Genomic DNA, 65,222 nt, shown 5'->3' on the forward strand with positions numbered 1-65,222 from the left:
GTCAGCGGAGGGGTCGCGGAGCTATAGTCTTTGACTCTCGCGCTTTCCAATCTTTCTTTTGTATTCCTAGGGGCTACATTTGTAGACGTTTAGCCCTCGTTCGGAATTATAGTTTCGTGTTACGTTTTTCTTCTTCTGGTGCAATAGGAGCGTACCTCGTTTGGCGTCGTCTGCCTTTGCAACCAGGGCGTGGTAGTGGCGTTACTATTGAGCCAGGCTCGTTCCGAGCAGCGGATATCTTTCTGTGGAAAGTTTTCCACTGATCTGCTGGTCTCTGGAGTATCACCTCATAGATGGACAGGTACTGTGTCTCCATCTGTTCCTATTACTGCGGGCAAGGCATCGTATAGCGGTACAACGGCCAGGCTCGTTGACGGCGGCACGGCTCTCCCACAGGTAATAGGATGGATGTTTACAATAAGTATCCTTTTCCCTTTCTTTTTTTTTATAGATGGTTACACTTCGGAAGTACCTCTTGTTGTTTCACGATATCTTTCGGGCGTCACGTCCCTAGTCTCTCCATGAACCTGCGCGAGAAAGGAGAGTGCGCACTCTCCACACCATCAAGCTTTGGTATCATGAATTTTCGGCTACGCTGCCTTTGGACGCGCTTACTTCGAGAGGTGGCTCCCTTTGTGCTTCCAAATTGTCTTCATCTGTATTTATTCTTTCCCTTTCTTTAGTAATTTATTCGTTCATTAGACTTCCTGTACTTTAAATTTATTCGAGTTTACTTTATTAATTGCTCCTACCCCATACATTAAATAGCTACTAATTTTATATAAAATCTTCCCATTGTACTTATGGTACTTACTATCACATTTAATATTTTACCCTAATACCCATAATTATTTTGCAACATTGTATTGACTGTATAAATCACATTGGTATTAAAAATTGAAATATTCCACCCTCTCATTATATTAATTTCTGAATCAGTACACTTAAAACTGTGTAATTAACTTTATTTTTAGTGAAACCCGTTTTATTTAAAAAAAAAAAAATGTTGTTTCGTTTTACGCGCCCGATATCCTATTCCAAAGGCGCGCCGCGCCGATTTCCGGTGCCTCTTACGTTTTATTATTATTATTTTTTTTTTCATTATTGAAACCCCGTTGAGAAATTTACGGCTTATTGACTCATTTTTTTTTTATCACAAGCATACAATCTCTACTTTCATCCTCTTATACCTAATTTTAACTTATTATTAAAATTTAACATAACAACTAACACTTTGTCGAGTGACGCCTTATTATTCCCGTTCCGTTTTCGCTGTGTTAAATTTACGATTGGTAATTTGTAAAGAAATAATAGTGACGGTCGTATACTATTTTCTTCGTTTCTCTTTGGATTCAAATTATTAACACGGCGTAACTTTGAAACAGGTTTCGCGCTACTGTAGAATATCGTCTTTCCCGTTTATAAAATTGTTTGCGATTTTCAATGTTAATGTTTTCGAATTCATTCATATTTACTTTATTTGAACGGAAAGAATTGGCGTCACTTTGCGGAGCGTTATTTTTAAAACTAGAATGTACATTTTTCTTACTAACGAACTTAAGATTATAAGGCTCAGAAAGTGGGTCCTTAATTAACTTTTTATCCGTAATTAGAAGAATTTCCGGATATTTACGATTATTATCTTCACTTTTAACTACACTGTTTACACTGAAACTTCCAACAGCAACTCGGCGTTCACCCTTGACTAGAGGGTTGGCGACTGGTCCTGCTTCATCTCCTCGTGGTCGAGCCTGCGCCCGTACAGCTTCTTCGATTCATCTCAGCTTGCGCGCCTTCTCAGCCCTCTTGTGAGGCTCCCTAGCCTCGCGTTTCCTTTTTCTCTCCTCACCGAACATCCCGTGGTCGACTAGGGTACACGACATGTTAGTGATACCCTAGGAAAATCGGCATTTTGCTCGCCGTTTTTCGTCGTGAGTGGGCCGTGGCCTCTACGAGCCCTCCTCGCTGGATACCGTCGATGATGTGTCTGGTCTCCATAGGTGGGATGTGTGCAGCCATTCGTCGTACTGGAGACGCGCTGGTGCTACGGTCTCCAGCACGACGCTAGGCGCGGTCAGCTCCGTATGTGGACTGTCTTCGAACACCAGAGGGCCCTCCCGGTTTGATGTTGGAGACAGCACTTCTTCTTCGATAAGGGTTACGTCGGAGTCCGCTTCTTAGTTAACCATTTCTTGGTTGTTCCGGCTCCTGGATCATAAACTTTTATTTAGCGTTCGCGGGCGTAAATTTTATTTCGCGGGTTCGGAAGAATTAATGCGATTCTTCACGCCCCATGTTGCCAGGCGCCATTGAGATCCCCGGGGTTCCAGCGGCTAGCTCAGGAGTCCATCGAACCCCGGATTCACAAAAAAAGAAATTCAAACGGTTGGAGTGTAAATAAAACACAGTCCTTCGTGCTCATAACGTGATATTGTTTATATTTTACATTTTTAGTTTTACAAATTATATTTGGGATTTTTACAGTTGTAGTCGTCAGGTCCGCACCTATCGGAAAAGGGACGCTTACTAACCTCTTTTTTCTTTCTTTTTAAATTCCTCGTACCGACGCCATCCAGCAAAAAAAGGACTCTCGTGATTGGCCAAATTTTATCGCGTGATCTTTGATTCGGCGAATCACGAGCCTGACCCTGGCGCCGGCGCGCGAGGATTTCACGCACAATGCGCGGCAAAATTTATTATATTTAAATCCCTATATTTAGTCTTAAAATTATCTCTTTCATCCATCATCATTTTTACTTTTTAAATTAAAAAGAAATACTTACGTGGTTGAGCAAGGAATCAGATTAGATGTTTTATGAAGCCGTTTCTAGAGGTCAGGGTTACGTTTCGACTTAAGCTACTAAATGATTATTTTACACCGGGAGAAGCCCGCCTGTAACAGGGGTGTATCATTCGCCCCATCTGGATTAAAGTCGAAAGGTACGCCCTGATCTCATCGGCCACCCATCCAATTCCTTGTTCATCCGTTAAGTACATGGCATGATAAACAGTTTATAAAAGAATTCAACTACAATCTAACTATTCTAACATAAAACTCTATACTTTAGCTCTATTTTTATTATTTTCTATATTTATTTTGGATTATTATTTTCAGCTCAAAGCAATGCTTTCGCGATACTTTTGAATAGGTCAGAGTTTGATTTAATTTCAGTGTAGTACATTTATTTTGTGTTACTTTGTTTTAATTAGGTTTTCTTGTTATTTTATTCGTTTTTATTAGTCAGCGGAGGGGTCGCGGAGCTATAGTCTTTGACTCTCGCGCTTTCCAATCTTTCTTTTGTATTCCTAGGGGCTACATTTGTAGACGTTTAGCCCTCGTTCGGAATTATAGTTTCGTGTTACGTTTTTCTTCTTCTGGTGCAATAGGAGCGTACCTCGTTTGGCGTCGTCTGCCTTTGCAACCAGGGCGTGGTAGTGGCGTTACTATTGAGCCAGGCTCGTTCCGAGCAGCGGATATCTTTCTGTGGAAAGTTTTCCACTGATCTGCTGGTCTCTGGAGTATCACCTCATAGATGGACAGGTACTGTGTCTCCATCTGTTCCTATTACTGCGGGCAAGGCATCGTATAGCGGTACAACGGCCAGGCTCGTTGACGGCGGCACGGCTCTCCCACAGGTAATAGGATGGATGTTTACAATAAGTATCCTTTTCCCTTTCTTTTTTTTTATAGATGGTTACACTTCGGAAGTACCTCTTGTTGTTTCACGATATCTTTCGGGCGTCACGTCCCTAGTCTCTCCATGAACCTGCGCGAGAAAGGAGAGTGCGCACTCTCCACACCATCAAGCTTTGGTATCATGAATTTTCGGCTACGCTGCCTTTGGACGCGCTTACTTCGAGAGGTGGCTCCCTTTGTGCTTCCAAATTGTCTTCATCTGTATTTATTCTTTCCCTTTCTTTAGTAATTTATTCGTTCATTAGACTTCCTGTACTTTAAATTTATTCGAGTTTACTTTATTAATTGCTCCTACCCCATACATTAAATAGCTACTAATTTTATATAAAATCTTCCCATTGTACTTATGGTACTTACTATCACATTTAATATTTTACCCTAATACCCATAATTATTTTGCAACATTGTATTGACTGTATAAATCACATTGGTATTAAAAATTGAAATATTCCACCCTCTCATTATATTTATTTCTGAATCAGTACACTTAAAACTGTGTAATTAACTTTATTTTTAGTGAAACCCGTTTTATTTAAAAAAAAAAAAATGTTGTTTCGTTTTACGCGCCCGATATCCTATTCCAAAGGCGCGCCGCGCCGATTTCCGGTGCCTCTTACGTTTTATTATTATTATTTTTTTTTTCATTATTGAAACCCCGTTGAGAAATTTACGGCTTATTGACTCATTTTTTTTTTATCACAAGCATACAATCTCTACTTTCATCCTCTTATACCTAATTTTAACTTATTATTAAAATTTAACATAACAACTAACACTTTGTCGAGTGACGCCTTATTATTCCCGTTCCGTTTTCGCTGTGTTAAATTTACGATTGGTAATTTGTAAAGAAATAATAGTGACGGTCGTATACTATTTTCTTCGTTTCTCTTTGGATTCAAATTATTAACACGGCGTAACTTTGAAACAGGTTTCGCGCTACTGTAGAATATCGTCTTTCCCGTTTATAAAATTGTTTGCGATTTTCAATGTTAATGTTTTCGAATTCATTCATATTTACTTTATTTGAACGGAAAGAATTGGCGTCACTTTGCGGAGCGTTATTTTTAAAACTAGAATGTACATTTTTCTTACTAACGAACTTAAGATTATAAGGCTCAGAAAGTGGGTCCTTAATTAACTTTTTATCCGTAATTAGAAGAATTTCCGGATATTTACGATTATTATCTTCACTTTTAACTACACTGTTTACACTGAAACTTCCAACAGCAACTCGGCGTTCACCCTTGACTAGAGGGTTGGCGACTGGTCCTGCTTCATCTCCTCGTGGTCGAGCCTGCGCCCGTACAGCTTCTTCGATTCATCTCAGCTTGCGCGCCTTCTCAGCCCTCTTGTGAGGCTCCCTAGCCTCGCGTTTCCTTTTTCTCTCCTCACCGAACATCCCGTGGTCGACTAGGGTACACGACATGTTAGTGATACCCTAGGAAAATCGGCATTTTGCTCGCCGTTTTTCGTCGTGAGTGGGCCGTGGCCTCTACGAGCCCTCCTCGCTGGATACCGTCGATGATGTGTCTGGTCTCCATAGGTGGGATTTGTGCAGCCATTCGTCGTACTGGAGACGCGCTGGTGCTACGGTCTCCAGCACGACGCTAGGCGCGGTCAGCTCCGTATGTGGACTGTCTTCGAACACCAGAGGGCCCTCCCGGTTTGATGTTGGAGACAGCACTTCTTCTTCGATAAGGGTTACGTCGGAGTCCGCTTCTTAGTTAACCATTTCTTGGTTGTTCCGGCTCCTGGATCATAAACTTTTATTTAGCGTTCGCGGGCGTAAATTTTATTTCGCGGGTTCGGAAGAATTAATGCGATTCTTCACGCCCCATGTTGCCAGGCGCCATTGAGATCCCCGGGGTTCCAGCGGCTAGCTCAGGAGTCCATCGAACCCCGGATTCACAAAAAAAGAAATTCAAACGGTTGGAGTGTAAATAAAACACAGTCCTTCGTGCTCATAACGTGATATTGTTTATATTTTACATTTTTAGTTTTACAAATTATATTTGGGATTTTTACAGTTGTAGTCGTCAGGTCCGCACCTATCGGAAAAGGGACGCTTACTAACCTCTTTTTTCTTTCTTTTTAAATTCCTCGTACCGACGCCATCCAGCAAAAAAAGGACTCTCGTGATTGGCCAAATTTTATCGCGTGATCTTTGATTCGGCGAATCACGAGCCTGACCCTGGCGCCGGCGCGCGAGGATTTCACGCACAATGCGCGGCAAAATTTATTATATTTAAATCCTTATATTTAGTCTTAAAATTATCTCTTTCATCCATCATCATTTTTACTTTTTAAATTAAAAAGAAATACTTACGTGGTTGAGCAAGGAATCAGATTAGATGTTTTATGAAGCCGTTTCTAGAGGTCAGGGTTACGTTTCGACTTAAGCTACTAAATGATTATTTTACACCGGGAGAAGCCCGCCTGTAACAGGGGTGTATCATTCGCCCCATCTGGATTAAAGTCGAAAGGTACGCCCTGATCTCATCGGCCACCCATCCAATTCCTTGTTCATCCGTTAAGTACATGGCATGATAAACAGTTTATAAAAGAATTCAACTACAATCTAACTATTCTAACATAAAACTCTATACTTTAGCTCTATTTTTATTATTTTCTATATTTATTTTGGATTATTATTTTCAGCTCAAAGCAATGCTTTCGCGATACTTTTGAATAGGTCAGAGTTTGATTTAATTTCAGTGTAGTACATTTATTTTGTGTTACTTTGTTTTAATTAGGTTTTCTTGTTATTTTATTCGTTTTTATTAGTCAGCGGAGGGGTCGCGGAGCTATAGTCTTTGACTCTCGCGCTTTCCAATCTTTCTTTTGTATTCCTAGGGGCTACATTTGTAGACGTTTAGCCCTCGTTCGGAATTATAGTTTCGTGTTACGTTTTTCTTCTTCTGGTGCAATAGGAGCGTACCTCGTTTGGCGTCGTCTGCCTTTGCAACCAGGGCGTGGTAGTGGCGTTACTATTGAGCCAGGCTCGTTCCGAGCAGCGGATATCTTTCTGTGGAAAGTTTTCCACTGATCTGCTGGTCTCTGGAGTATCACCTCATAGATGGACAGGTACTGTGTCTCCATCTGTTCCTATTACTGCGGGCAAGGCATCGTATAGCGGTACAACGGCCAGGCTCGTTGACGGCGGCACGGCTCTCCCACAGGTAATAGGATGGATGTTTACAATAAGTATCCTTTTCCCTTTCTTTTTTTTTATAGATGGTTACACTTCGGAAGTACCTCTTGTTGTTTCACGATATCTTTCGGGCGTCACGTCCCTAGTCTCTCCATGAACCTGCGCGAGAAAGGAGAGTGCGCACTCTCCACACCATCAAGCTTTGGTATCATGAATTTTCGGCTACGCTGCCTTTGGACGCGCTTACTTCGAGAGGTGGCTCCCTTTGTGCTTCCAAATTGTCTTCATCTGTATTTATTCTTTCCCTTTCTTTAGTAATTTATTCGTTCATTAGACTTCCTGTACTTTAAATTTATTCGAGTTTACTTTATTAATTGCTCCTACCCCATACATTAAATAGCTACTAATTTTATATAAAATCTTCCCATTGTACTTATGGTACTTACTATCACATTTAATATTTTACCCTAATACCCATAATTATTTTGCAACATTGTATTGACTGTATAAATCACATTGGTATTAAAAATTGAAATATTCCACCCTCTCATTATATTTATTTCTGAATCAGTACACTTAAAACTGTGTAATTAACTTTATTTTTAGTGAAACCCGTTTTATTTAAAAAAAAAAAATGTTGTTTCGTTTTACGCGCCCGATATCCTATTCCAAAGGCGCGCCGCGCCGATTTCCGGTGCCTCTTACGTTTTATTATTATTATTTTTTTTTTCATTATTGAAACCCCGTTGAGAAATTTACGGCTTATTGACTCATTTTTTTTTTATCACAAGCATACAATCTCTACTTTCATCCTCTTATACCTAATTTTAACTTATTATTAAAATTTAACATAACAACTAACACTTTGTCGAGTGACGCCTTATTATTCCCGTTCCGTTTTCGCTGTGTTAAATTTACGATTGGTAATTTGTAAAGAAATAATAGTGACGGTCGTATACTATTTTCTTCGTTTCTCTTTGGATTCAAATTATTAACACGGCGTAACTTTGAAACAGGTTTCGCGCTACTGTAGAATATCGTCTTTCCCGTTTATAAAATTGTTTGCGATTTTCAATGTTAATGTTTTCGAATTCATTCATATTTACTTTATTTGAACGGAAAGAATTGGCGTCACTTTGCGGAGCGTTATTTTTAAAACTAGAATGTACATTTTTCTTACTAACGAACTTAAGATTATAAGGCTCAGAAAGTGGGTCCTTAATTAACTTTTTATCCGTAATTAGAAGAATTTCCGGATATTTACGATTATTATCTTCACTTTTAACTACACTGTTTACACTGAAACTTCCAACAGCAACTCGGCGTTCACCCTTGACTAGAGGGTTGGCGACTGGTCCTGCTTCATCTCCTCGTGGTCGAGCCTGCGCCCGTACAGCTTCTTCGATTCATCTCAGCTTGCGCGCCTTCTCAGCCCTCTTGTGAGGCTCCCTAGCCTCGCGTTTCCTTTTTCTCTCCTCACCGAACATCCCGTGGTCGACTAGGGTACACGACATGTTAGTGATACCCTAGGAAAATCGGCATTTTGCTCGCCGTTTTTCGTCGTGAGTGGGCCGTGGCCTCTACGAGCCCTCCTCGCTGGATACCGTCGATGATGTGTCTGGTCTCCATAGGTGGGATTTGTGCAGCCATTCGTCGTACTGGAGACGCGCTGGTGCTACGGTCTCCAGCACGACGCTAGGCGCGGTCAGCTCCGTATGTGGACTGTCTTCGAACACCAGAGGGCCCTCCCGGTTTGATGTTGGAGACAGCACTTCTTCTTCGATAAGGGTTACGTCGGAGTCCGCTTCTTAGTTAACCATTTCTTGGTTGTTCCGGCTCCTGGATCATAAACTTTTATTTAGCGTTCGCGGGCGTAAATTTTATTTCGCGGGTTCGGAAGAATTAATGCGATTCTTCACGCCCCATGTTGCCAGGCGCCATTGAGATCCCCGGGGTTCCAGCGGCTAGCTCAGGAGTCCATCGAACCCCGGATTCACAAAAAAAGAAATTCAAACGGTTGGAGTGTAAATAAAACACAGTCCTTCGTGCTCATAACGTGATATTGTTTATATTTTACATTTTTAGTTTTACAAATTATATTTGGGATTTTTACAGTTGTAGTCGTCAGGTCCGCACCTATCGGAAAAGGGACGCTTACTAACCTCTTTTTTCTTTCTTTTTAAATTCCTCGTACCGACGCCATCTAGCAAAAAAAGGACTCTCGTGATTGGCCAAATTTTATCGCGTGATCTTTGATTCGGCGAATCACGAGCCTGACCCTGGCGCCGGCGCGCGAGGATTTCACGCACAATGCGCGGCAAAATTTATTATATTTAAATCCTTATATTTAGTCTTAAAATTATCTCTTTCATCCATCATCATTTTTACTTTTTAAATTAAAAAGAAATACTTACGTGGTTGAGCAAGGAATCAGATTAGATGTTTTATGAAGCCGTTTCTAGAGGTCAGGGTTACGTTTCGACTTAAGCTACTAAATGATTATTTTACACCGGGAGAAGCCCGCCTGTAACAGGGGTGTATCATTACCTACTCAATAAGGATTTAACGGGAATATTATTTTGTGTCGGTAAAAATATTTTTTAATATCAGACTTCAAGAAAGGGCAGGCTTCTCCAAAATCATTGGGTGCATTAACTGCACCCATGTGCGAATATACCCATCATACTTGGAGACTTTCAAAAATGAGCGCAGAAATTTTCTGTAAATGTGAAATTGGTAATAAAATCTATGTTGTTTCTGATACATTCATATTCATTACGTATAATATCTTAACATGACATTTATTTTTATGCAGGTATCTGACGTGAACATTCTGGCCAAATTTCCTTTAAGTGTTCATGACTAATTCATATTTAATGGATCGTTGGTAAAAACTGAAATGAAACGTCTACAGAACGACAAGAATTGGGAATTTTGTTCTATTAGGGAAGTATGTTAAACCTTATTTTACTATGGCAGTACCAGTAACAAATATTTTTGTTTAGTTTATATTCATCTGGATTTTGTATACTTCAAAGGAATCAAAATTTTGCATAGGTATGAATATGATATTTAATGAAACAATTTTTTAATAATTTAAATCCTGATTTGTAATATTTTTACAACTTTCAGTCGAAAACATATTCAAATTAACAGACTGTGTACATTGAAATCATTCTACAGTGCCACCATAGGCCAACCAGACTCACCGAAGGCTCGCTACACGGCTGCCCACTGTTTGACCAGGGATGTGATTGAGTGTTTTTGGATAATGGACCACACCAGATCGCATAGCTACAGCAACAAGTGCACTACCAACCGTGGCTATACATGCAGTATACATGTATATATTAAATATAATTTATGTATATTTATTTATGGCTTATACACATACACAAAAAAAAAATATGTCACTTAACTGTACTTAAATATTTTTGCAGGATCATTCAATAAAAAATACTTGGTTTAGGTTAAGAAAGTTTTAATAATCATTTTTGCACAGAATACAAGAAAAATATTTATATAATTATTAGAATTACAATGAGCTTTAAAAGTAACACGATATTGTAATAAAATGGACAAATTTGAAAAAAAAATAACAATAAATTGTATATAGATAGGTAGAAAGGGGTCAGATGATTCTGGCAGAGCAGGTGACTCATTTAGGTGTCAGTATTGTTACTTTCAAATGACAATAACACCGTGATTGAACATGTGATTCGGTCGTGCCAGAAGAATCTGTCCTTCCTCTATTTAAACTTTAAATGAAAATTAAGTATATACCTAGATAGTATATTTTTTCTTGTATAATATTATTTAATTAGGTGACTATTTCTTTATTACTTGAAATGGTGTTTACATAGTACCTAGATGGATTATAATGGTTTTGAAACATAGTTATTTTTGTTAATTCTACTTTAACTGAGTCATTTACATTCTAATGGATTGAAGCTCTGTACTATTCCATTTAAGTCGTTTTTTGTGACCCGGGTTTCACCTTTCGGCATCTTCAGGCGTCGTGTACACTCACCAAAGGCAAACACACACTCAAGAGGTGTAAATCGTATTTTTATTGTTATAAAGAATTTTGACCTATTATTAGGTTTGACGATTTAATAATATGCTGTCCAGTGTATTGTTATTAATAAGATAGGGTTTTTACTAATTAGGTTTTTTACTGACACTTCAGCTATTCATAATTTGTTTATTGTATTTTTTGTTGTAACCTCTGACTAAATAGGTAGGTAATGGAGTTTTTACCTACTTTATTGTATTGATTTACTATATAAGTTAGAGTTAAGGGTGTTCGTTGTCAGTGTGTTTGCCTTTGGTGAGTGTACACGACGCCTGAAGATGCCGAAAGGCGAAACCCGGGTCGCAAAAAACGACTTAAATGGAATAGTACAGAGCTTGAATCCATTAGAATTTAAATTCAAATTCCATCAAGTACCTTTGGTCGAAAGTATTAATATGAGTCATTTACCTTGACAGCTGTTTCGGCACATAAACTCATTTTCGGAACATTCAACAATAATTTGTGATTATAAAAGAGCTACAGGTCATGTAGAAAATTAAGTACGCCTAGTTAAATAATAAATACGTACCTAATATTTTACAAAATATCTACACCACATACATCAATCGAATATGGTATATAAAATACAGATTCAAGTATCAAATAATTCTTGGATAAATAGATGTTGATGTATATTTTTTTTACATACTTACATGATACTGTGTTGTATAACATTTACATTTATATTTTTGGCTCCATAATATACGTTATATTTCAATATTTTTGAAATATGTAAATAGATATTTTGTTTTTTTTTACCTACCTATCTGTATGCTATCTATATTATCTATATCTATCTATATTTATGCCCATATGTCTTATGGGGGAAAACAATTATTTATTCTGAAATAAAGCAATAACGGTAGTATTTTCTTTCAGTTAATTAGATGCCCCGTTTCAATAATATTTAAACGGTACACCATATGTACTAGAATTACAGTTATAAAAATTAAAAACAAAATAATGAATTCATTAATGTACACTATTTGAAAATACCTCAGTAATATACCGAGCTACTAGAAAATACCTTGGAAAAAATGTTACACCGGGCAGGACTTGAACCGTTCACGCCAAAGGCTAATGTGATGTACTGACATCTGATAAGAAAGGTTTGGTGCTGTAATCTGTATGGGCAATGTTGAAATATGGTGGCTAAAAGCATAAAAACTACTGTTGCCTGATTGTTTGTTTTTTCAAGATTTTTTCTATCATACTTAAATTCTCAATTCATGTGAATTATTCGTTGAGTAAAAAAAATAGTTGACAAAATAATGAATTGGACAAACATGAAAACATGGTATACATTAAACAAAACTTCACTAATTATCCAATGTACAATACACAATTATTACTTATATGAAAAAGATTATTTTGTGGGTACCTAACATTTTATACCTATATGATTGGTTTTGTTGTGTTTTTGCTACTGCACTTTAAAATGAATAGGTTGATTTATTAACCCTTAACCAGGTAATGGTAATATGCTTCCCACATACAATTTGGCTGTGTTTTATCGGGCAATGGTTTTATTTTACCCACTATCAGTCAAAATTCAACAACGAATATATTGCCTATGACTCAAACATAATGAAGTGTGAATCGGAATCAGTGTTGCCAAACGTACTATAATTATAGTATTTGTACTATAATTTTGGTCCGCGTACTATGTACGATATAAAATAGGTATAGTACGCACAAAATACTATAATTTTGAATTTCGGAAAAAATATGTAAAAAGTACTATAATTTCGCAATTGCCATGTCTACTGATATTTTTTGATAATTTTGGCAATATACTGAATCTACTGATATTTTCTGGAATCTACTGATATTTCTTCATTCTACAAAATTCCGTAAAACTTAATTCTCTAAAAAGGAGCCGTCTTTGAAAATTTGGGAATCTGAAATTTTTTCTCCTAAAAAAACGAGCCGACAATGAAAAATTGGGAACATGCGGCCCGCGCGGTAAAATATTTCTTCTAAAAAAAACGAGCCGACTATGAAAAATGGGAACCTGCGGCCCGCGGCGCTACACATTCTACTAAATTGTCCGTTATTTTGTTTCTGAGAAACAAAAAAACCTATACATTTTCAACAGATGACAACGCGTACTATATTTTATCCCCAAATACTATAATTTTTGAGGCTTTGTACTATAATTCCACTTTCAAAATATGGCAACACTGATCGGAATGCGTCTGCGAGTTTGACGGTTAGTTGTTCTACATGTCTCGACTTGTACGTGCGTTTTTAGAGCAAAGCAGTTAAATAATATCATAATGTCGAAAAAACACAATATCAGTCGCAATATTTTTTTATATTTGGTAGATTATGAGTTATTCTCCTATATTTGTATTACAATTATGTAAAATAATTTATATTTTGTGAAATATAATACATGGACTTATGTGGGGATTATACCACATTTGCCAGTTGTCGGTTAAAATTTTATATTACCATGAAACTAAAAAATCCCTATATAAGCCAAATGGAAATTGAAAACATTATATAAGCAAGGAAGATAACCTAACCTAACCTAAAGCAAAAGAAGGAACGTTCAGACGATACAGGTTTTGTAGTACAAGACAGGTCCAAATATCAATGCAAAATCTGCAAAGTGCCCTTTTGTGTAATTCCGTTCATGGAAGATTTCCATACAGACAATAATTATTAATAATAATTAATATTTTTTCCATTTTCTCGGTTTTGATTGATTGTAATAAATGTACAAAAAAAATTGCTTGTTTTATTTTGAAAAATGTCAGGCTGTGGTAATATACATCCCACAATCTACTTGTTAAATCTTTCTCTTACCAGGCAATGGGAAAATCGTTCCCACCTAGTTTTTTAGTAGTTTTCTTAGACCTACTGAAATTTTCATAAGTACATATAATTCACAAATAAATAAAGGTTATATTACATAGGAATTATAATTATTGCTCTTGTAAGTTCCTGGGGCCTGGTTAAGGGTTAAATTCCATACTTAAATGTACCTACATAAATTTGTAATGTACAGTAGGTACTTAATTACATTTTTACCATTATTCGATTCTATCCACCCTCCATGTCTATAATCACCCCAACGCTGGATAGAAAGAGACATCACACAAAATTGGCTGTTTGATAATAAATGGTAGTTGAAAAATATTTTAGAGTATGATTATGTCCATAGAAACAGGTTTTAACTCATTCATGTTTGTCCGAATAATGTGTAGCAGAAAAATAGAAATTTGAAAAACGGTCTATTCAGTATTCACCCCATTCTACGGCAAACATTTTTCTTAATAAAAATAGGTACATCAATAGAGGAATCATAAAATTGACCTTTGCCCTCGCCCACGTCTTATTCATCCTTGTATATTATATTATCACACTTAATGTTTTGGAAAATTCACTAACATTGTGCACAAATGCCATTTTTGTTGATTGACACTTCACTTAGTTGATCTCTTTGTTCACGTGAAGTACAATAAAAGTATGTAGCAGCGAAGAACTAGAGACCGAAAATAGTGGAAGGAGCTAGAAGAGGCTTTCATCTAGCAGTGGAATGACCCCGACTGATGTTGATGATGAAATATTATTTTAATCCTGGTAATGCCGGGGGTTTCATTTTTAATTTCTTCTGGTGCTTTGTACGTTGAAAGGTTGAAGATCTTTGCTAAAATTAAATTCATCACAAAGCATTAGTATATCTCCAACATTATTCAGGTAGGCATCCATGATGGTAATATAATATTATGTACAGGCGGACCTCGACTTACGAACGTTCGACTTTCGCACAATTCGCTATTTCGCACATTTCAAAAAAAAACGTTTTTTAAAACGTCGCGCTGGCCGTGGGATTAAGATATCCCCTTCTCGCTCGCTCACAAGCAAGTGCATTTCTTGCGTCACTTGCATCCTGCTCGCACCCGTCACTTTGCTTGTGAGCTAGCTAGGATAGCTGATATAGTCTTGCGCAGGAGCGCGTGCGGGCGTGTCATGCTGTGCGTTTTGCTAATTTTCTTCATTTGAAATATTTCACCCAAAAAATTTATAAACATGAGTGAGAAACGGAAAAACTTCAGTGTTGATACGAACAAAAAGAAATCAAGGACTTATAAACTTCACATGACGTTCTAATTGCGGTGAATCTTTTGCTTCAATCGGACGTTCGTATGATACAAACAGGTCTGCTACGATATGTTCAATTTTGAAAAATAAAATTAAGGAATACGTTCAAAATTGTGGAAATATAATTATTATCTTTAAAGGTTGTTTCCAAAAGACACTGCATAGTTATGGATGAAATGGAAAAATATTTTGTCATCATGGATCGACGACCAACATCAAAAAGATGTCCCTCTGAATATTTCAATTATTCAAGCGAAGGCTCTTAGTTTGTACAAAGATTGGAAGGCTAGAAAAAGAAGATTCTAACACGATTTTTCAAGCAAGTAACGGTTGGTTTATATTAAATTCACTGGAGAATCGGTTGATGCGGATAAATATTCTGCAAAAGAATTTATTTCCACATTATCCAAAATTATTGAAGATGGAGAATATTTCTCTAGCCAAATATTTAATGTAGATGACACAGGTTTATTTTGGAAAAAATGCCTAGTCGTACATTCTTATCTAAGGAAGAATCACTTGCCCCTGGGCATAAACCTTCTTAAAACCGATTGACATTGCTTCTTGGTGGAAACTTGGCTGGTGATTTAAAATTGATGCCAATGTTAATTTACCAACCAGAAAATCCCAGAGCATTGAAAGGGAAGGATGAAGAATTGCTTCCAGTAATCAAATAAAAAAGCCTGGGTTTACTGCGTTAATATTAAAAGATTGGTTCACTTTACATTTCGTGCCAGCAGTTAAGCAATATTGTAGATTTACCATTTAAAATATTTTATTTAAAATAAGAAAAATAAAAGTGGCAAACAGTTAACTCTTGATAACTTTTTAGGGGAAACACCCGCAAACCCCACTTAAACATCTCTCTTAAACATCTTATATTTACTTGATAAATATATATTTCAAAATACACACAGTTTAATTTTTTTTACTACACTCTACTTTCGAACATTCAACATTCGCACACCTTTTCAGGAACCAATTATGTGCGAAAGTCGAGGTCCTCCTGTACTTAGAGGAGGTACCTGACCTTTATATTTACATGCACATAAAATTATTAATCTTATTGCCTAATGCAGACCAAGATATACCTAGGTACCTACATAATAATTAAGTTTAAAATGTTTGTAGGTATACAAATTAATGTGAAACAGAAAACATTGGTTATACTAGGTAGGTACATGGAACATGTAGATATTATCTTGGTTCGCGGTCGGAACTGGGCAAAACCAGTTTATTAGCTCAATATACCTATACCTAATGAAGGAAATATATAGTAGGTATGTAGGTACATATCGTTTTTGTGATTGAGGTCTTTTGAGATCAAAAAACAAACACAACCTAGGTACGTCGTACTGTAGGTAACCCAATAGTAAGTAGGATGTGTAAGGTTTTTGGTCTAAAACCTTACAAAATACCACCATGACGACATAGAGTACCTACTTATCTACCTATATGTATATTACATCTTTAGCCACAATAGAAATGCAATGCTGCATAATGTTAGATGCAAAAAAATAATCTTAAAGACTACCTAACCTAAAAAAATATTATCAAGATATTATCGACGAATATAAAATGGGTATTTACGTGACCGATACCGAATATGATTGAAGTATTGTAACTGATACCTAATTATAACATTATTGATGACTGCTCGAAAGTCGAAACCAAAACGTCAAACGATCGCAATAGAACTGTCAGTGCACTAACAATCAAAGTTATAAAGTTTCTGTCATTAATTGGTTACTGTTATTAAAGGCTGTGCATGACGCAAATTAATAATATGTATTTTTTAAATATCGGGACCTTAGAATAAAGTTATTTATTTATAATAGCGTATTCATCTTGTCAAAAAACTTTACATACTTTGGTTAGACAAAGATACCTACATAATAATATTATTATGACGACCTTCATACCATTTTCAACAAGTTCCCTGCCAATTTCATCCCATATCTTATCTTTCTTTCTTATGTTTTGTAGTCACTGTCAGAGAAATCATAAAGGATTGGATATTTCCAATGTCATTGATATTTCCGGACCAACTCGATCAGCTGCTCAATATCTTCGCCATTTTGATTTTACTAATTCCCTTGGCGAAATCTGTCCGCCGCGAATAAATTCGCTGTCGACAGAGTTCCCGAAAATCGCAGCGAATATTCGCTGCAAATTCGCACTCAAGACGCAAGGCGGTCGCGCAAGCGTGCTCTGTCCCGTAAGCCAATACGAGCTTGATTGGCGAATAATTCGCTGCGAATATTCGCTTTGGTGTGTGGAGACCTTTTTATTTGTTAATGTACACATTAGAAAATGAGAGATTTATCATTTATTGTTTTATTTTTATCTATGAAATTCATAAAATGAAACGTAAAACTTGTGTTGTGTTCACTGCTATATTATTTTACGCAAGTCTAGGTATAAATAACACAAAATTATAGGATTATCGGAAGACATTACGATAATCGCAACTTTTGACTTTTGACAGCTCGACTTTTTTATTCGTTCGTTGATCAGTAGCAGAGCATAGACAAATCGGACGATTTATTAATTGTCCTCGGACTTTTGGCTCGACAATGGAGCGCTGGCATAAAAGTCCAAATACTATAAATCGCCTGACTTGCGTGCCAATGGAGCACAGGCATCATGATGCACAAAGAAACGCACTCAAGAAGAATTGATAATAATTTGTAGTAAATTGGTCCAACGTTTAGGCTTAGGCCATCCTCTCACGTGAATACTCAAAAAAACGAGACTGAAATTCGAGTATCTATTTCAATGGTTTCAAAATCTTCGCAACTGAAACCGAGGAGACGCGACATGTTAGTCTCCCAGTCTCTCAGTGGCCAGTAACCCTTTAAACAGTGGTATGTGGTTAACCAATATCAGTAGATTCGATGAAAAATCATATTTTCTTAGGTACCTACCAAAATTGGTAGCACTGAGCAATAAATAACAAGCCAAGACATCAAAATTTAAAGATGGGCGAACCGATTTTTAATGTAAAATGTGTGGCATGTTGAGAAATACTCCTGCCTGTATAATTGCAGGCTGCCAGAATATTTACATAAAGAAATTACAGAAAAAGCTTAGAATGAAGTAGGAAAGACAATGGGTTTGACATTTTGAGGTTATGAGATTATTAGGTTTCAGTAGGTAGCCCCGTGTGCGAAGCATCAGTCACTGGCCAGTCTATAAGTTCCATCAGCAACCAGTTTGTCTGATTTTAGCTTCTGCGTGAGAGGATGGCCTTAGCTGGATCACACAATTTGAAATTGGAATTTCTCGGTTAATACAAGTGCACAAACGAAAAAAATCGTACACAATTAATGCATAAACGAACGCACTAAAAAAAAGTTGAAATTTTCAGGTAGGTAGGTATCTAAATAAACCTTTTAAAAACTCACGCCTTTTTTAAAGCAGTACCATAATTATAGACTATACAGCTGTCAAAAAGCATGAATAGAGAAAAAATAACCAAAAATGTTATGCAAGGGGTGCAAGAGTTACAGGCCTATAAACTTATCTTAAGAATGGATGGGAGATTATTATGATAATTCGTATTTCCATTTTTGACCGTTCTTTCGATAAGTTTGTAATGTCAGCGCTCCATTGGCGAGCCAAGCCCAAAAGTCCGACGACAATAAATCGTCCGATGTGTCTTTTCCCTGCTACTGATCAACGAGCGAATAAAAAAAGTCGAGCTGTCAAAAGTCAAAAGTTTCGATTATCGTAATGTCTTCCAAGGTATTAAATTAAGTCTTCCGATACCTCATCCTATAATTTTGTGTTATTTATATGTAGACTTACATATAATAATATAGCAGCAAAAACAACACAAGTTTTACGTTTTCTTTTATGAATTTCATAAATACAAATAAATAATATTTTACAAAAATCTCATTTTCTAATGTGTAAATTAACAAATTAATCAATAAAATTGTTTAAAACAATTACAGATTTTTTTGTCCGAATGATTGCGTATTAATGTCAAATCGAATTTACGTAGTGATCGACGGACGAAGTCTAGCAACTCGGAGAGTAAAATATGAAACATGTTTGAAATCCAACGAGCCTGGTCTGCTGATTAAAAAGTCCGCAGATCTGGGGTGCTCCTCGCGAAAAAAAAGTCCGAAGACTGTAATCGTCTGAATTGCGTGCCAATGGAGCGCGGGCATAAGACTGTACGTCTTGATAGAGAAATTTGGGAAATACTGGGGATACTCAATTTAAATTTAGAATAATGGCAGCACTTTAACGTAACGCCAAATACCGACCATAGACAAAGACAATATCACATTCCGAAAATTGACAGTTCTGTTCTTGAAGTTTTTATGTTTACGTTATAACAAACTTTTTAATAAAACTTTATTACGATCTCTTGGAATATGAAAAGATATCATTAGTAGTTTGTTAGTCGCCAAAAATATTGGCTCTTTTACACCTGCAATATAATAAATATGGGTAAAATTGACCACTTGGATTGTGAATTGAGTCCGCTTTCCTCCGACTCTGGAACCATCAAAATATTGGAATCTTCTGTATTTGACATGGATGCGATAACAAAAGGTGAGGATTCTCTATATTTATTATATCATTAATACATTCAGATCAAACTAGTTTATTGTTGTGACGTACGCCTTGTAGGGAAATAAACATGACTTTAGCGCATTTTAAAAATCAGCCCTTCTACTTATTACTCTGTACCCTTCAAAGTATTCGATTCACAATAAATTGCAAGCATTTTCCCACAGAAGAGAAAATCTCACATCGCAATCAAGTATCAAAACTATTTAAGTACTAACATTTAAAATGTTCTGATATAAATGTCCATGTTTTTTTGTATTCCACCACAGATAGAAGACATTGTTCAAGTACAAGTCAACACTACGCTTTATTTATATACATACTCACATAATACATATTAAATTGTCTATATATTTTTTACCTACCTATATTATTTGATTCTATGTAGACACTTGGAAACAAAAAGAAAAATGAAATACGTAGCGTATCACTAAATATGTCTATATTATTATCTTTGGGTAGTTGATGAGGAGAACAGTGCTTGCAACTAGCGTCTCATAAGGTCAACTGGAAAAAACAGTTAAAAGAGAAAAAGACCATATTTTTATATCGGGCGTGCAGATAATTTTTAGGAATGTATTATAAGTTGTTCCTAACGATATCTGCCTTGTGAAAGTATGGAAAGTTGGTTTAAAAGAGAACGGACCTCTGAAATTCAAAGGAGTGAAACGAAAGCATGCCGTGAAGAAATGTATTTAAAAAATTATATCAAACTCAGTTCAGTTAAATTTGAAAAGTACCCAAACAAACTTAGTAACTACCAAAGTAATTTGGGTCTTAGACAATAATTAGTAATGAGCAATATTTACAAGTTTACTATGTATCCAAAATAAATAAAATATCGAAAAATGTGCTTTAAAGTTTTGCTTCTGAATTCAGGTAGGTATCCTTTATTTATTTGAATCATTGAAAAATTAAACTGGTAACCCATTTGTACACTGAAATAGTACCTCATACATACAACAGAACTAAGCCTTTTAGGTATGTAAGTACTATAAGTACTTTAATAACTTGACTAAATTCTTCTAGTGTGAAAAAAGATATTACCATCAATGTGAACTTAAAAGCTTTATTTCTTGCAATAAACCTATGAAGAATCCACTGTTATTTCAATTTAATTCAATATTTTTTATTCAAGACTGAATATTCACAGGATATAAGAATGTAGCATTCTTTCCATGTGATTTTGAAAAACCTCTCGGGTCTCGGGACTCAGGCTTGATTGTTTAAAAGCGCTCATCCGGCGAGTGATGGATGTCTGATCGAATTCCACTCAGTTTCCATCCTTCAAGATGTTTTATAGGATTCTAATAATATTTAAAAAATAAATATGTTTAAAAAAAAATACCAACCATCTGATCTACTGTGTCGTGTTTGGGACTTTGAATTGGCATTTAACTGAACAGATAATGAATAATCTCGCTGAAATGAGTAGTGAATTGATTGTTATTTCTGATGATTTGATTTGCCAATTGCAACGCCTCGACATTTCAGTTAACGATACATTTAAAGATTATTTAGGGAAGGAGTACGATTTCCGGTTGCGGATAGACAACCGTCTGTTGACTCCTTTTAAAAAATCATATCTGGCTAAATGGGCATCGACGGCATAGAAGAAAATGAATGGAAGGAGTAGAGTACTCTTTTATGAAATGCTACGTTGCTAACACCCTCGATAGCACTCTTGATCGGACAGAATATATTTTTACTGGAAAACCCAGAGAAACGACCCAGTGTTGAAATGTGATTTGGAAAAATCAGAAACTGAATCTGAAGATGTTTCAGTGATATTACAGACCAAAGTACCTACATAAATAATAATTTAGATTTCTGGTTATCGTCATGTCATTGTATGACTTTCAGCTTTGTAATAAAGATTTTTTTTAATAACGAAGAGCACACAAAACCGATTTACTTAAGTTATTTCAGTTAAATAATAAATTCTGAAGTCAGCACTGATACCACCACCGTGCACAAAGAAAAACCTTCATCTATGATGATGACGTATTCACGCAAGTGTAGAAAAAAATGTATATAATATCTTAATCTTTATTGAATATTTTCTATGATCATAATTTTATCTATTGATTTAATGAGCAATGGTCACTCTCTAACAGTTAGAATCTAACTGAAAGAATAGACTCATTGTCTTGACCGCTCACGTTGATCGTCATGGACAGTCATCAACCTTAAGTAGGTTCAGATACCGATTCGATCGCTTGGTGCTTTTTGTGTGGCTAGTGCTTAAAAATATACTTAAGTAAACCGAAAAATATTTATTGTTCAGCTCGGTGGCTACACTAAACAGACTTCCTCATATTTTCTTACTTCAATGTATTGGAGATTTTGGTTAAATATGATCATTTCTAGCATTAAAATTTAGTTTGATAAGTCCTCTCCGAGATGTAGAAGATTTTTGATTAATTCAAGTCTTAGTATGTAGGTAGTAAATCCGATTCAGTTGCATCACTAAAAGTATCATGACACTTTTCCATAGACAACTATAATTTTACTTTTATGTTCCGAAGTTACACACTACATGGCAGTAGCTTCTAATAATTGTCACTATTTTGAAATGCGTAATCAACTTATTAACTGGTTTTTAATTCAAATGTCAACTACTACTAATTATTATAATAGTGCCTCTGCCAACCTACTTAATAATTTCAATATGTACCTTAATATATATTAACCATTAATTTTTGTTTTCATAAAATAAGTAATTTCTTTCGAGTGTTTGCGCGCACTCTGCAGATGAACAGATGCAGTGGTTCAAGAGTATATTATCATAGTTACCATAGATGTTATAAATATAGAGATAGGCAATGAAGCGGGTTACTCATGCAACCAAATGAAGCATGTCGACGACAGCCGACAACTTATGAGAAAAAGCGACGCGATAAAAAAATGCAGGGCATCACTGAGGATTTACGTTGGCCCTTTGACCGTAGTACCTTACGTAGTTACTACGTACTCATATAATATAATAATGTTCATCGAAGGAAGGTTTAAAATAACATCACTGTTAGGATTTTAGTATAATTATATTTGAAAGTTGGGAATTTATGAAAGATAGGTAGGATATTTAGGTACTTACTCTATATGTCTTTCAAAAGTAATACAAGTAATAAAGTAATTATAATAATAGCAATAAAGTAATTAAAGTAAATATAATTATAAAAGGATAATATATGTCATATTATATTAATCAAAAATAAAGTTTACATAAAGATATAGAAAACACATTAATTCTTGCAAATATCCCATCACTGTAATTGATTCAGCCTTAATTAAGTTTAACTTACATATTTGTAATTAGTTCGGGTTTAATTAAGTTATACTACAATATTATATATACTTACAATATATATATAATATATAAAAAACTTTCCAAAATTTCTGTTATGATAAATATTAAGAGAATTAATAAGAAATTTTTGAATTAATAACAACTAATCATTTGAAAATAAGAAACAAAGATCACATATCACAAAACGTTTACCTAGGGATTGCAATACCGAATGAAAATATCAATACCGGTTTTTCGGTGTTTCTTTTTGAATACCGGTATTCATTGAAACATAAAAAAGTACTTATCAGTAAAAATATAACTATCAAAATCTCTTTAAAACATTATTTTATAGTAAAAACCTACTTACCTACATTTATTATGTTGACATTTAAAATTGATCATAAATATTGTAGAATTGGTGATTTATACAAATAATTTGAATAAATTGATAATTTTAACTAAAACTATCAAAAAGGCTAGTTCAGTAAGATGTGCAAATAAGTGGGTTTGCAGGAAATGCCTCTTCAATTCAACGCGTGTACAGTCATCAATAATTTTATTATAGAATTCTGCTAAGTCTTGAAAGTGTTTCAATTGTTTTCTTAAATATTGTTTTCGAGGTGTTTCACAGATGTCCTGGGGAAGATTTTCATTTCTGGGTGATATGTCAATGTCATCATGTGTTTCTATGACGTTCATGGATTGTTATAAACAATAAAAAACAACATTTAAAAAAAAATATTGGCGGTGATGTTTTTCTGTATATATTATCTGAGGTGTTTTCAAGTTATGTATGTTAAATAAACAACTTATATTTACCACACATTCTGAGGACGATGATTCTGGAGAAATTGATGGGAATGCATTTTGTTGTAATACGTGCTGTCCTTTGTTTGAAATTTTAATAAATTTCCTGTCAAAATGCGCCGAACAAACGAAGTGATGGTCCTTTGCCACCCAATCTATGCCACATACTATTTTTGACCAATTTAGCCGACGTTCCAAGTCGCGGGGAAACCTAAGGCAAACATAATATAAGTAGTACGTACATATCTATAGGTAGGTATATGGATTATAAATATCTGAACACAAACACGTCTCATAAACAATTAATATTGTAAACAAAATATATAAATATATATCACGTTATTCACAATCTTAAAAAATCTTGTGTACTGGTATTCCACGAAGAATTAACAGTGAATAATATCAAAGTATCAACGCATACAATGATATAACAATGCTCAAATATACGATACAATCAAAATGTGTTTCTTATATTCAATTATAATATTCATAATCAATGCGTTCACTTAAATGCGGTCCTGAGCAATACAAACACGACTGGTGTGTCATGCTATGTAAACAGAGTAATTCGGAACGAATTTAAGCACGCGTTAGACAGCCGAGATTATTTTAGATTATTATTTTAACATGTATAAAAGTAATTAAATATACTCACTTGTGATACGTCACAGCTCCTAAGCGTTTATTCTTTTCATTACTATCGTTTTTGCAATTTAACACACAACCATTTTTACTGAATATTACCTAGCTCAGGTGAACCTTCCACGTTGATTTACCAATGCAAACTGAGCGTCAATGTGACGCACGTTGAAGTGCTACCATAACTTGATTCCCAGCCTGCCTCACCATACTTTCATATAAGTTGCCGTCCCTAGATAGTTACATACATACATAATATAATATTATGATACTTAGTTAGATGCTTAGAACAATCCAGTTTTGTTTCAACTTTTACAAGTTAACAGTTTTTATACAATGCTCATTTATTCACGAAATGATGTAGGTATCTTAGCCTCATGGCCCCCACAAAGGGGGGGCTGACAGGGCTCTAGCCTGGGGGCCCGGGCTCAGCAAGGGCCCGGCGTGGCGAATCGACCAGATAAGTGATTTAAACACACATCACAAATTCTCTCGAACAGTAAAAAAAAGTCGTCTGCGGCGCTATTTATCTTCAATATTATTATTATTTAAAATTATGTGGTTGTACGATACAATTTTTAATTGTGTATCGATACTCGACAACTCCATAATTCGAATAGATGAATTCAAATATACAAAAAACACTAAATATAGGTAGGTACTATCACTTCCCTCCATTTTGGTAAGAGAATTTCTCAACTGTCACTTTGTGTTTTGTTTTCTTTTTTATCGTCTGTATTTGGGATGAAGGTGGATAATTAAGACACCGGAATTATGATGGAAGACGACGAGTTTATTTAAGTTAATATTATACTATATGGTTACATTTTGAATAATTTATTTTATCCGTACGAAATCGGCGTGCTCGCGATTTTTCTGTTTGTCGCGATCTCCGCGCCATCTTGTGATTTTTTCCAACGAAACCGTCGTCGAAAAGAAAGCGACGTTGCAAATCTCCAACGGTTATATTATAATCTACTCTACGGCATTGCCGGCTCGGCTCTGTTATTATTATTTATTTTCGTAATCAGCGCTTTATTATTTGTTGGCTTCGATACCGATTCGGGCCTCTTCAGATACACAAAGACATCCCCAAATGGGGACCATACTGGGGTGTCACAGTACATATTAATTTTACCGCGTACACTATTTGGAAAACGCTACTATAGAGCGTCACACTGCTTTCATCTTTTGCGATTGGTAGGGGGCCCGTCAAAGATCCTAGCCTGGGGACCCGCTTCAGGATGTGGGGGCCATGCTTAGCCTGTACTCTGTATGTAAATTTTTATGTTGCAGCATTATTTATTATTGTAAAGTTTGATATTTCTGAGGTACCTAGAAATTATAATCCATTTTGTTTATATTTTTTTCCAATCTGAAAACATAAAATAACAGGATTGTTTACTTATATTATGTAAATTTATAAATTATTTCCGAAAGTAGGTACTTATGTTATAATATTACAATGGCTTATAATTAATCTGTGTTTATTTTATGTAGGTAGGTACTAAAATACATTTCATTATCATTAAAAATATGTCGCTGTCTTTTTTAATATACCTAATTGGCAACTTTACTGTATAAATAAACTCATATTGTTCGAAAAGGTAAAAGGGTTTTCAACCTCAGTTTTCACATAACGTATAATTTTCTTTAGAATACACAAACATAATTCAATTTAATTAGGTACTAAACTTTTCATTCTCAATATAGTTCACGAGTAAAATGAATGTTATTAAAAATGCTTAATTCGGGCAGAACTTTGAGAAGTCGTGAGCGTTTATACTCGAACCCTGCCGTATTAGAAAATTTGCGAGATTGACCTGTAGCTAACCTAACCATTGGTTATAGTGGCTATTTTTTTATCTTCACTTTCATACTTTTAGACTCCATTTCTATAGAAGTTTTTTTTTTAATTTGCTTAAGCTTAATCACTGCGTAAGCAAATTATATTTATGCAAAATGCAAAGAAGGACTGAGCGGTGATTCACAGAGAAAGACACAGACAGACCTTAATTGCATTTTTGTATGGCACTTGATGCAGTCTTTGATAATAATATAATCCTTCACAAACTACAGTCGAGAATATGACGTATTCATTTCTTACTTCAGTTTTCACAAACAAATTGTCTTGATATTAGAATGTCAACCAAAGGAAGCAGAACAATTGTTTCAGTTCTGTTGTATATTGTGCTTACGACATAGGTACATACACATTTTTTGAATAGGTACCTACCTACATTGATTCAAAATATGTACCGATTTGTATGTATTGTATTTCGTCATCGTCTACATCTCATTAATCATACTGTACAATGTAGTCGGCGGTAGCTACTCGTTTTACAATCTCGCTTATTGAGTTAGGGATCGTGACCCCCTACCCTACTCGACGAGGGTGGGCACTCCCTCGCGCCCTCTCTGCCCCTCGGCCTCACGCCAGTCGCGGCGTGCTGCCTCGCGAGAGGTTTCGCTTCCGGTCCCGGTCGATTTCTGTTCTCGCGCTGGTCTCGTTCGTCCGACCTATCCTCAAATCTTCACAATCGGTAAGAGTAAGTGCGGCCCTCGTTCAGGAGCTGAATCGTTTCACTTCGATCACCATTTTTGTGAAATGATATAGATTTCAACAGGTGGCTCGCTATTTCCGTGTTCAGTAGTAATCTACCGCTGTGTACTCGTAACATATACTAAATACGTCGTTACGACTTCCTCTAAAACCCTCAATAGTTTTAGAATAATATACTTAACTGCAGAATTCTTTCAATTTTATCAGTCATTTCCCATGTGTCAAAAATCTCGTGTTATTTATCTTGCGCATGCGCTTTTGATGCATTTTAAATTATTTACACGTTGTTTATTACAAGTGTAATAAATAATAATATAATTATTATTGTTTCATTCACCCATTGTTGCAATACAAATATACATTTAACTTGTAAATTGAGACCCAGCTGCATAGTGTTATCGGCTAGTAGGCTGACTCTCCGACTGTGACCGCCTCTTCGACTTTTGCAACACATCGTCTGGGATTCGCTAATAAGTTGACAATAAATTATTATTGTCATTTCCAGCAAAGAAACCATCTGTCTGCGGTGTGACCGATACAGACCGCCACTCAAAATACAACTTTAGAGACTCTCAATTCATTCAATGATATTCAAGAAAGTTTGATCTAGTATAGCGATGGCGAACCTTTTTATACTTGGGTGCTAGAGAACTAAAAAAAATCTAAAATAGTAATGGTAGGCGTGTCACGGGATAGGTATATCGGAAAACATGTTATATTAATAGCATTACCCCGTCGTCGAGAGTTGTTTTAGATTTTCTTTCCAAATATTTTTTTCCCAGTGTCCTCAGCTTTTTCTCCCAAAAATAATTTCCAAAATGATTTCCGTTTCTGTTTTACTCCTATTTTCTTTCAGGCTCTTGAGATTTTTAAGTTTTTCTTACTTGACAAAATAAATATATAAGTACAAGTTTTGCCAGAAGCTGCGTGTTAAATAAAAACCGGGTCGATGTACTTAACAATTCCACGGCGCTTTGCGTCCCGATTGATGTTCACTGGGATCAGAGATAGGGACTTGTTTTCCAGGACGATCCCGCTTGCACACAATTCTTTCGCATGCCAAAGGCAGTAGGCGTGCTATAGGTTCACCACCGCTATTGTAGTCGGTACCTTTAATCTAGTTTCTAAAAAAATCACTTCTTGAGAACTACCTAATAGCTGAAACAGCGCGTATGCCGTATAACAGGGATGGCCAGTGCGTCGATCGCGAAGGTATTTTTGGTCGATCGCGGACATAATAATATATTGTTCTATACTTATTGGGAATCATGTTATGTGTATTAATCACGTAATGGATGTTGCTTTTAAAATTGTGAATTCAATTCGTAGTAAAGCTTTACAAAGAAGGCAATTTCGATCATTATTAGAAGAATGTGGATCGGAAAATGACGAACCTTTGCTGTATACAAAGGTGGCTTAGTCGAGATTCAGGGATATGTTACCTGAAATTAAACAGTATTTAACAAAGAAGATTCTATCATAGATGACAAAACGTGGTTGTTTGACCTTGCCTTTCTCTGAGACATTACAGAAAAATTATATTAATTGAATCTACAACTTCAAGGGGAAGTCGAGAAACGAGTCATTAATTGATTTGATTAGTGCAGTCAATACATTTAAAACCAAACTTTCACTGTATGAACAGCAATTAAAGGAATGTGATTTTAAAATTTTTAATAATAATATGAGGTCTGAGTGTAAAGATATGCAAAATATAATGGTTAGTCAGTATTTCAATCACATATCAACGTTGCTAACGGGGAGTTTAAGTGATATTTAAGGATTTCTCTAAATTAGAAGATGTTGCTACATTTATGTTGTTCCCATTTAATGATAGTATAAACGCGGAAGAAATAGGTAGCCACACAAATTAGTGTTCTATTAGATATCGATTCTACACACCTTGCCGCACTTGAAGGACTGCGTGCTTACGTCACTTACAATACGACAGAATTGTTGAAAATAATATGCAATGCAAAGTTTCGGATGTATTTGAGATATTTGAATTATAAAAAATGGGTTTTTATTATTCTCGTATGATATAATTACAAGCGATAGCAGTCGATCGCCATAAATAACTTTAGCAACTAGTTGATCATAGAAAAGAAAGTGTGGCCACCCCTGCCGTATAGCGTAGTCAGCGCAACTACAACCATGGGTGTATTTTAAATTTCCGCAATATTACTTATATTAAATTCCACATACTTATTTCTTTTTTGTCGATAACTATTTCGGTTGTCACACCATCATCGAGACTGTTTTCGATTTTATACTAAGTACATACCCTATCTGATTTATATGCGCGCTCTGCAGGGGTGTTTTAAGTTATGTGATGGTAGGTATTAGTTCATAAGAATCATTGTTATTTTTGTTCCTTTTATGGTGTCCTTATTGTTTTATTTGTATTCACATTACGCATATTGACGTAGGTACCCAATATTGTACCTATATCTCACTCTTTAAAAGTTGGATACTTTATCTATTACATGTATTCAGATACAGCCTTTACCCCGGGTATAATATAATAACTGCACTTTTTACTACATTGATACGCCTCTTTGCCTGATTACCTCGCATAAAATTAGATCAAATCATATTCACTTGTATTAATATGTGTATGTAGTAATACATAAATCAATAACACTTATAATATGTAAAAAAAAATATCTTGTTTAAAGTTAAATTGTTTTAACTGTCAATTCATGGTGGAAATGCATTGTACTAATAATTTTAATAAAACCCAATTTTTTGTTCTGAATCCACTTTTTTATACTTATTCAATAATTGTACCGGTTTCGTCCACCTCAGAGAGACATTTTCAACTGATATAAAATAAAACATACATTTGAAAATAACCGAATTTAAAAAAAGAGACATGGAAACGATTTTTATTCTTTTGGCAACCATTTATATTAATTTAGAAAATCTCTCATTGTTTATCTTTAAAAAAAATTAAAATCCTACACTTGAATGGAAAATTTATAAAGTTGGATAAACAAGAAATCCTAGATATTAATAGGTATAAATTTATGCCTGATTCAAAACTTTGTTTTTTGTTAATAATAATTATAAATTTGTGTTGTCCTTTAATTTATTATGCTAAAGAAAAATTATTATTATTCAAGTTATTCATTTTAATAACTAATTGTTAGTAGCGAATACTGTTGTATAGGTAAGCTACTTAATTGTATTTGTGAATATTTTGTCACTTTTTTTGAATTCGTTTGTTTTATTTTATATCAATCAAAAATGTCCCTCTGAGGTAGACGAAACCGGTACAACTATTTAATATAAAACAGTAGATTCAGTACAAAAAAAAATGTGTTTTATTAAAATTTTAAATAAGTGTGTAAAAAATATTTTTAGAATATATTAGGTAGGTACTACCTACTAAATGATGTACCTACTTACATAATTTTCATCCTAAAGCCTGAGTGCAAAGTTATGACTTTGCAACTTTACTATACAGTCGGCAATTGCGAGTAATTTATGAACCCTGAATTGGTTTCGTTGAATGACAGGGAAAGGTCGGAAGAAAGCTTCGAAAGCGAATAGCGTCGAAGGAAGGAGAGGCTGATGATATGACTCGGTGGTGGCTTTTGGAGGCGTGCGCCGGCCGCTGTTTCGCGGATGACGCCTCGCCGGTTTCCGGAAGTGCTGGCCAGCCGCGTTAGTTCACTCTTGACACCCTTGTAGATTGGCATTCGGAGTTCGCATGTTACCCGCACGCATGCCCCTCCAACCGTCCTACATTTTACAAAGAGACGTTTATTGAATCGTATGAAAACTACGTTCCGTGTCCGCGGGCGCGCTGAAGGTCCGGTCTAGTGAAGCCTCCGCTCGAACGCAACCGGTATCCATCAGGCTATTCTAATATGTGTACGCTTAAACCGGCGCAACAACCGAAATAGAATCGGAAACGAACCCTGAGAACCCCTTAATTATTTTGGAACCGAAACCGGGAGCGGAACCCTCGTTCCAGAATCGTAAGCACCTCAAAATCAACCCTTTAACAAAGTCAGTTTTCGTGGACAATATTAATTCTACTATGTATATTGTAAAATATAATACATTACGATCCAAGCGTCAACTGTCAAGTGTACCTACATATCGAAGCGATCTGTGAATCCATCGTGAAAACTTCATTGCATTGATTGGATAACGGAATGGAACACATTGTCTAATAATATAATATATTGTCTATAAATTTTGTACCTGTATGTCGGTATGGTGAGTGGTCGATGCAGACCTGAAGTAATGTCATTAAAAGATACGCCTCTTTGTGCGATGTAGGTACGACGAAAGATCATGTCAGCCTCTGCTTAATATGTACTGATTTAACTGGCTCAGTGGTGGTGGCCGCAATCGTATCTTCGGGTCTCGTTGCATCGACCGAGTGCCTACGGATTTATTCAAAAATTCCACTAACACCTCATCTTAGAGTGCTTTTGTATACCTCTGACGAATAAAGTGCTCCAAGATGGGTACATGTCATTGTAACTCGCGATAACGTTCGCCATTACTGACGCCTGTCTCCACTACACCTAGGTACTTAGTGTTATAACCTCATAACATAACTGTATCCAAACCAAACCCAGTAGCAAACCATGAGCAAACCAAAGCCAACCGACCGAAGAAACTACTTACGCGTGTAGAGTCTAGTTATGTCTCATCAAGTCATGTTATGTAACATAAAACTTGACTCCCTTTCCTACCCGGTCCAGTAGCCCCGATTCATGATTATCGCTTGATATTTTTTCCAGTCTGATTGAACTGTGCAGTTTGCATGTACCTACTCTAATCTGTATTGTATTTCAATATAACCTACTTGTCTTCAACTCTACCGGTGACATATTATTGTGACGGCCGCACCCGGCGTAGTAGTTCTTCTGTTCCGAGTTGCATGCAATCTTAGCGAATCGAATCGACGCCCGAGCGAGCCGCTACAATAAATGGCAAATGCTCTCATCCGTTTCCGTGGAAACATTTTTCTGAATGCTTCTTCGACAAAGTAAAAAAATGTTTTCTGATTTTAAAAATTGCACGGAAGGACCGCGAATATCGATCCGTAAGCGAATATTTGACTTATATTAATATGATCATCTTCTATGTCGATTTTGGTTAAGTTCTATACCACGGGCTCTCAATATTTTTTCGAGTCGCTGTCACTTTGTCCACGTTTACACGTGGATTATCCATTATCACATTGTTATTCCCGACGCTGGCCTCTGTTTTCTGACAAACATTACATTAGTTTTACTTTACTAGTCTCTGTTTGGTTATTGTCAGTCATTACAATGTATTCTAGTCACTTGAAGAATAAACTGCATCCTTTCTACCGGTAACACGCTGCTTCGTAATAGCATTATAGTAATATATAATAATGATATTAAATCTTTTAAAATGTAATTTTTAATTAAAATAAATAGGTAGGTACCTACTTCATTATGATAGTAGATGGGGGTTATTCCGGCGCTCTTTTTTTAGAGTGCGCGTGCGGATGCTATGGTCCGCATTAACAGTTAATGCAAACGCAGCTGTTAGAATAGCTTCCAGGACTACTCACCTTTACTATTAGGTACTTACCTCGTACATTTATTGTGAATGCCCGAGGGTTCAGTGTTTTGTAGCCGTCCGTATTGCATGACCGTTATCGTTGCAGGGGGTGGGAGGGCGGCGCGGGGCAGGGCGGTGGAGCTGGCGTCGCAGCTGGCGGGCGCCCTGCAGCAGGCGCTTCCGCCTCCGCCGCGCCCCGACTACACCACCGCCGCGACGCTCATCCGATGGCTCCAGCCCCAGCAGCCCAACCACGCGTCTGCCGCAGTGAGTCTTGTCTATTATCTATTTCACAGTGTGTCTTGCCTCGTGTTCCTGTCGGTCTGTCGTCTCGCATCGATCGTTCCTCTTGACCTGCATATACCTACAGGTACACGGTGGATGCGCGATGCTCCTCAAGGGTGTTGACTTTCACTTTACCCCGCGATTGGCGATGCCAAATTGACTCCTGACCGCTACACCGGTCAGTTTTTGACTGACATTGAAGTTAATCCCTCCAAACCAAAACCCGCCACGCACCACACGCGGTCTTAATCGAGCGTATCACGTGGTCCTACATTGGCGATGTGAATCATCTAGTTCAATTTTAGGCCGAGAATGCCCTAGGAGAAGATACCCAGGACTAAGGTTACTACGCTCAAAGTGAGCTCTGACTGAGTTTAAAGTTACTTTCTAATGCAAAGTGCCGGTGGACCGACATATCCATGCGGCGGAGAACTACAGGATGCAAGCCACATTGGACTTGAAATGCTCGAGTCGGTCCAACCAGCTGACGGGCCGGTCGACCTGGTCGCCACGAAGGCCAATTTTCCAGCTTTAAAAAAAATGCGCGTCTTATTCCGGACGTGAAATCTCCGGATTGCTTAGCGTTGATATATTAAATTGAACTCATTTTCTTTCTATCGTATCTACCTATTAAATTATAATAAATGAAAATATATGGTACATAATTAACAATAAAACCACTGTGTAGTATGTTGGTTTTTTATTATTTAGGTTCGCCATCCTCGACCTAGTGTAAGTATGGTATTAACTTATATTATATTGGATTGGAAATGGAATTTAAAACAATTTTGGTCGCCAAAAGCGGCATTGTATTGTTCTGCTAGAGCTAGACTTTCAACTTAGCATAGGATTCATATCATAATATGATTGTATTTCAAAGCTCCTAAAATCGTCCAAAAACTCCAGAATGTTTGTGGAACGCAGTCCCCTCGCTCATCGATAAGGTTGCCAACTATTTTTAACAATTTCGGGACATTCGGCTGGAAACAAAAATTTACATAGTTATTATTATATCATTTTATAATATTCTCCGCCCAATAATAAGTGACCCGCAGCCGCATAATAGGTACATGCCGACATGCGTACATCCGAAGATTTTTTTAAATTGTAAGTTATACAAATATACTTATGCATAAAAATTACTACAGTTTAGATATTATTTAAAAAAAAAAATGTTATTTAGGCAGAAAAACGATTGCACAAAAAAATGTGTTCTAAATAGTCGTTTCGTCTAATCTAGAAAATAATTTTAGAATAAAACTCACTCTTTAGCTGCTTTCACCGATTCCTTCCTTCCCGAGTGAGTCTATTTAGAAAAATTGCAAAGTCTGCACATTATGACGATGCAGTAGTATTCTGTGATGAAAATTCCGCCTTTACCGATTTGATATCCATTCGGTCCAAACTCCATACACTTATTGCATTACAACCAACCACCGCGGCGAATATTGTCCTCCTCCAAACACTTTTTTCATCCTGGATAAAAACCGCGGAGATATTGATCGATAATATTCTCTAAAATCCTGGGACATTCCAAATATCAGATACGACCCAACCGAAACTGAATAGAGACTTCCATTTCGCGACTGGTGACAACCCTACCTCCGCGCCTATTGCTATAATGGGCTTTATAAAATAAAGTGACAAAATCAGCTCGTTTCGGCTCCTAGTCAGTCTCATGCGACCCGTGACTTGCGGCGTCCCTCGCTGTCGACGCCCGCGACGCTCGCATGCCCCGTTCAGTTTCGGATAACTGATAAGTGAAGTGATAACAAATCATGGACTAACTTTTTTTATTTACTAACAGTTGAGGTTCTAAGTATTGAAGGAATACAGGTGCAACGGTGATCGTGTCACAAATTAATTGCGATTGTAAATTCTACATTGTTAATTAATTGTTTTCAACATTTTGTAAATGAGATAGGTATTGTAATCTAAGATAAACCAATGATATTGTGTCTCTATGCGTATTATGGTTTTTATTGTTTGAAGGAGGACAATTCAGGCAAATTTAATATTATAGTCACATTAAACACATACGTTGATATAAAAATAATAAGATTTTACACACTTTGTCCATTAGATATAATCCAATGTTGGTAATAAAACGCTTATAACTTTTCACACAAAATAGTTAGGCTTAGTTACCTAGGTACATGTTTGAATCTTGTTCCACGAATAAATAAGTATGCTGCAGTGGCGCACCCAGGGGGGGGGGGGTCCAAGGGGCCCTGGCACCCCCCAAAAATGAAAATTATCAGAATGATTTTAAACTTTTTTTTTAAATTTTAAAACTTAAAATTTTTTTTTTGTTGATTATTATGTGTCGATACTCGCCAGCTCCATTATTAAAGTAGATGTATTAAAAATCGCCAATAATTCGCTGTATAAGTACCCTTAATTTGAACTGAAACACAATTTGAAGAACGTTAATGTAGTGTTTCACACTGCCTTTAATCTTAGCGGTAGGTAGGGGGCCCGCCAAATATCCTAGCCTGAGGGCCCGTTTCAGGATGTGGGGACCATGGTGCAGGTACACCGAGTGCAATAGACAAAAGACCGATAAACGAGAAATTAGGCTGTGAAGTAGAAAAAGATCCTATGGGACTAATTTACATTCTCCTCCTTGAGCCCCCCAATATTAAATCCTGGGTGCGCCACTGGTATGCTGTGTGTTTTATTAATTAAACCGGCATTTAGGTATGTGCTAGAACTCTATTATAATGGTTTTGAAAATTGAAACGAATTTATTTTTGTTAAATACACGTACTAATTAAGCACTTTTAAGGTGCCTAAGATTAAACGACTACAGACGACATACTCGTACCTATACTCTATACTTAAACATGAGTTTCACATAAGTAATAGTTTTGAAACAAAGTTAGTTTTTGTCAATTCTACTTTAATTGAATCTGTTGTTTCGGGCTATAAACCCGTCGTCGGAACGGTCGACTACAACTAAAGTTGAAGATTCGGATAACCTATTCTCGTACTCTTGTGATAGAGCGAGAAAGTATAATTATCAACATCTTAAAATCTATTTCTCATCAACACTCATCCACGACCTATCATATCCGATCTTATATCATATTTACGTAGATATTAATATGACGTATCAGTGGCGAAGGGTGGATGTAGGCTGTGGAGATACGACATTAATAGTGTACACTATTTTTTTTTCATTCATACCTATTTGTTTTCATTGAACTAAGAATACAAATTGCAGGTGTTGGTTAGTTTTTTTTTTAACTCATGTAATCCCTCCCTAAACCAAACCATAATAGATAAAAAATATTCTTTCATCCATAAAATATCAAATTATTGACATAATTTTAGATAGGTATTTTATTTGTAGACGAATATTTGTTGTCTATTTGGAATCTATCGGCGGTCCGCATCGGCGCGGATGTCCACGTGTCCATGAATTGCGTCCGCGCAGAGAAAACGGGAGGACGGACGGAGCCTTCCGCTCCTCCCGCGCCCTTTGAAAGCTGCAGCAGCCCATGCGCCGCCGGGATCTCTTGTTACTGGAGAAACCTTTTCCTCGAATCCCGCGCCGTCATCGTCGCCACGGTCAGTTGGCTTAATTAATACTTACTCACTCTGTTTTTCAAAAATGAGACATGCTTATCGAAGTTGGTTTACTTGGGCATAACAATATTATACATGCGGTTTGCACTCACCGCATCATATTTTTATTTTGTACCTTCATATTCGTGGATAAGCATTAGTAGCTAGGTAGGTACCTACCTACCTAATACATAGCGAAAATTAATATTAGTCGAAACATACTGCAAACTTCAGGTTATTTTTTTATATTAATATAATATATAAAAGTCAAAACATTGTTTTGATTTCGTTTTCCTACTTAACCCAACTCACATCTACATTTATTATGAAACATCCAAAGGTTTGTTTGTTTGTTCAAATTACTTTTCCTGACATTTTGAATTTTCACGACAATAGTTGTTGCAGTAACCTGTGGAGTAACCTCTTGATGTAAATTGTAAAACGTAACATACAGGTGTGTGAGTTTGTTTTGACCAGATGTTTCACCGATTCAAAACGGCGCTCGAAAAAAATGTTAGATGCGGATAGCGGTTGACTCGATTTATAAATTACGAGTCGAACGGGCGTCGCGTGCGTTTATCGTGGACCGCGCGCGATCAGCGAGGGAAGCGTCGCGCCGCGGTCATCGACCACCCTCGGGAGGCTGTTCGACGTCGACGTCTGCTCGCGATCACTCGTCGGGGGAGCGGAGGAGCGGCGGACAGGCGGATATTTCAGTCTCGCGGCTCGCCGCGTCGTCCTTCCGACCCGTCTTTCTCTTCCACGCCGAGATCCGGTCTCTGGAATCTCCGGCACTGGGCGGCGGGGGCGGGAGGGGGCCTTCGGATCGGGCGGCGGTCGGGCGGACTTCGCAGTCGCGTGCTGCGATCGATCGCTGACGCGTCTTCGCACTCCGGTATCCGCGCAGAATGGCTTCCGGCGAACGGCGCGAGAGCGGCGAGCGTCTGCTCCGCGAGGAACCTTCCAGCTCGGGGACGGCGTCGGAGGGCGAGACGGCGCCGCCCGGCTCCGATTCGGACTCGTCCAGGAGCGCGTCGGAGGAGGCGAAGGGCGAGCGGCCTCGCCCCCGCCCCGACAGCGCCCCCGACGGAGGTGGGAATGCGAGTCCTTCCGACGCCCGCGTGCATCATCTGCTCCTTCAGCACATTCTCGTTTTCATGTTTTTCTATTATTTGATACTTCGGTCGTGATGCGTCCGCGCTTACCGGAATATTGTCTCTGTGCAATCTTTGTTTACGCTTTCAATGCGATGTATTCACCCCATGTACCTATGACAAAACGTTATAAATAATTATAATATACATACTAGTTTGTTATGATATATACATATATATATTTCCGTCATTATCTATTAAATTATAGTACCTACAATAATATTTCCGTGTGTTTTTCATTGGTTTTGTTCGATATACCTATACCCGCACGCTCTCCGAGGAGACGCCCTCCGAGTCGGCGCCCGACGAGGCGTCGCGTCGGCTCTGGCCGCGAGCCAACTTTACCGTTCCCTAAATAGACCTGCCGAGAGCGGGCGAACGCCGTTCCGCCGGTCGGTCGACTTTCGCGCGGCGGAAGCACCGACGGTGGAGCGGCGGACGCCCGATTCGAGGATATGTTTGAATCGGAATCGGACGACGACGAAGGCGGATTTCATCCCGCTTTCGCGTACAGACGCACGGGTCAGTATGCCTGCGACGCCTCGTCGGCCGCCGTACGGTGAGGGGGAGGCGACCGGTTCGAACCCCCTGGCTCCCGGGGGCGGGTCCCCACCGAGCAAGCCGACGGAAGCCGACGAAGACGTACCCTCCGCCTCCGTTCGGCCGACGCTCGTTCCGAGTTAACCGTGGTCGAACGTATTATTCAGACACGTCGACGCGCTGCGACGGCGATTTCCGGTGGATAGGATCGGAGCCGAGATCTGCGACGAGGAGGCGTCCCCCCGCCGCCGCGGCCTCTCCCGCCAGGAGAGACAGAGACCGGAAGACCAGGTCCGCTCACAATCCCCCCGGACGCAGTCACTCCCGAGAGCGGTTCGATCGCCGCGAGGCCTTCGACCGCGCGCCCCGCGAAGACCCGTCGCCGTACCGCTACCCCCGATGCTGCGGGGGATGCTGTCGCCGCCCGCCGTCGCCCCCTCGATGCCCCTGCTGCCGCGACGATCGTTTCGGATATCGGCCTCGGCGCGGTTTCGAGGTACACGAGATGCGCCCGACGGCGACGTTCACAGTATTTCGTCGACCGCCGTCCTCTTCCCGCTCCGACTCCGGCGTACCCCTCGCCGGCCCCTCTGATACTCTTTTTACTCTTCCAGAGCGCGGAATCCGCGGAGGAGAGAGCGCGCAGGCTGGAAGCGGACGCGGACTCCCTGCGACTGCAGGTGGCCGTCCTATCGGAGCAGATCGCCGCGCAGGCCGAGAAAATAGACGACCTGGAGAGGTCCCTAGCGGAGAAGAGAGCGCTTCTGTCCAGGGCTGACGATCTCCTTCAACGGGTGAGTGTTGCCTTTCTTCAGCGATATCTCTTTTTATAATATTTTTATCATATTATATGTACCGCATTGACCGAGCCCGTGCGCCTGTGAGATTTTGTTGCGGGGATCGGCCGCCGATTCCTCGCGAGCCAGTTGAAAAAAATATTGTCACCGAGCGTTTCTGAGGCCGAGGCTTGGCTGTTCCGCAGGAGACGATGACGAGGTCGTCGCTGGAGACGCAGAAGCTGGAGCTGATGTCGGCCGTGTCGGAGGCTCGCCTGCGTCAGGCCGCACTGGAGCGGGACAACCGCGAACTGCGAGCCGTGCGCTCTTCTCTGTCAGTCTCCAACGGCTCTCTGCGCCGACGCAGCCCATCTCCGGTGGACGCCTCCGCGCCCCGGGTAAATACCTGTTTGATTCTTCTCCCCTCTGTTCCGCATGCCATCTCGCTTTGGATCAGACGAAGCGGCCCATTAACCGTGTAATTTGTGTTTCAGACTCCTCCGGCCTCGTACCGGCGTCTGGCGAGCGACCCATCTCCGCACTCCTTCAGCTCGCTGCCACGCGGCGCGTCAATGTCTACTCCGTGTGCTGCCTCACCCGCTGCACGTTTGACTCGGCCCTCGCCTTCCTCTCCCTTGGAGGGGGGCGCGGCCGTCCGTTTCGGTAATGCGGCTCCGCAGCACTGTATGGTGGTGGCCCGCGGCAGGGGACGCTCCGTTCCCGATCTAGGTCTCTCCGGCGTTTTCCACTGACTGTATTCCGACGGATCCGTGCCGCATTTCAAACGCTTCCCCTCACCCCTGATCGCAGGCGGACGGAATCGCTCCAATCCGGCACCGGTCTATCGGAATGTTCCCGGACTGTCATGTCCGTTCAGCCTCACGCTCTAATATTTCTTCTCGCTTGAGCTTCCTGAATGATATCCATTTTTCAGTTCATTTTTTTATTCAAAATCTAATATTGTAGTTTCGAAACAATTGAAAATAAATGTTAAAATGAACATAATATATTATGGATTTGAATGAGATAATATCTATTCAAATATATATACATACACCATTTTCACAGCATATACATGAGATGCAGACAGGCGTTTCATGTATAATAATTAAATTTCTATAAAAACTGGATATACATTATAATTATGTGCACTAACCCATCAGACCTTAACATTTGTAATCAATTTGTGAGGTTCTATTAATTGTGATTGCAATGTATGGACAGCCGCAGGATTCAAACAAGATTAACAGTATATACATTCAACATCATTATTAGTTTAATGGTATACTTTCAAAAATGGCCATATAGACCATTTAGACTGAGAATTCTTGATGAAACCGACAGTCTCAGTTATTTTTTTTTTTGTTACATTTTATTTTATTAGTTATTGGTGCAGATTACGAATTTGAACCCATTAAATTAATACAAAATACATAATTTATTAATTGAGTTAAACATTTATTTCCATTTTACAAAAGTCTTATGGTGTGACAATTATTGAAATAGCTGTCAGCTTATAAACCAATCAGCAAATTTTTTTTTTATTCATATTATAATTCCCCAAAAAAACTTTCCAAAAGACGAAAATGATTTCACACTTTTTCATTGCACATTTTACATAAATTTTATTGGAACAATAGGAAGGAATAATAATAATTAATCATTGCTAGCATTTATTATTTCGACAATTTTAAAAATAGATACAATTTTTTTGGAAAACCTCATTCAACCATCTAATTTAATTTAAAAAATTGCATATCTCCTCGATTTAAATTACAAACCTGGTAGCCTTTCCTTGGCGGAACTTGAAATACCTCAGATAGCAGCCGGTTGGTAGAGATAATTTGCACGAAGACGGATCTATAGCTCATTGGTTAATAATGGATAAGAGGACAGTAAATGATGTGAATTCAAATCCCACTCGGTCCATCTTTTATACTAGGATTTTTCTAGTAGGTATGTTTCTAAAGTTTTCATTTGGTTGTGAATGGTTTTCGGTTATACATTTTCAATGGCGAGACTAACATTTTTTTTATTTTGCGTACATTCAGTAGGTATTGAATAAAAAAATATGGCTATCGAGTTTCTTGTTTACTAAGGAATGCGCCTGGTTAAATTTGTGTGCATTCGATGTATGATTTTACTCATGAGACTCTTAGACGAATTGTGGTTCACGGGTCGTGCAATAGACTTATTTAATTGTGAATTTGCAGCCGAAAGGGATACAGTGATAGGAAGGAGCAGTCCGGTGGGCGGGACGAGCAAGACGGCGGGAGGATCCAAGGGTTGGGCGGGGCTGCTGGGAGTGGGGGGCAGGGGAGAGGGAGCTCTGGAGGACTTGGAAGACGGCGACAGAGAAGACTCCTTCAGAAGGGGCGGCACGAGAGCCACAGCCGCACCGCGTCTTCAAACCGCGCCTTACGCCGCCCGTCGATGGTTAGTTTCACGTCTCCTACTACCGTTGTCTTACCACTATATCTTGTCTGCATATTAAAATTATGGACTAGCCACCCCTCCACATGTGATTTCTGCTTTTTAACATAACTGTTTCCAACAAATCACATTTATGGTGTGACTAACACACTATTCAAAGTGATGCGAGAAGTGTTGCAACATATTACGAGACGGACAGACAAAACATTCTTAATGGAGAGCCGATTCAACATTTATTTTAAACAAAATTCTTGGACATTAACAATGCAAACAAAGACACGATGATGCTCGGATGGTCGGATGAAAGACTGACAAACCGATTCTGGGAAAAAGTCTGCCAAAGTCATTTGTATATTTATACATAGATCAAAGTCAAATTCCATCAACTTCCCTCAGTTGACATTATGGATTTTTTAATTAACATAAAGTTTTATTTAGATTAGTGTGTCACTTCATCTATAAATGCGGTTAAATTTTCCTTCAAGCAATTAATTATTATTAGTTTCTCTTTGGTTTATTGACATTTTCTGCAGTCTCCCTGAGGGTGTAGGAATCATGGCAATATATTGTCTGTGCGCTGAATATTTACGCTTTTGGATATTCCGGCGGTGAAAAGTGGCATGTCCAGTAGAATCAATGTAAATAGAGTTTTAACAGCGGTACGGCGTCAACAGGAGCAGCGTACCGCCAAAGGAGTGGGATGCAGAGGTCTCGTGCGAGTGGCTGGAGTGGGCGGGGCTGGAGGGATACGCGGTCGACGCTCGCCGCTGGCTGACTAACTCGGCCGGCAACCGCGGCATCATGGCCTCTGCCAGTCCGCACCAGCTGGAAAAAGAGCTCAATATCAAGAACCCTCTCCACAAGAAGAAGATTCTCCTCGCTCTCCTGGACATGCAGGTATCGTAACGAGTCATACTTTTTAATAGCATTTTCCCAAACATGTTGAACCTTCTTCCGGGTGGAGCCTTCTGCGGTTTACCCATAAAAATTACTGAAGCAAGTTCCGGTTGACGTGGTTACTATTTTTCTACACAAAAGCATATCAGAGTAATCTCTCATTTCAGAGTTTGTATATAGATTAGAGGACCCGGAGGTAATTTTTTTGTTTAGGCTCTGTCTCTATAAAATAATGTTTTCTTGAACATCTTTGCATCGTCCTCATTATTGATGGATATGTATAGGATGTCTTTTAAAAACCTTCTCAGTGTGTCAGGTAAGTTTGGTGGATTTGCTCCTAAGTCAGCTCGCATCACAACTCGTGTGCCTCGTGATATGTCTGAATGAGACCGCCTGCGGTGCGGAGCGGGTTTGGTTTGAACAAAAATCTTGCATAATATAATACCACACAGTCATAGGGGCCTTCTGATGTCTCTTTTCTAATACACTGACGGGAATTTCAGTTTATTATTAATAAATCGCAATAAGCAAATCAACAAATGAAAAATTCTGACAGTTACGGTAGTAGTTTTTCTATTAACACAAAAGACAGGGCCGCACTCAAATTTTCAGATGCCATTTTATCAGCACTTTTTTTATATAAGTACACATAAAATAATAAAAAGATACCTAATAACTAACATGCAAACTTTACTGTAATATTTACTGCTTTATTTTACAAGAATACATAAATTAATGTACCTGGCATTTTTGAAAGAATACAAATGCGAAATAAGATTTTTTTAGATAGTACGTACCTATTTCTTTGCACTGCTGAAGCCAAGTAGACACAAATAAACCCATAATGTTTATCTACCTAAGTGGATACTATAAATAACATTTTTCTTCTGATTATGCACTTCCTTATTTAATGTTTTCGGCAACCCGGGTTTTGTCTTATTACATCTTCAGGCTGTCAGCTTATTATGTCACGGGCCCCGGCTTTGGCAGAAATTTACATGTTGATTTTTTCAATGCGTATCCCAATGGACCCGGAGATTGGACATAATAGGTTGAGCGAGTGGGCAACATCCGTTTCTCTTGAAAACAAAAATCTGTTAATGCAAACTGATACACCCCTGTTACAGGCGGGCTTCTCCCGGTGTAAAATAATCATTTAGTAGCTATCAAGTCGAAACGTAACCCTGACCTCTAGAAACGGCTTCGTAAAACATCTAATCTGTTTCCTTGCTCAACCACGTAAGTATTTTTTTATTCATAAGTAAAGGCCTTCGTCCGGTGTGTGAAAATCATATACTGGGCGGTGGTGTAATTAAGATAAATTTAATTTGATTTAAAAAGTATAAATGATGATGGATGAAAGAGATAATTTTAAGACTAAATATAAGTATTCAAATATAATAAATTTTGCCGCGCATTGTGCGTGAAATCCTCGCGCGCCGGCGCCAGGGTCAGGCTCGTGATTCGCCGAATCAAAGATCATGCGATCAGATTTGGCCAATCACTAGTCCCTTTTACTAGTTGGCGTGGGTCTGAGGAATTTAAAAAGAGAAAAAAAGTTAGTAAGCGTCCCTTTTCCAATAGGATAGGACCTGCGACTATAATCGTAAAAACCCAGATATAAATTTGTGAAACTAAAAATCATAAGAAAATATAAGACCACGTCACGACCACGAAAGACCGAGTTTTATTTACACTCCAACCGTTTAATATTTTTTTTTTTTTTTTGTGAATCCGGGGTTCGATGGACACCTGAGCTAGCCGCTGGAACCCCGGGTATCTCAATGGCGCCCTGGCAACATGAGGCGTGAAGAATCGCATTAATTCTTCCGAACCCGCGAAATAAAATTTACGCCCGCGAACGCTAAATAAAAATTTATGATCCAGGAGCCGGAACAACCAAGAAATGGTTAACTAAAAAGCGGACTCCGACGTAACCCTTATCGAAGAAGAAGTGCTGTCTCCAACATCAAACCAGGAGAGCCCTCTGGTGTTCGAAGACAGTCCACATACAGAGCTGACCGCGCCTAGCGTCGTGCTGGAGACCGTAGCACCAGCGCGTCTCCAGTACGACGAATGGCTGCACAAATCCCACCTATGGAGACCAGACTCATCATCGACGGTATCCAGCGAGGAGGGCTCGTAGAGGCCACGGCCCACTCACGACGAAAAACGGCGAGCAAAATGCCGATTTTCCTAGGGTATCACTAACATGTCGTGTACCCTAGTCGACCACGGGATGTTCGGTGAGGAGAGAAAAAGGAAACGCGAGGCCAGGGAGCCTCACAAGAGGGCTGGAAAGGCGCGCAAGCTGAGATGAATCGAAGCTGTGCGGGCGCAGGCTCGACCACGAGGAGATGAAGCAGGACCAGTCGCCAACCCTCGAGTCAAGGGTGAACGCCGAGTTGCTGTTAAAAGTGAAATGTGTAGATTATACGAATAAAACATCCGGAAATTCTTCTAATTACGGATATAAAGTTAATTAAGGACCAACTTTCTGAGCCTTGTAATCCTAAGTTCATTAGTACGAAAAATGTACATTCTAGTTTTAAAAATAACGCTTTGCAAAGTGACGCCAATTCTTTCCGTTCAAATAAAGTAAATATGAATGAATTCGAAAACATTAACATTGAAAATCGCAAACAATTTTATAAACGGGAAAAAAAGGATATTCTACAGTAGAGCGAAACCTGTTTCAAAGTTACGCCGTGTTAATAATTTGAATCCAAAGAGAAACGAAGAAAATAGTATACGACCGTCACTATTATTTCTTTACAAATTACCAATCGTAAATTTAACACAGCGAAAACGGAACGGGAATAATACGGCATCACTCGACGAAGTGTATATTATAGTTGAAATTGATTGATGAAATTTTAATAATAAGTTAAAATTAGGTATAAGAGGATGAAAGTAGAGATTGTATGCTTGTGATAAAAAAAAAAAAAAAAAAAAAAATGAGTCAATAAGCCGTAAATTTCTCAATAATGTAAAAAAAAAAAAAAAAATTTAATAATAAAACGTGAGAGGCACCGCAAATCGGCGCGCCTTTGGAATCGGATGACATGAGACTTAACGCGATAACGCCAGGATCGGGCGCGAAAAACATAAAAACCGTCTGGACTAGAAACTTTGAGACACGCGGCATAAAATCGAGTCGCATACGCGCGTAAAACGAAACAACAATTTTTTTTTTTTAATAAAACGGGTTTCACTAAAAATAAAGTTAATTACATAGTTTTAAGTGTACTAATTCAGTAAATAAATAAAATGAGAGGGTGGAATATTTCAATTTTTAATATCAATGTTATTTATACAGTCAATACAATGTTGCAAAATATTTATGGGTATTAGGGTAAAATATTAAAAGTGATAGTAAGTACCATAAGTACAATGGGAAGATTTTATATAAAATTAGTAGCTATTTAATGTATGGGGTAGGAGTAATTAATAATGTAAATTCGAATAAATTTAAAGTACAATGAAGTCTAATGAACGAATAAATCACTAAAGAAAGAAAAAGAATAAATACAGATGAAGACAATTTGGAAGTACTAAGAGGGTCCCCTCTCGAAGTGAGCGAATCTGAAGGCAGCGTAACCGAGCAACTTATGATACCAGAGCTTGATGGTGTGGAGAGTGCGCACTCTCCTTTCTCGTCGCAGGTTCATGAGGAGGCTAGGGACGTGACGCCTGAAAGATATCGTGAAACAACAAGAGGTACCTCCGAAGTGTAACCATCTACAAAGAAAAGAAAGAAGAAGAAATGGAAATGGATACTTATTGTGAAAAACCATCCTAGTACCTGTGAGAAAGCCGTGCCGCCGTCAACGAGCCTGGCCGTTGTACCGCTATACGATGCCTTGCCCGCAGTAATAGGAACAGATGGAGACACAGTATCTGTCCGTGAGGTGATACTCCAGAGACCAGCAGATGAGTGGAAAACTTTCCACAGAAGGATATCCGCTGCTCGATACGAGCCTGGCTCAATAGTAACGCCACTACCACGCCCTGGTTGCAAAGGCAGACGACGCCAAAGGAGGTACGCTCCTATTGCACCAGAAGAAGAAAAACGTAACACGAAATAATAATTCCGAACGAGGGCCAAACGTCTACGAATATAGCCCCTAGGAATACAAAAGAAAGATTGGAAAGCGCGAGAGTCAAAGACTGCAGCTTCGCGACCCCTCCGCTGACTAATAAAAACGAATAAAATAACAAGAAAACATAATGAAAACAAAGTAATACAAAATAAATGTACTACACTGAAATTAAATCAAACTCTGACCTATTCAGAAGTATCGCGAAAGCATTGCTTTGAGCTGAAAATAATAATCCAAAATAAATATAGAAAATAATAAAAAATAGAGCTAAAGTATAGAGTTTTATGTTAGAATAGTTAGATTGTAGTTGAATTCTTTTATAAACTGTTTATCATGCCATGTACTTAACGGATGAACAAGGAATTGGATGGGTGGCCGATGAGATCAGGGCGTACCTTTCGACTTTAATCCAGATGGGGCGAATTGATACACCCCTGTTACAGGCGGGCTTCTCCCTGTGTAAAATAATCATTTAGTAGCTATCAAGTCGAAACGTAACCCTGACCTCTAGAAACGGCTTCGTAATACATCTAATCTGTTTCCTTGCTCAACCACGTAAGTATTTTTTTATTCATAAGTAAAGGCCTTCGTCCGGTGTGTGAAAATCATATACTGGGCGGAGGTGTAATTAAGATAAATTTAATTTGATTTAAAAAGTATAAATGATGATGGATGAAAGAGATAATTTTAACACTAAATATAAGTATTCAAATATAATAAATTTTGCCGCGCATTGTGCGTGAAATCCTCGCGCGCCGGCGCCAGGGTCAGGCTCGTGATTCGCCGAATCAAAGATCATGCGATCAGATTTGGCCAATCACTAGTACCTTTTACTAGTTGGCGTGGGTCTGAGGAATTTAAAAAGAGAAAAAAAGTTAGTAAGCGTCCCTTTTCCAATAGGATAGGACCTGCGACTATAATCGTAAAAACCCAGATATAAATTTGTGAAACTAAAAATCATAAGAAAATATAAGACCACGTCACGACCACGAAAGACCGAGTTTTATTTACACTCCAACCGTTTAATAATTTTTTTTTTTTTTGTGAATCCGGGGTTCGATGGACACCTGAGCTAGCCGCTGGAACCCCGGGTATCTCAAAACCTCCACTCTGCGGAGGCTCATACGATTTTATTAGGATCGGACATGGTCAAAAGAAGTAAAATATTATTGTAAAGTTCCGAGGCACAAATTATACTTAAATTTAAGAGTGGGATATAAAATAATCCGAAAACATAAAATTGCAATTAATTATCTTTAAAAATATGTAATTGTAGCTTTCTTTTTTTAATTGTATCACTTTCTAATCGGGCACTTGGAACAATAGAATTTAGCGCGGAGCGGGCAGTTTTTGATGATTTGCGCAAAAATATAGTAAAATCAACAATTTCTTAACCAATATTGGCATACATAATATCCGCCATCATCATAATATCAATTTAGTCAGCTCAGTCAGTCATGTTCTCAATCTGAATTTATGCAAATTTTCAATGCATAATATAATATAAAAAATAATATAGTTATCAGGGTATATCATATAATTCTATAATAAATAATAAACATCTAAAGTCCCACACTTTTAGATTCACCGGAAGTTTCAACTCTGAAGCGGCAAACGTGCAAACAATGTTTTTTTTTGTCTGATAACTTTTATGGTTTATTGCTGTTGAATCAAACAGAAATTTGTGTCATTTGACAGCTTCTGCATTTTGACAAGAGGTTGGGTGCGCAAAAATCATACATAACATGTGTATGAATATAATTTGTAAACTTTTAATCGATCTTTGCTACATCGGCGATAATTAACTGATGAACTGTCATTATAAAGATATGAAATGTGTTCGGTGATATGTATGATATGCGGGCGCAGGGCCTGTCGAGTGACCCGTTGCTGGGGGCGGCGGGGCGGCTGGACGGGGGCTGGGCGCTGCGATGGCTGGAGGACGCGGGGTTACCGCAGTACCGCGAGGCTTGGAGCGCCGCCCGAGCCGACGGCCGCCTGCTGCACCGTCTGGCGCACCACGATCTCGCCCTGCTCAAGGTCACCTCTCAACTGCACACGCTCAGCTTCCGCAGAGGTCTGTACTTCCTTCCTCTTTGAAGCTAAGCCGTCTGAACCCTTAATAATTTAACTGTTCCGTTTCAGCGAAGGGATCGTGTCCCTTTTCATCGAATTAAAAATCGTATACAATAATAAGATTCGAACAGAAGGTAAGAAAAATACATTCGTCGAACATTACCTGTTATGTAGATATAGTAATCTATAAGTCAGCTATTGTGATGATGACACACAAAACTTTCCACTCGCTCAGAAGCCAATGAGCTAGTGAGTTGAAACCGTTATTTTTGGTACTATTTTGACATGAACATATTGAGTAGTTCGTTTTTTTACCGGGAGGTCGCCACTATCGCTCCACTGCGCAGACGCATATCGGCCCACACGCCAGCGTGTAGCGTGTAAAGTAGAGTAGCCCGGCTTTCAACTTTTCTCGGTAAATTGTTTACAATCTGCTTGTTAGCTAGTTCGATAATGACACTGGGTGAGTTTACAAGCAGATTGTAAATTCGCTGGCTTGTAGTTTGTAAAGTAGCTGAATGTCATCGAGCCATAAGCGCCGGCCTATCATCCGGGATGTTATTTATTTAAAGTCCGGGTGTTTGATTGTTTCATTTCTACTACTACATTAATTTAACCGATTCCATGCCTTCAGCGTCTTTTCGTTCTATGAGGCCGTCATCGACAGGCCGCAAATTTTGTGAGTTATCTCGTCTGACTTTAAAGTTAAATTAATAGCGGCCGTCGATTGATTTGCATAATCTAATAAATTAAACACACAGTGACATCTGTTTGAATAATTATAAAATACTAAGCCACAAATTATCAGTATTACAGCGATTTTAGTAAGACCTTCGCTCTACATTCAACGTGTGCCATTAAAAATCTGCGGTGTGTCAGATACAGCCATAGTAATATCGTGAGGCATAGAAAACGTTAATTAAATGTTAATTGTTCTAATTCCGTCGGATGCCAGTTTCATAGCATGTAAAATTTTATTTAAAATATATTTTGAACCCAACCATTTTATGTGACTAACACTGACGTGTTTAAGTGAAGTGTCCTATAACAATAATAATAACATCCTTTAACACGTTTGCTGCGTACAAAAATCGCAAATAGTAGGGAGGTGCTGAATAAATAGCAATTTTCAAAACCCTTAAACTGTATTAAAAAAACGAAATTATAAAAAAAAATAATGGCGATGCTAGTGCAGACTGTCCTTTATGCATATAGCATACGCGCGCCGATGTGACTCATTCCGGGCCTAAGATAAACAAGCATAAACATGTATGTTCGAATGGACGAAAGCTGCGCTCGCACTGTCCAAATGTTGTGTGCTCACGTGAAATTTTTAATAAATATATTCATACCTGTTTTTTATCTTTCACGCTTTATTTTAGAGGGAGTAGTTTTTAATTTTTTGTCAATATTATAACTTATGGTTGAAAATACTGAAGTTTGAAGCAATATGTCCATCATGGCCCCCACATCCTGAAGCGGGCCCCCAGGCCACCATTTTCGTTACTTCACAGAGTTCCGGTGATGTGTGTTCCTTTACTTAGTAAGTCTTCAATGAGAGGAACACCAAGTTATCGATAAATAGAGAATGTCCTACTCCAGTCTTTCCATCCGTCAAGTTTTTGACTACCTTATTGGTGTGGTCTTTCCCACCCAACCTTGGTCAGCGGCACCACCATATATAATTAGTTTTAAAGCCATACCTCTTGATTCTCCCTACATATATATTTTAATCCTGCTATAATGTTATTGTAAGTACTTATTGCTTCATATTTTGTTTTATGTTAATAATTTAGAATATTTTGTTTAGTGTCCTTGTGATGTCGTATGAAATTTCATTAATTTTAATTTAATTGTGATTGACAAATTATTATTGGACGGATAATTCTATGTATAGGTCGATGATTTGTGTCGCCTTTTGAATTTGTTTTGATACATGCCTGTTTTGTCCAGATTTATTTATTAAAAGTGAAAAAAGTATCTACCAAAAAATTGCTGATGATTTATTAAATTAAATCAATAATACAATGCATTTCCACTGATATTCCTCCATGCCCATGAAGAGGTTCTGGATCAAAACTGTTTCTTGGTGTCAGGCTTATTAGCAGCAGCAGCCTTAGGTATCAACTAATAGTGAAGGCTGCACGTCTTCCAAAGATGTACATACGTACATACACATTTTCAGTGATGGATGGATGTTCCATGGATGTTGTTAAATTATTTAGATATTTTTATATTATATTATAGATTTCTGATGCTGAATTGAGGCATTCTGTAGGGAAGGGTAGATTTGGTGTTAGTACCTACTTAGTAACAATCGTGACATAAAAATATTCCACTAACTAACTGTATATCATCATCGTCAGCCGGCATCGATCCACTGTCGTATGAAGGTCTCCCATCGCTTCTTCCACTCGCCGAATGACATGTCCAGCCCATTGCCATTTCATATGCCTAGCATAACAGTATTTATGTAACATCCAAGATACATGCTTCGACACTCGTAACCCTCGATCCACAAACAATCGTAAAGTAATTCTGCAGCGATTACACAGTATTAAAGGGTGACGGTAATGTGTTTGTAGGAATACAAGTACTCCGCGAGAACAACTTCTCCCCAGACACGATGATCCGGAGGGCGACGACCGAGGCCCCTGTCGCGGAGACTGAGAGACGATGCGACACCGACGAAGCCGATGGAGAGGCTGAGGCGGACGCGCAGGGTGAGGGAGAAAAGGAGGTGCGACGTTGGAGTAGCCACCGAGTGATGGAGTGGCTGCGGGCAGTGGACTTGGCCGAGTACGCTCCTAATCTACGCGGGGCCGGTGAGCATACTGGGTAGTCTTGTCGCAATCGAATCAAACAAGTGATGATTACAACACTCAATAATGATTCTGGAACATTCTAATACCTATCGTTGAATTGGCATTAGCATTCAAATCAGACATCCTTCTTTTTATTCACCTCTTTTGTGCCAATAATATAAGCAAAAAAATTATATTGCCATTTATTTGTATCATATTAATTAGGTATATATTAGTCTTTAAAGGTTATTTTTGAGACCTTTGGTGGATATTGGAAATTATAGATCTGTGGGATTGATTTTGGTAGGTCAACAGTGTTTATTTGGGTTGGTTATATACATATAAAATATATTAACGGCCCACGTGCTCGTCGTAGGTCAAAATTGAGTTTTTATCGTATTTTCAAACCATGATCCTGGACACTCCTTAAACGTTGTAGATAATCTATTTATATAATTTTGAAGCCTTATTATCCTTTATAGTTATTTTAAACATTTGATGACTGCATAAAGTATTTTTGTTACATAAAATAGTATTCTTTTAAATCTCTCGCTCTAATGTTTTAGAATATAGTCATATTTCGGTACATAACTGTGCAGTGGTATTACGATTTTTTACATTTATTAATTTTTAAACGCATTTATAAAACCATTAGTATAATTTATTACGAGATAATTTTTGTAAAATATTCACGATAAAAAATTATATTGATAATCTCTGTGATCCCAAATTTGACAAGAATTAGGCATTTTATTATTCAAAAAATCGGCAAGATTAACACATTTGAAGATGATTCTAAAGATACTTATTATAAGCTATGTCTTTGACCATTCAAGTGTGATAAACATCTTATGAATAATGATTGCTTTATAATAATTATTGACCTAAGAATAAGGTAGTGTTTTTTTGAAATACGCCATTTCTTTTGTCATTCCCTAGTCTTCTACAACATACGGCCGTAGCCATAAATTGACAAACTATAAATACAATAAAAACTCAATTTTGACCTTCGACGAGCATGTCCCCCCTTAAGATGTTAAGTTATCAATGTATGAGTTACAATGCAGGACAGCTTTGTATGAATGACATGTGTGCATGTTGCCAGTGCCGAGGTCCGCCCTGGACTGCCGGAGCTGGTAACGCCACGGATCGTTATGTATTGTGTGAGATTGCACATATAATATTATCTTCTTCTTCTTGGTCGTACACTCATGGCTGAGAATCGTGACCGCATTCAAATGTGGTCACGATCCTATAATATTATGTGAATATTAAATCTAAATTTTGACCATCTGTGGCGTGCGGTGACTACTTGTAGGAATGCTGTATAAAATATACATAATATATTGGTAACTATTATCTACTTATATGGAATTCCAGCATTGATAGTTCTAATGTATTCTAAAAATATTTACATAATATTACATAGAACCTTCAAAAGAACTAAAGTTAAAATGAATGCTCCGCCTACCAGAGGCACCTAGCCGATTTTTTCTTTTATCGTTTTTAGATACGTATTGATTAATACGTTCACTACGAATAAAATGTTTCCATTAATAAACAGAACATGAACAAACGGAACGGTGACAAAACAGAACACCGATAAACAGAACTATGACATTTCAGGAAAAATATAACTTTAATATTGAAATTGTCGTATCTCTATTTATGTTGTATAGATTTTTAATAACACAGGTCTCAAAAAATCAAATTTTAACATTTCTGCATTCCTAATTGCTGGAAACCTCAATTAAATGGGACTACACAATTATATGTTTACAATGATTGGGTGACTAGGTACAGTAGGTTTTTAGAAAATGACCACTTAGTTAATTATATTCGACGCCACAATAGATTGCGAAAATAATTCATCGTCTGATTCTAATTCGGATTCTTTGTTGTATTCCCAAAATCACTATTATCCATTGAGTCGTCGCTTTCATTTGTTCTCAGTCTATTTGAACAAGACGGCTAATCCATTTTCAATGGGGAAGAAAAGAAAGCAACGCGACACTTTCGAAACAGACAATAATACAAAGCCAGTCAAAGAAAAACATAATGAAACGTTCAATATTAGCTACACTAATGAAACAGCTTAGAAAAAGTATAATCGTGTGATAAAAATAAAACGCTACAAATCCAGTTTACATCCGAAATAAATGTTTTGCCAATATATAATAATTCGTCACGCTAATGATATTTGTCAACTTTAGTAGTCACACTATAACATTTTTGATCGAATACATGGTAATATTTACATGAACATGGCTGTCGTGCCCAACGCGTGGCTACAATATGTTTGTATGGACATGGGGGCCTTGCTTGTTCGACGTTAACTAAAACACTTTTAAATGTAAAATAGCAATAAAATGTTTCATATTTTTCCTCTAGGTACCTTTAAACTCTTAGGCGGAGCAGTTACCTTACTTCAAATTTACTGTACAATTGTACAATAATAATGTAATTACATAATATATTATTATTGTTACATACAGTACATAATCTACAGATTATGACAGCTCTGCATCAACAGCGTCAATGGACCGCGTGCCACTGTTGATCATATTATGTGGTCTTGATCATATTATCGGTTTTTGTAAATAGACACCTCATAATATATAAAAGCCCAGAAGAAGGTTTTCTTTCGACATCTTCGGATGCCCCACTATTAAACTATTATCGTGTTGTGCCATCAGGGGTCCATGGCGGGCTGATGTACTACGAGGAGCGCTTCACGGGGGAGCTACTGGCGGCCCTGTTGAACATCCCCCCCGGCAAGACGCTGCTGCGACGGCACCTCAACACGCGCTTCAACCAGTTACTGGGGCGGGATGTCATCCTCGCCAAGCGGGAGGCGCAGAATACTTTGGGCTACCAGCCGCTCACGCTCGCCTCCAAGCTCAAGGTGACTGCTCTCTCCCGCCCTTTTCATTTTAAACTGACCCGTGTGCCGTGCGAAATTAAGAATTTGAGATATATTAGTGTATGTGTAAGGCGCTGACCTTTCATCTGGGAGCTCCGGGTTCATACATATATGTGATTTTCTCAAAACCTGGGTTTTTGTGATTGTTTCACTTCTATTACTAAATACGCTACTGTCATTGGGCCTCTAGTAGTACTTGTAGTACTGTTACAAAGAATATATAATATATACCTATTTTTTTTTCTTCGTTAAAAAATAAGAGCCTAAAGAGACTGTAAGGAATGATATCTATGACACCATTTTTAACATCTTCATTCTAAAACTGAGAATAAAACAATAAGGTTTGATTTTTTCGCTGGGCTCATGGAGAGCCCTTACAAACAAAAATTGTACAGTGCCCACCTTCATTTCGAGCTCACCTGCATCATAGTGATAAATTGAAATCTCATTTGCTGAAAACCGTTTAATACAAATTGCCTACCAACGAACCACCGAATGCTTTATCTATCGATGCTTATAAATCAATGTGAATATAGCTAAAAGATAATAATCATTACAAGCAGAGCTAGCTGGCAGTTGCCAGCCGGTCTCGCTAGGTCTTGCTGACAGCTCGGAGTCCTAACGATATGGTATTGGATTTTAATAAAATTGTGAAGTAAATCTCATAAAAAATATATGCGTTGACGACGCCGTAGTTTTCTACCCGTTTCCTGAAAACTTCCCTGTGTGCTTTGAAATGCTCTGCCTAGGAGTGAAAATAGTAATCTAATACTATTATTATCCTAAGACCATTTATAAAACGCGCAAACTGCTCATTTAAACGATACTTTAATGATATTTTTACATCTTCACTCCGATATGTGCGCTACCGAATTGTCTACAGATTGAATTTGACACATTTGAGAAATATCCGACGATTTTACAGAAACGTGACGTTTAAAATCCACATTTTCTTACATACCGTATATGATTCACCATATTAGTATTCACGTCCAACAAAATGATGTTTTCGTCACTTAAGACCTTCTAATCCAGGGGGGGGCAAACTTTTTGGATGGAGGGCCAAATTCAAGAATTCAAAATGAGTGGCGGGCCGCAAGTAAAATACCATTTTTAGATATACACTATTTATTATCACGAAAAATAAACATTACAAAAAAATTAATTAGAAGAACGAAACTGTTTTTTTTAACATTTTTTAAATTCAGGTGTTAATTTTGTAGTTGATATTCTCAAAACTGCTTGTAAATGGGCATCAGAGATATTTGATCGTAAAGAATTTTTATTGAGGTTCATGATCGAAAATGTTTGTTCACATATATAGGTTGATCCAAAAATAACGAACATTTTTCTTGCATAATCTTTAAGTTGGTCGAATTTGTCTGAATTAAGGGCTTTGTAAAATTTGGAGATTTCTTCACGACGATGCAATTCTCTTAAATCAGTGTCACACTGCAGATCAATAATCTTAAGTTGTAGCTCTGTCGGTACACCATGCCCCCCACATCTTGACGCGGGCCCCGAAGCCAGGGTCTTGGGCGGGCCCCCTACCTATCGCTATGGTTAAAGGCAGTCTGACGCTCTCCAGTATTGTTTTTCAAATGGTGTTCGAGGTCAAATAAAATTCAGTGTAATTTAGCGATTTTTTAACACAGTATTTCTCAACACGTCCCAACAACTATATGTTTTAAAATGGTAATAAGTTAGAAGTAAGCTAGCGCCGCAGGCGACTTTTTTTTGCTATTAGAGCAAAATTAAGATGTGTGTTTATCTCATTTATCTGGTCGACCCGTCACGCTGGGCCCCCCCTGAGCCCGGGCCCCTAGGCTAGAGCCCTGTCAGCTCCCCCCTTGTGGGGGCCATGCGGTACACTATCAATATCTATTGAAAATGGATTGCGTACTATTGCTAAACTTGTCTCAATTTTTTGGAAGTCACCAAATCTTTGTGAAAAATCGTCATTCAGAGCTTTAATAATTTTACCATATTATTCAAATTTATATTCTGGTATATTCAGCAACTTCAAAGTTGGAAAGTGGTCCACGTTGTTATTCGATATTTGTCGAAGGATTAACTTGAGTTTTAATTGAAATCCAATCAAACTTTTTACCATATCATGGGCATATATTTTTTTTCCTTGCAACGCGGAGTTAAAAGTATTTAAATATGTCACGATGTTCAACGTCGAAAATATTGGTTACATAGTGTGAGACGAGACGCAAGGAAGACGTACCTACTGAGATAACACATTTACGAAACAACAAATTCTTCAAATTTTAATCTATTGTCAATATTTCTTAAAAAGTTATAAAAAAGTTATTCGTAATCAGAAGTACAATTAATGATGGCGGGCCGCAAAAAAATACCCGGCGGGCCACATGCGGCCCGCGGGCCGCAGTTTGCCCCCCCCTGTTCTAATCCTTTATTGATAGATAGAACTGATTATTTTAATTCAAATATCAGAAACCGGTGAATCAATGCTATTCAAAGTATGCAATTTATTATGAAGAACCTCTGTAGGGAAACAATTAGGTTAAAGGCTTTGGCAAATAATGTGCTAAAACGACAGCTAAATAAATATTTTGAGACTTGTAGATGCTTTTTACTGAAAATATTTAATATTATTTAGTGAAATTTAATCTAATGAAATGAATATTTTTGAAAATTCAAGTGAAAAGTGGCTTCCAACCCAACCCAAAAAGGGTTAAGGCACACAAAATTATCGACCGTTGTGTGGTACGTCAGCCTTTGACAGACCCCATTGCGAGAACCGTGAGATTGATAGTGTAAAATGTTGCAGACGCCGAAGAAGGGCCAGTTCACGCTGAAGAGGAAGAAGAACAAGGGGGAGCCTGAGTGCGAGGACCTCGTGTGCCCCATGGCGGACGCGCCAGGTGAAACCTCCGCCGTAAGTCTCTAACACGACTAACCTCTCGCCTCTTCTGGACTTCTGCCTCCGCTCTGCACCGATCCGCATCGTTGAAAATCCTCAAAGTGACACGAATAAATATTTCCACAGCGGCATGTCATTCAAGTCAAATATTGTTAATTAAGTAATTACGCAGTTGCGTATCATATATTTTTTAAATTTTGGCCGTTTATCAAACAGCGATATCTATATGCCAGTGTTTCCCAATTAATTTTAGCCACGGAACCTTTTTATATTTCATACAACATAACCTTATACATAAATATTTTAGCTTAGCTTTTTTACATAAAAAACATGTTTTTTCTTACTACGAAATTCTTCAAGAAAATCCGCGAGCGTCGGAAAAGATTATTGTCTGTCTGCTGACATTCAATATATATTAAAATTTACAAGATAGTTTACCTTGCATTAAAATTTTTTTGTTTTTTCTTCAAGTGATTATATAATAACACACTACAATAGTTTAACACTATACTGATATGACGATTTAAGGTTTTGAGTATTCGGGGACATATACATTTTTGAATAACCATGAAACGTTTGTTAATCCATATCTATGATCCAGAAAATATCAACAACTTTTGCCGCAGTTCATACTTTCTATCGAGGACTTTACCTCATTAGGCCACCGGACCTTTAAATGCGAAAGCAGGGCTGAGCGGCCACTACCCATATCTTCACATTATTTGAAATTATTCTGACTGAACGCTGGACAATTAATAGAATTAATCTGGTCCGTTTCGTCTCGCACAGTTTTAAGGATGATTGAAAGTTTATAAATCATCAACCCTTGGAACTTTTTTAAGAAACATTGCTTTATGTTTATACGATTAGATATTTGTTTTTATTAATTTTGGGTGCACCAATCGTGCTGCAGAGCGGAAGTGGCAATCTTTTCGACAATCGAATCTATCATTTCAAAAAAGACGATTATTCGGCACCTGACGCCACCACCGAACGACGTTTTGCCAAACCCTACTTACAGAAAGCATGGCAGAGGGAATTTTCGTGGCTACAGCGATGTAGCTTTTGGTTACCGCATTTCAACATCGCCCATACAGACTACAGCTCCACATCCTACTTATCAGAAATCAGTACATTGCAGAAACCTTTGACGTGAACACTGTCTTGTGCTCATTCCGCTCCTATAGAATTTTGCTCTGCTGCGCGTGAGTAGAATTTGGCATTACATTCCATAGAAGCGGTATGAGTTCACGGCAGCGTTTGCGCCAAAGGCTACAGCGATGTACTGATTTCCGATATGTAGAGTTTGGAGATGTAGTCTATGTGAGTGACATTGAAATGCGATCGCCAAAAGCTACATCGATGTAACCGCGAAAATTTCCTATGCCTCGCTTTCTGATAAATAGGGTTTGGCCGAACATTTGCCTAACAGCAGTCGATGAAAGCGATGTAATTGTGAATGCTTGGACAAAATCAAGGTGTCCTGCGAAATGCAGACCCATGGCTTTTTAGAAATGGCAGTTCGATCAAACTTAAAATTATAATTTTTTCGATGTCCCATGTGGCTGTGACTGTTGAGGATTTTCTCTGCAACATAACAAATCTCTTCCTATTAACAATATAATATATTTAAATACACAATATTGTGGACATATATACATTGAGAGATGGAATGGAAGAAACAATAATTATTTAGTCATTAACATTTATCTACGTGAACGTGCTTAATTTGTTATACTCGGAGGAACGTGTAATTATGTTTTTGCTCGATCAAATATTCTTTATTTACTTTTAGGGATTATTTTTAAAGCTGTCATCATCGGTACAGGTCACTCGATCTGTGATATAATCATAATCATAATAATGTAACTCTCATCTGAAATTCGCATAACGATAACTGTCCCGTGTTGTAAACAGATAGCTGCAGCGGAGGCTTCTGGGGACGAGGCGGGTGCTTGTCCGCTGACTGAGTCTCCTTCTTCACAGCGCCACTCCTCCTGAGATTCGGCCCGTTGACCGTATCTCCCTCCTTTCTAATATTTCGTATCTATGATTCTATACCGACTTATGGTGTACACATTTTTGGTACTTCCGTTGGAATCCAAAATTAATTGTGCTCATTTCATAATAGATATTTGTCTATATATTGTTGTTGCGACTCCAAAACCAGCTATGTGCTACGATAAGAGATATTCTGGAACTGTTCTAACAAAATATGGCCTCATTCTAGAAGGCGGTCATTAAAATTCGCAGTGTTTTTTGGGTCCTGTCAAATATTGAAAACACATCATTGGTTTTGAAGGCGCTCAAAGAATGTTCATTCAAAGTGGTGCAAATGATTTATTATGTCCCATATATTATGTAAAAATTGAGAGAAAAAAATGCAACTCATGATTTATTTTGTGCTATGTTCTCTTGTTCAATATAATTTATTAACCATCAAGTTCAATGCGCGTCAAACTTAATACTCGGGGTCATTCCTGCCGTTTTCGAAATGTACATTTAAAATGATCAATAAATTATGATTGGAATACCTACATAATGTTATCATACGGAAAGACGGAAGTAAGGGAAATATGATCGGGTATGAATATGAATCAGGCTAATTTCGATCAGACCAAAAACCGGTGCAGTGTATATTTAAGCGTATATTATTTTTAAGTTGATAACCTAATCTAACCTAACATGAGACCATTTTACCCGTAGCCCTAAATACATAATATGTATGGTTATTTATAATGCTAAGTATAAATATATTATCGTTAACATTAATAATATGAGTACCATAATATGCAGTACATTTATGTGTACACATATAACCTTATGCAAAATTGTCAAAATGATCATAATGTTTCTCAGAATGACTAGGTACGTTTCTGTCTTGCGGATAGATTGTTAAGTTTGAAATCGATGTGTTCAAAGTGTAATTGCACTTATTTTTAATAAGTGAAAAAATATATAATAAATAGGAAGATTGTTTAGATTGTTTAGAAAATGGACTCCATTGAACTTAAGTCTAAAGACTAATGTCTTCCATAACTGAGAGCATTTAATAAAATGAAGTTATAATTAATATTAAAAATAAAAGCGAGTTTGGTTTTTTCAATAATGTCTTCTATAAATCGACATAATAACGTATACCTACCGTACTCGGGAGTCGCATTCGTCTGTGAAGAATGAATCAGATATTTTTATTTGTTTTATTTATAGAATATTTTGTAAATGATAATATTGAAATATGATCACCATTGCAACTTTTGGTAGAAGTTTTGTATCAGAGTTTATTTGACTAAATTTGTTGACATAGTACTCAACAATGTATAGAATAATAAAATTAATATCAATATGTATGCTATCACTGCTGTGTACTATAACATTAGAGATCGATACAATTTTGAACTCAATTTTCATTTTCACTATAGAATTATCAAAAGTTCGTCTCTCATTTGCATTTTTTCCTTTTATCTAACTAATATTAAAATGATCAACATTGTCTACTGTCAGGTGGGTGTATAAATGTGTCGCTGAGTTTCAAAACCCGCTATAACACTTTTTTCAAATAATTAAGATATATGTATCGTTGGATTCGTTATTAAAATCTCTACATGAAAATTTTATCGCCTCTTTCAAAAGCCGCTACGATTAACTGTCATTTATGAAACAAAATCAATGTGTCTATCGAATCCCGCTATAACACTACTGAAACATTCAAAAACCTTTTTAGTTCAAAAAGTTTTTGTTGATTTTCTCAACATAATGAAAAAGTGTTATAGCGGGTTTTGAAACTCAGCGACACAAATAGTCCTCATATTAGGTGAAAATAACCTCTTACTTGGAAATATTCCCTTAACCGGATGTATGCCATAAACGCGTATACGCGTTCTCCATATCCGTAGACGCAAGGCTGTCCGTAGAAAATGAATGTGTATACATGCCGTACATTACACTCATACTAGCCCCGGTCGATTGTTTTAAATAATTTAATATATATATATATTGTGCAGACATTGCCATCTTTTAGAATCATGGTGAAAAATCGAAATACAAGACAGCCTTTATGATATACCTTTTTTAAATATATTTCCAACAAAAAGATATGTTTACAAAGTTTAATTCGCAGCCCACTGGGTACGGCCATGCCTCCCGGCATTTAACAGGTTAACCTGTTAAAGGGGAGATTTTGTACATATGCATATAGTATACAGTAATAACTAATAGTAAGAAAAAATCAACACTCATACATATAGTGCTATGGCCGTCATCATGGAAAATAGCAGACGATTTTTAATTTTTAGCCATATCTCGAAATATCGAAAAACATTTCGTTGCGGAAACACACATTGTGACGAACACATTTTCGTTTATTCTATCATCTTAGTGATTTTAAATTTGTATGATTTTCAAAATCATACAAATCATTGCAAAATCAAAAATTCAAAGACATCAAGAAAACGGAGTTATATAAATTTTAGTATATCAGTATGCTTTTGCAAAATCAAGTCTGTCTTGGGCTATCTATGGGCTAAGAAAAATAAAAATATAAACGTTTTAAACACACACGAATATTCTCTCAACACTAAACAGCACTCAACTAAACACAGTCGTGAGCCATCTGCCGAGACAGAGAATTCGACCTGTCAAAGAAAGGGGGCGTGCGCGACTATTAGATACTTTCCTAATGTGGTTATGAGTCGTGAACTTGACCCCTGGATACCCCGTTTTACAATCTTTAAAGAAAAACAGGCTGCACTACCTTTGAAATTTTTGCAGTCTTGAATTTTCTGATTTCGCTTTTTGGCTTGATATTTTCATATTTGAAATTGTAAATTATACCGTATTTAATAATATATACATATGTATTTTTAAGCTGAAAATCTTTATTTTTGTAAAATTATGATAATATTGTCATTGTTTCCTTTGTATGACTCAAGCATCAATCAAATAATGCACAAATTGAAAATATTAATAATGAATATTGTTGTACATACGAGGCCTGTTCAAAACGTACCAAACATTGTTGGAAGCATTTCTGAAATTGAGTACGGCCAGACTGTCACATTCCGAATGTCTTCTTGTGACTGAAATCGCATCCCTTTCAGCAGCACTTTCAGCTTAGACACCAGCCAAAATCACAAGGAGCTATGTCGGGAGTTTCAGAGTCCAATATATCCTGCGAGACTTGCAGAGGGAGTCGTTTCTGTTCCAATTCTAGTAGAAAGTGTAATTTACCGAACTAGTGCTCATCTCCACCTCGTCCCCAAGTTCTCAGATGGTGATGTGACTGTCCTGTATGACCAAAGTCCACTGATGATCAATGCGTTCACCGTCTCAGTTCGTCGAGGGTCTGCCGGGCTCGAGACATTCTCCATCGTGAAACGATCGCAGCACTCCTTAATTTGTCTATCGCCGTCAATGCCGAAAGCCTTCAAAATCTTTCAAACTGTTTCCACTCGGGTATCGCCAAACTAGATGGAAAGTTTCATGCAATACCGCTGCTTGGGTCATTCTGTAGTTTTACGTGAAATGAAAATCCGACGAGCACCGAGTATACTCTCACTAGGGCTGACCGCCTTAGACTGACACTGTGAATTGGAAAAAAAATCACGCATGCACATGAAGATACCCACCACCTCCCCGATGGAGACCTCTTTTTTTCCCGTTTGTTTTCGTAGTCGGATAATTTTTGAACAGCCCTCGTATTATTTCAACACCATTAATGATGAACGCACGCACATAATTCAGCCATTAAAAAATGTCGAGAAACGATTCTTTTTCATATTTATACAATTTTGCATAATTCTAAAGTGGACCAGATCAGACCTGATCTCTCGGTATTATATTTAATGAATTGACCTTTATATAAATTGAATATACATAATAAATATTTGTGATATTTGTATCGTTTACCAATAAGTGAAACTACTCAGGGTCCAAAGTTCTTTTGTGCTTTTATATGATCGATCATTCGAATCCATAATAGGGGAGCAGGCTTTTAGATTTTGTAGCTTGACTTTACTGTTGTCTTCCATATACCTATTCAAATAATTATCCTTAACCGAATACTAAATTGAAAAATTGTCAGTTCTCAGTTATCTTTGATTAATAATTTATTGTTGTTGAAATTGGTCTAAAAGCAAAAATATTAAAATAATATGGTTCGAGAAATCAACAATCATTTTCCAATTTAGACTAGGTATTTAAAATTTAAATAATATTAATCTACAGTGCACACTTTAATACTGGAACTGAAACTGACCTTAGATTTTAATACTGACCTACTCGTAGTTGTTACATGTTTCACGAATGATTAATAATTAATTTATGTTTGATGTGAACATTAAAATATATTGTAGAATTTTGTCACTCAATCTTGTTTTATTTTAATTTTAATTACCTACCTACTATGGGCTCGCTGATTATCAGTTAAGTACATCCATAATATCTTCATTCTACAATAATTATCCTGATAAATGATGTATTTCGAGTTTACATTGGACTTACATTGGAGTTTACATGACACTGGCGACTGGTAAAGAATATACAATATATAATACCTACTGATATTTATAGTAACAAATTTTAAAAATCAGTTATTTATTAAAGATATGATTAATACTCACTCTGCGGAGGGAGACCCAAAGGCCTAATTACACCAGCAGACTTGATTTAATTGGTTCATAATAGACGTTCAGTTGCAAGTGCAAACAATAATAAGTTAACCAAAATTATAACTACGATCAGCTCGGTGACAACACTAAACGGTCTTCTCTTATTATGTTGTTACTATAAATACCAATTGGAGATTTAGACAAGTACATAACGAGTTGCTGATTGTATTTACTAGGATGTTATTTTTATTTTGTATTATTCAGGCCTCTTCATTTCACTATGTAAATGTCAAATTTGTGTTGTTATGTCAAACGCAAGACAGAACACGCCAAGTGCGGCCAAACTTGGAAGCTCAAGGTTAATTCGGATCTTTTTGTACATTCTCTGTAATCTTCGACACAATCGTACCCAAAAAATAGGAATTGTTCCAATTCTGTTACGACTCCAGGGAACAACTCAAAAGTGACGGTTGGCCGGAGAATCTGCAAATTTAATTTGAGCTTTACGATCGGACATTGCTATTTTATTTACATATATCGAACTTATCCGACAACATTATTATAATCTAATTATTCAGTAAGTATATGTAGGTAGGTATATATGCAAAATGAAAATATCTTAAGAGCCTACGTATGCCACATAGGTCAAAGTAGAGATTTTATAGTATTTTCAGATTAAACCCTGGACATTCCTTAAACATTGTATAAAATCTATTTACATTACAACTGTGTCACTAAATTTCAAAACCCGCTATAACACCTTTTTGAAATAATTGAGTTATATATATTGATGGATTCGTTATTAAAATCTCTACATGAAAATTATATCGCCTCTTTCAAAGTCCGCTACGATCGACTGTTATTAATGAGACAAAATCAATGTGTCCATCAATACCCGCTATAACACTGTTGTTACATTCGAAATCCGCTTTAACATAACTGACCAATAAAAAGCGAGAATCAGACTAAATGCAACATGGCCGCCAGTACATTTATGTTGTGTTGCGAGATTAAAGATAGAGATATAAAGTATCTTACTTTATCGTGACTTGCCTGGAACAGAACAAAAATCATCAAATATCAGCCGCGATCTACTGGTTTCTGCAGAATTCACTAGATATTGAATATAGAATAGACAATAGAGAATAACACCAAGAAAAAAACAATACGGGCTCCTTCTGAGTGGCCTTCTATCATCGTAAATGCCAGGTCAAATCCAAAACCGTATGAAGTTATAAGTTTAAACCGCACCAATTTTTTAAACTTCAAAAAATTTCAATTAAAGATTTTTCCAAAATTTACTCGCACGGATAATGGGGAAAAGATTAATTTTAAAGTCATTAAAAAATCACATTTTCAAAAGCGTCTGGACATCTGGACACAATTAAAATGAATGTTTCTTACGATCCTCAAGTAGAAGGGAAACTGGTAACTAAGTTCATCATTTACTATAACATATTTGGAACAACTTCATGGAGCACAGTTTAATATTCCAACATTGAATTAATACAAAGATCTAGCCAAATTTGTGTCAAGAAACGTACCATCAAGATACCACGAGGAATACCTAAATATGACTGGATACTTTAACAGAAACGTTTGAAGAAGACAACGTGCCATGGGAGTATGGGACTAATAAATATCTAATTGAAGGTGTCCTTATAAAAAGAATCTATATAA

General features: G+C 37.5%; 1 protein-coding gene across 5 annotated transcripts; it reads left to right on the forward strand.

Moving 5' to 3' along the window:
• The first annotated feature begins 19,314 nt into the window (after window positions 1-19,314).
• Window positions 19,315-60,038, forward strand: Liprin-beta (liprin-beta 1). 5 transcript variants are annotated; one of them, XM_085958800.1, is made up of 12 exons: window positions 19,315-19,605; window positions 32,587-32,747; window positions 38,644-38,823; window positions 39,012-39,203; window positions 39,300-39,534; window positions 41,019-41,241; window positions 41,913-42,135; window positions 48,108-48,315; window positions 50,900-51,139; window positions 53,815-54,023; window positions 56,842-56,949; window positions 58,852-60,038. In XM_085958800.1, the coding sequence occupies exons 1-12, from the start codon at window positions 19,497-19,499 to the stop codon at window positions 58,933-58,935; spliced, it is 2,172 nt and encodes a 723-aa protein (XP_085814926.1). In that variant the 5' UTR covers window positions 19,315-19,496; the 3' UTR covers window positions 58,936-60,038. The 5 variants fall into 5 exon arrangements, with proteins under 5 accessions (XP_085814926.1, XP_085814928.1, XP_085814927.1 ...); XM_085958802.1 differs by having other exon boundaries at window positions 39,300-39,468; XM_085958801.1 differs by having other exon boundaries at window positions 56,842-56,935; window positions 58,852-59,297.
• The last annotated feature ends 5,184 nt before the right edge of the window (window positions 60,039-65,222 follow it).

This window comes from Rhyacophila brunnea, unplaced genomic scaffold, assembly GCF_057557595.1.
Source record: "Rhyacophila brunnea isolate RB1 unplaced genomic scaffold, BYU_Rbru_1.0 scaffold_8, whole genome shotgun sequence".
Taxonomy (NCBI): domain Eukaryota; kingdom Metazoa; phylum Arthropoda; class Insecta; order Trichoptera; family Rhyacophilidae; genus Rhyacophila; species Rhyacophila brunnea.

Bases quoted from the DNA above. Each gene is read 5' to 3' on its own strand.
- Liprin-beta (XM_085958800.1), top strand. From the start codon at position 19,497: ATGGGTAAAATTGACCACTTGGATTGTGAATTGAGTCCGCTTTCCTCC. The intron at 41,242-41,912 runs GTTAGTTTCACG...CGGCGTCAACAG, and splicing joins CCTTACGCCGCCCGTCGATG to GAGCAGCGTACCGCCAAAGG. The intron at 54,024-56,841 runs GTGACTGCTCTC...AAAATGTTGCAG, and splicing joins CGCTCGCCTCCAAGCTCAAG to ACGCCGAAGAAGGGCCAGTT.